Genomic DNA, 72,089 nt, shown 5'->3' with positions numbered 1-72,089 from the left:
ATTTGTCAGGAATGTCCCCTGTCAGCTCTGTTGTTTTTAATCGTTGCCGAAGTTTTATCTCAGATTGTTAAAAATATTAAAGGAATTAAAGTGAGTAATGGGAAAATATAACAGGAAAAAAGATTAGCCAGTTGGCGGATGATACCCAAATTTACATAAGAACAGACAAATATGTTACGAGTCTGCTCAATTTAATTGACGAGTATGGCAAATATGCTGGGTTAAAATAGAGTAAACACAAATTGGAGGGACTCAAGATCGGCAAGTGGAAAAAGAGGAGGGACTTGGGTATTATATCCTGGCCAAATTCGCCAATAAAGGCACTTGGCATATATTTAGGAACTGAAAGGAAATTCTTTTTAACAGTATTTGGTAGAATAATTGTTCTAAAAACATTAATAATCTCTTTAATTACATACACAGTATCAGTGATTGTTATTCCCAGACATGTCATAGCCAAAGTTAAAAAATTGTCTTACGATTTTTCGTGGGGTAGAAAAAGGGGGAAAGTTAATCGTGGAATTGTGATTAATAAGATAGAGAATGGGGATACAAATGATTGATATTAAAGCAACGATAACAGCATTGCAATGTACATGGGTTCAAAGAATAATTGCAGGAAAGGGTGTTGCCTGGACTGAGATTTTTTCAGTGAGTTTGGGGGAATGATATTATCTTCAGATTAAATTTAAAAAGAGTAATGTTAAATAATTAATTAAGTTTTTACCAGAGAATGTACTTAATAGCTGGTATGAATATAAACTACATGTTGAATGTATGAAACCGACTCCATTAAATGAACAAATAATTTGGGGGAATCACCAGTTAACAGACAATGGAGGGTGTTTATATTACAAGAAATGGATTGAGGTTGGTTTCATAAGTACAGCTGATTTATTCCCAAAAGGCAAGTTCTTAGATCAAAACTACCTTTTAAATAATAAGCTCCCAAATAAAACAAAGTGGATTACACAGTACTTTTCATTAAAGAAAGCAATACCGAGCATTGGCATGATATAATGAAAAACATGAGTGACTTTAATGCTGAAATTGGGGCCAAAGCCATGTAAAGAGTATTATATGCCCAGTTAATTTGGAATAAATTTTGGAATATCAAAATTAAGAAAATGCCATGCAAAAAGATCGCTCAATTTAATTACATGTTACTGTACGACAAGATTCCACATGCGTACAATCTTTGTAAATGGAAGATTTCTAGTACATCACTGTGTGATACTTATAAAGTCAGAGATGACAGCCAGCACTATGTATAATGCTCTTGTGCACACATATTTTGGGAAGCAGTGAGTGGGGGGGGGGCATTACATTTTGCTATAAACCAGAACATTCCATTAAAATTACCAATCATTTTATTTGGTGTAGACACTGTTGGTTAAGAATCAGAAACACTAAATGTCACAGGGTGCTAGTTGGGTTGAGCTAAGGTTTCAAATTGTCCCAAACAAATGACACCCATAACACCCCTGTGAACTGGGTATTTTAATAATTCGAAACTTAAGACAGTTGTATAATTTATATGCGACATAAACAACAAGTACACGCTACATGAGTAAGGGTTAAACAACGTACTTTATTCCACACACCTAAAAGATGGGCAGGAAATGCCTGACCCGTTATAAGGGGTAGTGGGGTACACGTTGTTTTGTTACACAAAAATATAACACTAGAAATATAATTCAGTAATAATATTGTAATATTTCCAGACGGGAAAAGGGTAGGCAAGAAATGCCAAACCCTCTATAAATGGGTAGTGGATTACGTTATACTATTACGGGGAAATGCCTAAATCGATAATGTAAATAATTGTCTAACATAGAATCTTGCATGCATGCATAAAACTAAGAGACAAACATACATAACAAACAACGGACGCAAATAATATACTGGCGATCGGACACAGCCCTACCTACGTACAGTTTCTTCAAAGTAGATGAAAACGGGTCTAATACACGCTGCACACTCAGTCGAGCACGATACCAATCAATTACAGAGTTTATCTGTCCAATATTCGTAACTTGTAGAAGGAGAGTGGTCCGGGTGGATTCCCTTGCACCGCAGTACACCTCCGTAGCCAGTAACATAAATTAGAAGGCACATCCAGTTCAGAACCAAAATCGGGAATGTCATTCACTGGCGAGTTTCCCCACTAGTTAACTGCAGTAGGCCGGAATTGGCCAATAGAATTATCTTTATGATGCACATTCCGTAGATCACAATACATTAATTTGTATGACAATAAACAGTGTATTGTTCTAACGTTACTTGCAAACGCGTGATTAGTAGACACGTAAAAAATTTATACTGCCAGCAACGGCGAACCGACGTCCTCCAGAATAGATCACAAACTCCCATGATGCAATATTATTCAATGGCTTACTGTGGTACCTACAAGATCGGACATCCACATTTGATCACATGAACGTTCAGATCGGGTTCTATCAAAGTCCGCTTCCCTAGTGCTGACTAAAAGAAACATCTTGCCACTCTATATTTAACAATTATCTATCGCCAAAAACAACATTGCCTATCTATCGCCGTAAGACAAACACAAAACGCCACCATCACGACATACAACATAAACATGATTTAATGTTTGACATTCGTGACACTAAATCAAATAATTTCTGTAGCGGCATTTGCTGTCTATAAGTCAACAATTATTAATCAGAAAAATATAAAGAATATTTCAATATAAGAATTATGGTATATTAATTATAGAAAAAAAAACTTATTCAAGAGTTTCTTCGTGTCATATAACAATAATATTATTTTCATTATTAATAGTATTGCACTTTTTTCTATTATAACTTTATAAATGTTATAATTTAGTAATTTACAGAAATGTCAGCTTTCTTTATGGTGTTAATAAAATATTACCAGTTTAATAAAAATATTGAGGCATGCCCTGAAAAATGAGACCATTTCAATTGGGGGGGGGACGAATACTGGGTGAATAATAAGGCTAAATGGAGAGGAGATGATGAAAATTAAGAACGTTTGTTAAGCCACTATTTTGGTATTTGCCACTATTTTGGTACCCGCGAAAATTAAAACCAACGTTCTCTTGCTCTTTGTTATTATTTTTCTTCACAAGTCAATAAATCTCATAATTCTGAATAATTCTGGACAGTTTGTGTATAATTTGGAGTAATTTGTTCTGTTTAATTTAAGTTTTCTTTACTTGCGCATCTTTTCAGACCGAATTGTCATCTTTTTGACGCAGACACAGTGACGCTAACTTAGGGGGTATTACAATCGGCTGTCCTAACAGCCATATCGCGGAGCTCAATTCAACTGTCGTACTTTTAAAAATCAATTGCATAGCATATCCGTCGCCGATTGAAATGCTGTTAGTGTATCGAAACTGTTCGGCGAAGCTGCTAGGTAAGTATATGACGATTCAATACTAATATTGATATTTACTAGATAGCTATCGCACTATGACTTGTTTAGTGTGCCTGCTCAGACTGCTGCGGCGTCTCGAGTCGTCCATTTGATTCTATCATCATCATCATGTTGTGTTCAATTCCAATTTCGAATGTGCATCGATTTCTCAAAACAGTAATTTATAGACATGTATATAGTTCATCTGATCCAGAAAGTGATAGTTTAAACTTCATGTACATGTCCAGCTTGAATTTAAATAATCTATATGCGGACGTTGAGCAGGCGGACAACAACAGAGCCACCGAGCGATATGCTAATTTTCCGTTTTGTGTTTCTTCCATTTGAGATGCATTTCTGTAAAATATTCCGTATATGATGACAGAATTCGCTGGTGTTGTCAAGTTGTAGCATCCATTCTGGAAATTTTTATATTTTAGCAGCTATTTATTTTCTTGAAATTAAAATGTTTTAATACGCAAGATTTAAGTAATTAATGAGGTCTTGATATTAGTAATTTATACCCATAACCTGAATGATATTCTTGTATAAAACATGTCAGTCACTTTCTTATTTTATCATATTTTTTCTCTATAACATGACGAGATAGAACAATTTGTATAATATATTATACACTTGCGTAAATGACAAAGGTGTGTCAATAGTCAATAAAACAGCTAGCTGCGGTTCCGTAGCTCTTTGGTGCGACCTACAATCGAATTTTGCCCTAACAATTTCATTTGAACGTCTTTTTTTTAATTTTGTAGTTGTACGTCGAACATAGAGCTACGGGATCTATCACAGTTTAATAACAGAAATCTGGCATACGTAAATTAAATCGCTTTTGCTTTCGATTACTATGGTGTGACGTACCTTTATTGTGATTGCTGGATGAATAACATACAAACTTTTGTTTGCAATTTGTGTTTATAAATAAGCAATAATTTGTGATATTTTACAATTACCGCGGAAACCAAGCAAATTACGAGAAAACGGCAGCCATTGACATCCCACACTCCCTAGCACAGAATAAATGTAATCTCGTTTGGCGGTCATGTGATACAGTGGTGGAAGAATAAAAATCACTCTTCCTGTTATTCTAATTGTTCCAAGAAAGCAATCACATACAGTATTTATAATTGTATGATTTTTGTTTAATAATAGAAACTAGTTGCATAAACGCAATTTATCTACTGATTTCGGTCACGTGGTACAAAATTATAGGTCTCGCATAATTTGCTATAAACCCTGGAATACAAAATGGCGTCTTTCGTCTTGTTATTTTTCTGCGACTCAGTGGACGGTAAATAAAGTCATTTTTTTATGACCACCGTCATCATTTCACAGTGCAAATAGGTTCTGGTCATTGTTTGGAAGTAAATAAACATAGTGAGTACTTTCGAAGGTCTTAAAATGTGATTTTCGCGACGACCAAATTTGGCATGTGGATTTTAACCGGTATTCAGTCGCACAAGGCCCCATAGCCCTATGGGCCGGCCAGAGTCAGTCACGTAAATAATGCGGTCGGCAACATAGGGCTATGATTCCACAACTATAAAACAGCCTAGGCAATACTATAGTCATTTAGAAAAGACATACAATTTTGTTATTAATCTCATTATACACTTGTTATTAATCTCACTAATAACAACCATTCATGGTTATTTCAATCTTTGTATTACATTTTAATTTGTTTAGTAAGTTTTACAATACAAAAACCATCTTTATTATTGGTGCATTGTGGATACAAATGTAGCTCCAGAATGTGAGTAACCACTTGTAATTCCTACTGAATTTTGGGACGCCACGAATTCACAGAAATGCTTTCTTAATTTCATTTCCAAATACTTGCTGTGATAGATGAATGTTTAAACAATCATTTATACATGTTCCATAAGTGAATAAATAATATTACTAAAAAAAATCCTTTGAAAATCAAAAGTTTACCATTCAATCTATTTGTATCTAACAACGTTGTCCTGACTCACTGCACTAATGATCAATGGGATAATGGCTTCCTATAGAGAAGAAATGTGTTAACTCAATATTGGATTTTGCAAAGAATTGTGGGATTGAAAATTGAACTGAACAATATAACCATAAAATTTTTAAAAATAACTTGCACGTTGCTTGAAAACAGGAGAGGTAAAAAGCTTATTTTAACGGAGGGCTCTATGGAAAAGATGTGAGCCCCCCAAATGCCATCTACAGTTCAATTTTCTATCTCACAACTTTTTGCAAAATCAAATATGGAGTTAACACAGTTCTTCCCTATACATGTATATAACACATTTCTTCCCTACCCTATACATGTACATGTATAACTGAAACTGGATATTATGAATCACTGTCTTAACTATGAAACAAATAATAAGGTATAATTATTCCCTCAGAACCTAACCTGACTCACTGCACTAACAACCAATAAGACATTTGTTACTCATAATTAGGACTAGGTATTATTATTATTTTTAATAATTTTTTTGTGCCAGGCAACAGTTCCGGACATTAAATTTCACTGTTGACTCTCCTGACTTTTTTTATGTGCAAATTGCAAGTGCTGACACATAGTGCATTTTTGCCACAGAAGTCAATATTCAAGTTTGGGACTACATGACAGGGCTGTGCGGCCATTTTCCTATCAAATGGCAATTTAATGCACTATCCGACCTTAATCAAAGTTCCCCCAAAGTCGCATTCGTTAGTGAATAAATCTTGGCCAGTGGAATTGGGCTTTCCGTGTTCAGCCTTAGTAGGATTTGAACTTGGGTCTACAAATCATGAGTCTGATGCGACAACCACTACGGTATACTACCAGTGACCGGTAGGACTAGGTATTATTACCTGGTAATCGAAGACGACCTGACCCGACTCACTGCACTAACTATAAAACTAATAATAAGGTATTATTATTCCCCTAGAACCTAACCTGACTCACTGCACTAACAACAAATTGGACATTTTTACCTACATGTATAACAACAGTGTTCTCTCCACACCTCTAAAGCGTAATGGTACAGTGATGTGACCCTGTGAGATGTTCTTTCAAGGGTGTGGCCCCTCTAAATCCAAATCAAATACTAGAATATTAATAATTTGCCCATTGCACGTAACAGCAACAATGTGACAAAACAAGTCTCACAAATCACAAATGCTGCATATGTCCGGAAAATATACTGATTTGGTACACTGCTGCTATTATTTGCAGTTTGTACTTTAATTCAAAAAAAAACAAGTGAAATTAGGTCCCATTGAAAATAAAACTGTACATAAATCGAAGCAAAAATTATTCAACTGCAGGCGTCGCCAAAGAAAAAAAACTGACTGGCAACACTGTTGTTTGGAGGTGTCCATCTGCCTAACGATTGTGTGTCTCGGCTACGCTGGTGGCTCATGCTTTGCCAAATTTTGCCGAATGGCGAGTTGAGTTTTAAGTTGATTTGCCAAATAATATATTTTATAGCCAAAATTGACCATATTTTAGGAAAGTAATGATTATTTGAATGTATAAACCATCTTTATAGTAATGTTCTTGAATGTATAATAAAGAAAAATGAACGACTTTTACCTTAATATTTTTTCTGATAGTTAGTCGATTTTTCTAGGATAGTTGACGTCGCCATGTCTACAACAGAGCTGGTATTATGTCACTGTATTTCGCTGATCATGTATTAAAAAAACTCTGGAAAAATATGATACATCAGGGCAAAATGTAAGATAAAATATGAAACTTCGGTCTGACCTTTTGCATCACTTCCTGTTGAAACACCATAGTTCCTCACAAAGTCGTATGTTATCACATGACTTTGTGGACATTTTTTTTTATCATCCCCAGTTCTTTCTAAGATTAAAACATTAACTCGAGACACACGTTAGATCAAAAGAAATACCTGGATTGCCAGTCTGCTTATTAGTGGTTCTAAGATAATCGCCAATGAATCATTTTCAGGAATTTTTTTAAACAAGAAACAGGGGTGCATCGCCCTCATGCCATGGCCATGTGCCCCTTACCCTAGGGGGCAGATTTTCTGGCAACCACAAAATTCTGAATGACAAGGGATCACAAGTGGCTTCAGTCTTCAACTTTGACCTGTCTGACAGAAATGTTGGTCCAAAGGAAGCCAGAGAATGTTCCACACCCTGATAGGGAAAACCCCATCTCCCCTACTTGGTGGTGCCGCTGAATTGCAGTGCTCCCTCTTGCAGTTTTTTTCAAGAAAAAACCCTGATTTTAATTAACAAAACATTCTAAATTTGTTCAATGCAAGAATGTTACGGTTCAGCTGACAAGGTTAGGGTGATCATAGCATTACACATAAGGTATAGATCAATGAAAAATCGTTGACTTTAGTTTGAAATTTTGTCATTATTGATTTATTATTTTCATCCTATTTTGATAACTCGCAATCTCACAACAACAAAATGTTTGCCCTAATGTCTCATGAACCGACAGTGACATGGGCACTAAAACTGACTGTACTTGTTGACACGAAATAATGATAAACAGTTATCTCCATGGATAACAATATATTTACTGACTGGCTATAACATATTAACTATTTCTATTGCATTTTAGCTCCACTGTCGACAAAGTCGACACAGCTAGGCATTAGTGGAATGGTGCATAGCAGACTGTCAAAACCTAAAATTCTCTAATTTTGGTGAATATTTTTGTTATTTTTGGTAAAAAGTGATATTTTCGACTTCTTGTTAAAAACCGCTATTCCGATTGCTTTGATATTACATATATAGGTACTATATGTGGATCTCTCTCAGATTTGTTCATTTCATAATGATATCTTAAATTCTCTAATTTTGGTGAATATTTTTGGTAAAAAGTGATATTTTCGACTTCTTGTTTAAAACCGCAAGTCCAATTGCTTTGATATTACATGTATAAGTACTACACCTGGACCTCTCTCAGATTTGTTCATTTTGTGATGATATCTTTAATTCTCTAGTTTTGATGAATATTTGTGTAGTTTTTGGTAAAAAGTGATATTTTCGACTTCTTGTTGAAAACAGCAAGTCTGATTGCTTTGCTATTATATATATATAAGTACTACATATGGACCTCTCTCAGATTTGTTCATTTTGTGATGATATCTTTAATTTTCTAATTTTAGTCAATATTTTTGTAATTTTTGATAAAAGGTGATATTTTCGACTTCTTGTTAAAAACCGCAAGTCTGATTGCTTTGATACTATACATATATGTACCTCAGGTAAACCTCCCTCAGATTTGTTCATTTCATGATGATATCTTCAATTATCTAATTTTGATGAATATTTTTGTCATTTTTAGTAAAAAGTGATATTTTTGAATTCTTGTTGAAACAGCAAGTCCGATTGCTATACAATACCATACATATTGTTCATTTTCTTATATGATATCCTCAGTTCTTTAATTGAAATGTGCCTTGCTAACAGCGGAGCTATCTCAGCCGATAGGCTGCTTGTTTTGCTGTTCTATTTCAAACTTTATTTGACTTGATAAATACATAAAAGACAATGGAGTAAAATGATATAAAATATCAGACTGTCTCGTCTTTAATTAATTGTAGATAGTTTTTTAACTAATTTTATACTAACACAGTTATTGTTTCACAATATTCAATGGGAAAATTATGCAAATTAGATACAGTGTTTGACTTGGGGTTTGGGGAGAACACTGAACTTGGACTGAATTTTTTTAATCCTGAGGCCCTGACCTGAATCACTACACTAACAAGCAATGAGACATTTGTTATCTATAACTAGAACTGGGTTTTACATGTATTAATCCTGAGGCCATGGCCATAATCATTGCACTGATGACCAATGGGACACATAACTAGAACTGGGTATATTAGTTTCAGAGGACCTAACTTGACTCGGTGCACTAACTACCAATGGGTCAATTGTTATCTATAACCAGGACTGGGTATTATTATTCCCAGAAAACCTGACCTAAGTCACTGCACTAACTAGCAATGAAACTTTTGTTACTTATAACTAATACTGGGCATTATTATACCCAGGGAACCTGACCTAACTCACTGCATTAACTAGCAATGGAACTTTTGTTACCTATATCTAGGACTAGGCATTATTATACCGAGGGAACCTGACCTAACTCACTGCATTAACTAGCAATGGAACTTTTGTTACCTATATCTAGGACTAGGCATTATTATACCGAGGGAACCTGATCTGACTCACTGCACTAACTAGCAATGGAACTTTTGTTACCTATATCTATGACTGGGCATTATTATACCGAGGGAACCTGATCTGACTCACTGCACTAACTAGCAATGGGACTTTTGTTACCTATATCTAGGACTAGGCATTATTATACCGAGGGAACCTGATCTGACTCACTGCACTAACTAGCAATGGAACTTTTGTTACCTATATCTATGACTGCGCATTATTATACCGAGGGAACCTGATCTGACTCACTGCACTAACTAGCAATGGAACTTTTGTTACCTATATCTATGACTGGGCATTATTATACCGAGGGAACCTGATCTGACTCACTGCACTAACTAGCAATGGGACTTTTGTTACCTATATCTAGGATCAGGCATTATTATGCACAGGGAACCTGACCTAACCCACTGCACTAACTAGCAATGGGACTTTTGTTACCTATATCTAGGACTAGGCATTATTATACCCAGGGAACCTGACCTAACTCACTGCATTAACTAGCAATGGGACTTTCGTTACCTATATCTAGGACTAGGCATTATTATACCCAGGGAACCTGACCTAACTCACTGCATTAACTAGCAATGGGACTTTCGTTACCTATAATGAGGACTAGGCATTATTATACACAGGGAACCTGACCTAACTCACTGCACTAACTAGCAATGGGACTTTTGTTACCTATATCTAGGACTAGGCATTATTATACACAGGGAACCTGACCTAACTCACTGCACTAACTAGCAATGGGACTTTTGTTACCTATATCTAGGACTAGGCATTATTATCCACAGGGAACCTGACCTAACTCACTGCACTAACTAGCAATGGGACTTTCGTTACCTATATCTAGGACTGGACATTATTATACACAGGGAACCTGACCAAACTCACTGCATTAACTAGCAATGGGACTTTTGTTACCTATATCTAGGACTAGGCTTTATTATACACAGGGAACCTGACCTAACTCACTGCACTAACTAGCAATGGGACTTTTGTTACCTATATCTAGGACTAGGCATTATTATACCCAGGGAACCTGACCTAACTCACTGCATTAACTAGCAATGGGACTTTTGTTACCTATATCTAGGACTAGGCATTATTATACCCAGAGAACCTGACCTAACTCACTGCACTATCTACCAATGGGACTTTTGTTACCTATATCTAGGACTGAGCATTATTATACCCAGGGAACCTGACCTAACTCACTGCATTAACTAGCAATGGGACTTTTGTTACCTATATCTAGGACTAGGCATTATTATACCCAGAGAACCTGACCTAACTCACTGCACTATCTACCAATGGGACTTTTGTTACCTATATCTAGGACTGGACATTATTATACCCAGGGAACCTAACCTGACTCCCTGCACTAACTTCATGTACAAATCAGACTTTTGTTACTTATACTAATACTGGGTATTATTAATCCCTGGGGCTCTGTTCTGGCATTTGTTAATGAGGACTGGGTTTTATTAATCCCAGAGAACCTGACCTAACTCACTGCACTAATGACCAATGAGTCATTTGTTACCTATAATTAGAACTGGGTACTACCGGTATTAATATTAATTCCCTGACCTGACTCACTACACTAACTACTAATGGAAGACTTGTTACCGATAACCCTTAGGCCCTATACTGGGATAAATTAGCATAACATACAAGCTTTGTATTTTGATGGATATTTTAACAATTTTTTTTTTATTATTGTAGGAAACTTGGAAATACTATACAGAGAAATGAAAGAATATGGTATCAATGGCTTCAGTACCTGTAACAATGATTTATGACTTTTTAGTAATTGTATTTGTATACCACTTTTTCAGTTTTCTGATTATTTTGTGACTCTATGGTGTATTTTGTTATAATGATAATAACAAAAATATTATAAAACTGTATTACAAAGGTACCATACAGTATAACAACAAGAATTAAAGTGTGATTATAAATTTATACTTAATTTAGAAATAACGTTTCTCTTCTGGACCCTTGTCAGTGTTGGTCACTTTGTAGTAAAGCATGTGATCATGTCAGCATTATGCATATTGTCAACAATTATAATATTTGAACTCTCAATATTTTCCAAATGAGTGAGATGATAAGTAAGATGGTGCATTGTTTATTTTCAAACATGCTATATATTAAATTGCTCAGTACTATGGAAAATTCTATAATATTTGAAATTGCAGTGTTAGATTCTTTAATTGGGCAAATAATATAGTTTGTACAACTACAAGACAAAAATATATTATTTCTGCTTCTTGCAATACCACATTGTGTTGTGTTTATATTCTACAAAATGTTTGCTTTAAAAATTTAAACTTGATTGAAGCATAAAGCTTTGATCTCTATGATTTATGTCTAATAATTTAAAAACAACTGTTCATGTGTAGCACAAATTAGGGGCTTACAGTTTGACCTAGGTTCATGGTGTACACTAATTGTGGTTGGCATGGTCACACAAATTTCCCAGCTGTGTAAAGGCAGATTACAACAAACTTGATATGAGCATCATACATAGTGGGTTGTTATGTCACATTGTTTTGTTCAAAAATGGGAACTGATTGGGATTGATCTTTGTGTGTGTGTACAAGCGTACATCTCAAGCTGCATCGTTAACATGCCAGGACTGCTAACATTCTAACTGTACACATGCATCAAACATCTTGTGATATACCGGTATATATCAATATGTATGTACCGATATATACATTGTCCTGAAACCAGATCTTGGTCGTGTGTATGGGATTCTTTCAAATTTGGTTTAAACATGGGATCATTCAATATGACAATAAAATTGATCATGTGTGGGGTCCAGTGCCCTTTAGTTTAGTTCTATATTTTCTGATGAGTCAAGTCTACTCAAAAAATGTAGCCCAAATAGAAAAATTCTTGGGATAGATAAGTATATGAGGTGACTGAGATGGTACAATAACCTCAGTGTAGATCCACTGTTATACCACTTCCACCTGCTGTTGATTCATTCGTCGAGCAGAGGGCAGGGATATTAGGTAGGGTTGCAAATTCCACACCACGCCAAAGCACCATTTGATTACAAGTGGGAACATCAGTACTGTATTTCTGGTGACAAACCAGATTTTAAAGGGGACCCTGTATCATATGATCCAGTACTGTTGGTGGGCCCAGATGTACCATTCTTTTGCAAGGAAGAATGTCTAACCTTGGGCACCATGTTAAATAAATTTTAATTTCCACATAAGTTGCATTTTTCTGATTTACCAAGTGCTTGCTGCAGTCTCTGGCTTTAAGCTGGCACTCAATGGACAATACAAGAATTTGCTGATCGTAACGTGTCCCTTTTTTTACATGGCTAACATCACCCAGAATGTTGTATTTATGGTAAAAGGATATTCACTGAACAGGGGCCTGCAAAACTATTTTGATTCAATGGGACCAAATATAAGGAATTAGTTTAGCCCAGTTCTGCCTAGGTAGTTTGCCATTTTGAGGGCCTCAACAGAGGCAGCAGTCAAACATATTGCCAGAACCAATGATGCTAGGCATAGATGCACCAATATAATATGTGTTCTAAATATGATAAACTGAAGACAGATACACACGAACAATAATCTCATTCATAGGGTCAGAATGCCCAATAATGACAGTCTGGTCGAGGGGAATACAGGAACAAACATATCAACCAAGGAAATGATCGTTGAGGTGGATGTGGTTGGGGTCAGGTGTTTTCAGTGGTATGAATTAAAGGATTCATTTTGTTTCCCAACCCTTATTTCCTGTGACGTTAAATTGTTCGGTTACCGTAGCAAACTACCACAATGACCCTGTAGGACCTTTCAGAAGTCAAGCACAGCTACAAGATCAAGTTGGCCAAAAAGCTTCAGTTGACTCCATCACCAGTGTCAATGGCTCTGCCACGAGTAATGGTAGGCATGATTTTCCAGGAAGTGAGAGAATTATTGGCAAATGGCAGAAGTGCAGTGCCTGTTATTCCCCCATATTTTTGGTGAACAATAAAGAACAATATGGACCCAAGCCAACTGAATCAGTATATTCTCTCAGAGCATTTTATGTGATGGTGACCCCAGCAGAGGTACACTGCTGTGTACATCAGGGGATTTCCAGATATCACTCAAACATTTGATTCAAGATATTAGTTCAATGTTTGCCCATTGTAGCCTCACAGTTTTTTTTCCCAAAATTAATGGCAGTGCCAGTTTTGTGGCTGCACAGCAGGCCAACAATGTGAATCCATTTTATCAATATCTGGTTGATACAAGAGCAGTAATTTTAGCACACATCCTTCAAACAATCATATCCCACATTTAGTATTTCCGGGAATGTATTCTTGGGAGTGTTTCAGGTTGAGAGACCCGGCAGCCACACTTTTTGCATGCACGCACAGCTCAGACAATTATTGAGCTTTTTGGAAATGGCTTCATCTATGAGAGGCCTTGTGCCTCAAACAGCTCTCAAAGGTATGCTCGTCCAGGTCCACACACTCCAGTTGTGTGGATCGCCACATGAGAAATATCATGGACCCCACAAAGCTTGACTGCCATCAAGTGGATGGACTTAACCAACATAAGACGGAGATAACAGATTGCTTCATCAACTGCGGCTATAACACTGGTCATGGACGCCTTGAAAATAGAATGGGGAGTGGCTCCCTTGCAAAGCACAGCTCCACATAAACATACCTAATATGTTGGGAGGGCACTAGATTGCTTTCTAGATGAAGTATAGAATAAAACAGTTCCCATCCATTGCGACAACACAACTGTATTAGCATATATTACAAAACATGGGTGGACAAATCCCACAAACTAGCCAGCTAGTGGAGGAGATAAAGAGTGGGAAATTGAGCTGAAGCCCACCTGGCAGGGATTAGAAACAGTGTGGCCAACACAACGCGCAATGCCGTGTTTCACATTCCAATCTCGTTTTTCAGTTTATATGTTCATATATGTGCCTGTAATTTTGAATAGATAATTATTTAGCTGCGCCCCTTTCCCCATTTTGGGATTTACTTGAGGGTCACTAATGGGCTTGAACTCCCGCAGTTCAGCCACCACCAGGGTATACTTTGTACCCATTGAACATGCATACAATACATTGGTTTTGGCAAGGTAGGTATGGCTTCACTATACAAAATTTCGAATAATTCCCCGGGAATCTGATAATGCAATGATCAGTACATTAACAAAGGGAATTAAAAATTGTTAGGGGTCATGTGACAACAAAAGAATGCACACTCCTATGTTGGAACCTTTCGTATATTGAAAGAGAATAATACATGCCACTATTTTCGTACCAATCGTATATTAAATAATAGCAGATCACGACAACAGAATAATACATGCCACTATTTTTGTACCATTCCTATATCGAATAATAACAGATCCCGACAACAGAATAATACATGCCACTATTTTTGTACCAATCATATATCGAATAATAACAGATACCGACAACAGAATAATACATGCCACTATTTTTGTACCATTCCTATATCGAATAATAACAGATCCCGACAACAGAATAATACATGCCACTATTTTTGTACCATTCCTATATCGAATAATAACAGATCCCAACAACAGAATAATACATGCCACTATTTTTGTACCATTCCTATATCGAATAATAACAGATCCCGACAACAGAATATTACATGCCACTATTTTTGTACCAATCCTATATCGAATAATAACAGATCCCGACAACAGAATAATACATGCCACTATTTTTGTACCATTCCTATATCGAATAATAACAGATCCCGACAACAGAATATTACATGCCACTATTTTTGTACCATTCCTATATCGAATAATAACAGATCCCGACAACATAATAATACATGCCACTATTTTTGTACCATTCCTATATCGAATAATAACAGATCCCGACAACAGAATAATACATGCCACTATTTTTGTACCATTCCTATATCGAATAATAACAGATCCCGACAACAGAATATTGCATGCCACTATTTTTGTACCATTCCTATATCGAATAATAACAGATACAGACAACAGAATAATACATGCCACTATTTTGTACCATTCTTATATCGAATGTTAACAGATCCCGACAACAGAATAATACATGCCACTATTTTGGTTCCAATCCTATATCGAATAATAACAGACCCCGTCCACAGAATAATACTATTTTGGTACTATCCCTATAGTAAAGTATAGCAGTTTCCGACAACTAAATTATATGTGCTACTATTTTGGTACCATCCCCATAGTGAAGTATAGCAGTCCACGACAACAAAATTATATGTGCTACTATTTTGGTACCATCCCTATAGTGAAGTATAACTGTTTTCGACAACTAAATTATATGTGCTACTATTTTGGTACCATCCCTATAGTAAAGTATAACAGTTCCTGCCAACTAAATTATATGTGCTACTATTTTGGTACCATCCCTATAGTGAAGTATAACAGTTCCTGCCAACTAAATTATATGTGCTACTATTTTGGTACCATCCCTATAGTGAAGTATAACAGTCCCGACAACAAAATTATATGTGCTACTATTTTGGTACCATCCCTATAGTGAAGTATAGCAGTTCCTGCCAACTAAAATATATGTGCTACTATTTTGGTGCCATCCCTATAGTGAAGTATAACAGTTCCCGAAGTTCCCGACAACTAATTTATATTTGCCACTATTTTGGTACCATCCCTGTAGTAAAGTATAATAGCAGTTCCCGCCAACTAAATTATATGTGCTACTATTTTGGTACCATCCCTATAGTGAAGTATAACAGTTCCCGACAACTAAATTATATGTGCGACTATGTTGGTGCCATTCCTATAGTGAAGTATAGCAGTTCCCAACAACTAAATTATATGTGCTACTATTTTGGTACCATCCCTATAGTGAAGTATAGCAATTCCCGACAACTAAATTATATGTGCTACTATTTTGGTACCATCCCTATTGTGAAGTATAGCAGTTCCCACCAATTAAATCATATTTGCTACTATTTTGGTACTATTCCTATGGTGAAGTATAATTTGTGTTAAAGAATTTTTGTCATCAAATCCATTTTCAAGAAACATTTAATTTGGAACACACCTTTAGTTTATTTTATTTTCATGCTAAACGTTGATACTTTTACAATCCACCAATGTCCAAATAAGCTGCAAGTAATTTGGTTACTAGTGGCGGTCTTTATTGTCGAAGTAGTTATTGTCCGCTTGCTCATTAGTAGTATTCAATAGGCTTTACTGCCACCTCCTAGGCCGCTCATTATTGACACGGTACCAAAATAGTGGCAAATACCAAAATAGTGGCTTAAAAAACGTTTTTAACGAGTTTCTCTTTCACAGAATTCGAGCATTTTGGTCTTATTACTCACACAGTCTTTGTCAAAAATAGATATATTGGAACACAATACAAACCAAACGTATTATTGGTAAATTGACACAGGCGAAAAACACGCGTACGACAGAATCAAAAAAGGATATTACGGATGATTTTGAAGTGCCTTTACAGCATATACATTTTGATACAATTATACTAAATAATTTGCCACATCCCAAAAATCTATTAATAATGACTACTCCATTTCCCGAATTAGAAACTTTATTCACAGCTTTATTAATTACATAAATTGACTGTTGCTTACCCTTCATAACAATCATAAATAAACTTCAACACCACTGGTTTTAAATTGTACCAATAATGGAAGAAGAAAAAAATACCTCATGTGTTGAGAAAGAGGAAACACTACTGCGCTTATTTCACAATTGGAAACATGTACATTGTAATGGGAAGCTGGGATTTGTTATTCTACAAATTAAAGTTAGATTCAAACTGTGTGCAAACCATTATTGAAGATAAGAACTATTTAATGTTACTCAAGCATACCTATAACCCGATAAACAACAATTAGATATTATGATCTATAAAAATATCTTGAGAACATAAGAACAATAACAAACAACTTTAAACACAATTGTTCTTGAGATTAACAGACAACTATACCTTGCAATACTTTATAAATAATACATTTTAGTTGATATAATGCCACGGGGACATGTGAGAAATGCAATAACGTGTTCACAATTGAATAAGAGTGTTCAACCATTATACCCAATTTAATTTACCTTATCAATTATACTGTGTGTAATTATCAGGTGAGCGGTAATAAAACAAATAACGATCAATAAACCAAGTTATCCATTACATGGACTGAAACAAAAAATAATCCAGTTGACTATCTATCTCATCTATTAGGGCGAGTGTGTGTAGTTTTAGTTTCCTATGCATGGGAATGTTTAGTGGTTCTTAATAATATCCGTTGCATTGGATTCATTCCTATTACTTGCTAAGTAAAGATTGAGCATACATATCCAATGAAAGCTGACAGCTTTCACTGACAACAGCCTCTTCGTCATGCAAATATTCTTTCAAGACCTGCATACAATCATTTTTATCCATTTCTCCCAGAGCAGTCGCACATTCGTGGCGAACGACTGAACTCTCGGTAGAATTCTTCAACGCGTCAGTCAACACTGTAACTATCGTGTCATCGGCCTTCCTTCCAAGTGCGTCGCCAGCCTTGTTTCTCATTTGCCCAAGTATAAACGCCAATTCGTGTCGCAGAAGTATGCTACTGGCTTTCATACCTAGTGAATATATATGATAAACAGGTTATCAATATTGTTTGTGCTTTCGTACAGAAAACGTACTGTTATATAATATAAAAGTAGACCATTTTTATTTTCACGAGATATGTGTGTCTGAGTACATCATCAGCCTCGTTGTCAGCATTGCCATAGTAACTAGTCTCTCAAATATATACTGATACATAACTGTTCTATTTGCGTAACACTAACAAATCCAGAAAAGATTGTTGTGCTGTAGCGCATTACAAATAATACATCTATCAAGACAATACATACCTTCGGCAAGTGCCAGGACTGATTCTTCACTTGTCTTATTCCTTAATGCAAACATAGCTCTATATCGATCAAACAATGGTAACGACTCGTCCAGCAATGTGCTTTTCAATGACTCAACATTGTCGTCATCTGATGCTGGAGCAGGATCAACACTTTTGTATGGATTCTCGACTTGAATATGTTTATTAGTATTCAACCAGTTGATTCTTGCCAGTGCCAATTGACAGGTCTCAGCAATCTAAGATTCAGTAAAATGTTATGCGTAAACGATTTTAGTGGCAAACGTGTGGGACTGAACAAAGTAGATTGTAGACGAATTAACATGTGCTTTCCGCAATAGTATATTTAGTTGATGTTATGTCGTTGTTTCGTCTAACTGAGTCTGTATGACCAATTAGTTGATTCGCTCAAATCCTTTATTCGGCTTACTAATTTAAATACAAAATTAAATGTTTTAATATGCGTCTGACTGTCGCGCATTCAAGCTATTAGGTTACACTAGGAAATCTTGAGTCTTTGTTCTGTCTTTCATGATTAATATTTTACAGTTTCATCAATATTTTACAGTTTTGGGGACAGATGATCAAACTACCTGGGATGTTTTATGTTTTTATGGGATGTAAAAACAAATCCTTTTCAAAAACCACACTATACTGTCCACATTGTCAGGGGTAGCGAAATTGCTCAAATGAGATTTTAGCTGCTATGGCGAAATTTCTAATTTTGAAACTCTTTTATTTTTACCCGCTAAACGTATATCACTACTAGTAATCTGTGCGAGCATGTACTCTCGGGAGGGTGACTCTATTTCTCATTGTATTTCTATCGAAATAAGTAGATTATACATTCAATTACTCTACAATGACTGGTACTACTAGAGAAATTTCAATCAAAGCCGATTTAAGGTAGAGATGCAGGTTCGTGGGCACTTTGGAGTGAAACTTTTTTTTTGCTTTTTTTATTATCCAAAAAGTCTTGGCTATAGACTGTTGAAATTGTTTAGAATTGTGAATAGTTGAACATACTCAAAAAACGATTTTAAAATATAGATAATAGGTGCAAAATTATCTCCTTTGAATGCTTAGCAAGATTTAGCAAGGCTGTACATAAATAATATAAAAAAAACATGGTGAAAAAAAGAAATGACGAGATCTCCATATTATGCACTGTATTTAACTTTTTACAAAACGATATTAAATTTAAATTTGAAACTGTAACAGCCATTTTAATTATGAGCATTAGCAAACTTCTTACTGTGTGAATTGTTATGCAAATTAGCAATTATCTCAGCTTCTTTTTAGTGCACATTCCAGAACTTTAAAAAAAATAGCTCCTAGACGCTTTGACTTTTTGTTTTGAAATTTTCACAAATTATTGATAATGTGTTTATCTTCAAAACGCCGTTGGGGCATTGTTTTTAGTTGAATAGTGTTACAGCAATCGTACAGACAACTAGCCTGGGAGTTAATTTATGCATAAACTTGAAGTAGTGAAATTTGAGCTGCTGCCCTACAAAATTGACAACTGGTAGACAGTTTTCAAGACGGCTCTTTCTTTATAGTAAACAGATGTACCCGTAAACCAATTTTGACAGAAAACAGAAGCATGGTTTAGCAGCTAATTCTTTTTAAATCACTTTTGTCCAAATAAAGCACATTTTTGTGCATATTTCAAACTACAGTGTCAATAAAAATAAAATACTAACAAAACTTTAAAATTCATACAATAAGCTTTCCAAAAATATATAGTTTTGTGGACAAGGGAGGTTATCTTGGTTTCCTAATTAACTAATTAAAATACCTGTCAGGTAAACTGCATCTCTACCTTAACATAATATCATGACGGCCATTTTGTTTCTAAACTTGTGACGAACCATACATATTACGGAAACTCGCTTCTATCACTGGATCAAATCTATACTTTTCAAGTATATTATTTCAGAATTATTATCTTTATTATTAATCAAACACTCGAAACTTCAATAGTCGGGTAATCTATAGCTCCCAGCTTTTGTGACAGATGATTAAACTGCCTTTTATGTACAGGGGATGTAAACAAATCTCATTCTTATAAACCACAATATACTCACCATATTGTCAGGGGTAGCAATTCAAGTTTGTTCAAGTGGAATTTCCGTAACTACTAGTATATCGAAAGTTCTAATCATTATGAAACTCCTTTATGTTGTTAACTCCAAACGTATCTCACTAATTTATGCGACGTGTATTCTCGAGAGGGCGGTTCCAACATTTCATTGCATCTCTTCACAAATATGTAGATTATACATTCAAATATTGTACATATACTGGTACTACTACAGAAATGTCATTCTAAGCCGACTTATTGTAATATTATGGCGGCCATTTTGTTTTCAAACATGCAGAAAAACATACGTATTATAGAAACTTCTACTTATCACCTCGATCACTGGATCAAATCTATACTTTTCAAGTATATTAAGCACTTCCTTGGAACCAATAGCACCAAGAGCTTCAGCTGTAGTAAAAAAACAACAACATATTTTATTTGCAACTTGATATAATAATAGACTTAGTTTGAATTAAGCATTGTTATTGAGCACAAACAGTTATTATATCATGGGAAAATGAATTGTCATAATTTTATTTGAAGTCCCGTATTGTTTTAACGTAGGTCGGAAAAGGAGTTGAGTGATATCAAAAAGTAGCTGAGTAGACGTTGAGAAAATAATAATCAAATTCTAAAACAGATACTGTTACAGTAAAACACGAGCGATTGGTGAAAATTCTTACCTGCTTCATGTCGCACTATTGGTTCTTGACTTGTGTCTTCCAGTACATTGATCAGATATGGTATGGCGTATGGGTCTTGTATCTGTCCAATACAAAATACTGCCTCGTGTTTTAGCAGTGCTGATGGGTCGTCTAGACATGTTAGCAAACTATCTATGGCTTCCTTGCCGCCTATATCACGCAGGGTGGACATTCCACGAAAACGCTCTCTCATAGACAGCTCTTTGTTGCAAAGCATCTGTTGCATCTTTTCGACAGTGATATGTTCAGCCATGTTGAAGTCAGTATTGTGAATAACACAATACAGGGGGATAGTTTGTATTGAGACAATGGTTTATAATTGATTTATAAATAGAAAATCGTGGGATCCAATACTGGTACGCCTTTATTCGACGGTAATCGACTGTTAAGTATTGAATTTAGTGTCTCACAAAATGAAACACACTTTATTATAAAGTAACTGTTGGCAAACAAGAAACTAATAATGTAAACTAATGGTGTAACGCAACATATTAATTGACATTATACAAAATCAAACATAACACGACATACAATCAACATAATAATTGACATAACACGACAAAACAATCGACATAACAAGACTCAATATTCGCCATAACACGACAAAACAATCAACATAAAAGAACATCATAATCGATGTAACGTGACACAAAAATGACATAATACAAACACAAATAACACGACATACATTCGACATAACAATTGACATGACACGACAAAACAGTCGACATAAAAGAACATCATAATCTATGTAACGCGACATTATAATTGACATAATAACCGACATAACAAGACACAATAATTGACAGAACACAAGATATAATTGACATATCACCATGTTATAATCTCCATAACACGACAAAACAATCGACATAACAAGATTTAATTTAATAACAGTCGATATAACTCGACATAATAATCGCTATTGCAAGACATAACATGACATAATTGTCGGCATCCTTTACTATATGTGTTTATATATTACCTGAAACCCTGCAAATAGGAGTGAGCATGGAATCATGGGAATAAACTGTGTGGATTGCCATGTGATAACTGGCATAAAGGGATTGACGGGAAGGATAACTGTGCTTGTGTGATTGTGATTTACATACATTGAGTGCCTACATGTCATTGCGAGACAGCTGCTGACAAGACTACATTCTGATTGGCTTCTGTGGATACCCAGGTAGTGTACCTGAAACTGGGCCATTTATTCCCTAGAAATAGGCTAGACTGAGGACAGTTGGGGACCACCATTTCAACTGAGTACTCTATGCGTTGCTACTGCGATAGTGTGAGACAAGTGATACAGGCTTCAATCGTCATTCTGTGAGACATGTATGAACTGCTCGGCGATCTACGGCTATCTACGGCTATCTACGGTGCCCTACAGAATAACAGCATTCCCCTGCAAGCAAGACTCCTGTATTTCTTCGTTGTTGTGTTGCACAAGCCATTGACTGTTATCAATTTCTGCATCCTAGAACTGTGATTGAGTTATCACCAATGCACACTTCCCCAAGCAATCCCCTATTTTAGTGAATTGACTCATTTTATTATTCTGTGCTTTGTTTATTTTAAGTATTTTGAGAAGTATTAAAGCCAATAGCTTTAACTAGATATGTTTGTGTATGTGTATTTCATTTCATTTCCTGTACTATTGTCTTGTCTACCCCATTTTAGCAGTGAAAGAAACTCCTGACCAGTTTGAGTTCTGTGTGTATCTCTCTCAACATCAATCATCAGGTCTTACACTGTGACAATAATAATCGCCATAATTCGACATAACACGACTTACTAATCGCCACAATTTATGTATAAATAGTAACCAGGAGTTCTACACTGGTACAGCTTGACTCGGCAGAAATCGTTAGACTATTGTCGAATTTATCGTTTCACGTTATGAAATGCATTTTGTTGTAAGGTGACAGCGAGCAAACAGGATACTAATAATCGAACATAACAATCGACATAACACGACACAATAATCAACATAATGTAGCCTGGACTCACCCGGCACGAGTCCATACACAAAATAAATACAGTTTCCGAACTAGTTGACTACGCAATTTCCACTGGGTTCAAGGAATTCGTGGTTGGTCTACCTACCCAGTACAAGTAACAGTCTTAGGGGAGAACAACAAACACACTTGTAACGTATTGACAGCCCCGTATAACAATGTCTGGGTAATGGGGAGCAAGTAAGACTAGATACAACCCGTTTCAATGCTAAAGTACAAGTGATTTATTTATAGAAATGACCATGACTCATGCGCCAGATGGCAGGAACAAATACGATGTTTACATATCAGATAACAACATTACATCTCTCTTTATCTTAATAAAAGTTCAACATGTTTCGCATTTCAGTATCTACAGTCTGCATTGTTCCAAAACTCAACTCGTGGTTGCTTGCTAACTAGACTGTAAAAATGTTTGAAAGAATACAAAGTTTAAAACAACAAAACTAACTATGAGAAAAGGATAGACTTTTCCTTTCTCGATATACTAAGTCTGGAGGCTTATTCTGCTCCATCACAATGAGTTAAGTACTTCCTATGATGCTAATTATCTATACTATATGACTGTTACTTTATTTCATTTTTCCCATCCCAAGTATTTTGGAGGATTGCGTTGTCTAGTCGGGTATCTCCTTTCTGGTGTTAGAGGTTTATCATCAGCGATGGGCGATCGTGGTGTCCCGGGGGATAACATTGGTACAGGAGAAATTTCCTCTTCATCCCCAGAGTTGGCAGTATCTCGATCGCTGACACGGTGATCAATTTCAACTTCAGGTATTAATTTGAAGAATGACGAATTGCGCGTAATATTGTGTGCACCGCGTTTAGCTTTTATCATACTTCCTTTCTGTGACCTCATATGGCTTGGCGAGAAACGACGTTTCCAGTTTTCCTCTCTTTGTGTTTTTAACGAGAACGGAATCACCGACACTTATTTCCGACTTTTTCGCATTTCGGCTCTTATCCGCATATTTCTTCATCTTTTGTTTTGAAGTTGTATTTCCCCCCGCTTCTTAGAAGTATTGAAAGTCGGCAATTTTATGTTTATTGGACGTTGAAATACCTCTGTAGCTGGGCATATACCAGTAGAGCTGTGTGGTGTCGCACGATAATTTCTCAGAAATGTGTACATTTCGTGTTTCCACGACTTCCCTTCAACTTGCGCTGTGCGGATGGCTTTTCCTAGCGTTCTGATCATTCGTTCCGCCTGTCCGTTTGCCTGTGGCCATAGGGGAGTAACTTTACGGTGTTTAAAACCAAGATGTCTTGCAAAGTCTCTAAAATCGTGGCCCTGGAACGGCGGTCCATTGTCCGATGTTGCGATTTCAGGGATACCATATTCCGAGAATACTTTGTCGAGTATCGGAATTACGATTCGCGATGAAGTAGATCGTATTATTTCAACAACAACAAATCTGGAATAGTTATCTATTATCACGAGTAAATAATCCCCGCTGGGGAACGGCCCACAGAAGTCCATCGACACGTGTTGCCATGCATAGTCAGGAAGTGACATCATTTGTAACGGTTCGCGCCTATTTTGTGGTGTGGCGGCTTGACAGGCTAAGCAGGTTTTGATTTTATTTTCAACCAGCTTGTCAATGTTGGGAAAATAAACTTTTTCTCTCAGTAATCTTTTCGTTTTGACTACACCCTGGTGTCCTTCGTGGGCAAGACTAACTGTCCGCTCTTGTAACGATTTCGGAATGATAATTCGTGATCCGCGTAAAATTAGATCTTGAGTTGACACCAGTGTTAGTGATTCTCTTTCTTTTCGCAGCATTTCGAAAGAAATTCGGTCGATGTCTGTAGAATCGATGTCTGAAGAATTCGTGTGGTCGTACCATCTACCAGTTTTAATCGCCATGGTTACGGCTTGCAGTGTAGGATCAGATTGCGTTTCTTCTTTGATTTCATCCAAGGTTAGCGCCGTGGGTGCTGCATGACCAGCGATGAAGTTAATATATATTTCAGTGACTTTCTCTTGTCTTCTGTTTGGCGTGCTTTTCGTGTTCGGGTGTCTCGACATGTAATCAGCTGGATTGTCTTTTCCCAGCCTATACACGATCTTGTAACCGTAGAGCCCATCTCTCGATTCTGGCTGGCGGTTTAGCGTTTGGATTGTTGTAGAGACGTTCAAGCGGTTTGTGATCGGTTACTATGGTTACAGGTTTGCCCTATACGTATAAATGATAATGCTCACAAGCCCGTACAACAGCTAACGCCTCGCGTTCTGTCTGAGAACATCTCTGTTCGACTGGAGTAAGTGATCTGCTCGCGTAACTCAGAACTCGTGGTGCGTCTTCATCACCATTTTTCTGAGTGAGCATTGCTCCTAGACCAACAGGGCTTGCGTCTACTACGATTTCAGTGTCTTTATTCGGATCAAAGTATGCTATGAATGAATTGCATGTTAATCGATCTTTGATCGTCTCGAGCACATTACGATGAGTGCTCGACCATTCCCATACCGCGTCTTTTATGGTTAATAATCGAAGGGGTTGCGTAATAGTCGCTAGGTCGGGTATAAATCGTGAGAAATACCATACCGAGTAAACTTCTTACCTCAGTTGCATTTGTTTGCATTTGGGGCTTCGGCATTCTTGACAGCCGCGACTTTATCTGGGTCTGGTGACATACCTTCCGCTGAAAATCGATGACTGTAGAATATGAGATTTGATTTCTTGAATTCACATTTTCGTTTGTTTAGAGTAAGTTTTCTTTCGCGTAGTCATTGGAATACAGCTTTCAGACTGTTTTGATTGTCTTCCTGCGTTTTGCCATGTATGAGTATATAATCGCTAATGTTCTTTGCGCCTGGTATACCCTCGATTGCTTGTCTAATAGCGTTTTGGAATATTTCTGATGCCGATGATATTCCAAAATTGAGTCGCTTATAACGGCGTAGACCAACGTGTGTACTAAACGTAGTAATGTACCTCGATTCCGGTGTTAGCTCAAGTTGATGATAGCCTTGATTCAGATCAAGTTTGGAAAACACTGTGGAGTTGTTCAGATCTTGAATGATTTCATCAGTCGTCGGCATGATGTGTCGCGCGTCTCATGTCAATACATATCCGTATGTCGTCTGGATTCTTTGGTTTAAGAACAACAACAATTGGCGATATCCATGGTGAACACCCATGCATCTATTTTGGGTTTTGTGCATTTAGTCTTTAGAATGTTTTATTATTAAATAAAATGACTTTGAGAACTAGATATTGCCAGCCATGCAAAATATTGATATAAAATAGTGTTTGGTAATTTCTGTTCCTCTGCTATTGAAATAAGTATTTTTCCCTCCTCAAAAGAGTAAATATGTATATCGGAATGAAAGATTGATTAATTAATATGATGTAATTTGAAATGAAGTCCCTTTACTTGCCAAACTAACTAAGTGTGTTTTTTTTTCATTCAAAATCTTATTTGTGAAGGGCCATGGGCTATGGAATGTTTTTTTTTTCTAAAAAAAGCCTGTGGTAAGGATCATGAGAGTTTAAAATAGTTTTCGATCGAAAATCCTCTGGTATAGAACCATGAGAGGATGAAATTGTTTTCAATCGAAAACCCTCTGGTATAATGCCAGGAGTGGATGAAAAGGTTTTCAATCGAAAACCTTCTGGTATAGGACCATGAGAGAATGACATTGTTTTTGATCGAAAACCCTCTTATATATCCATGAGAGAATAAAAAGGTTTTCGGTCGAAAACCCTCTGGTATAATGCCAGGAGTGGATGAAAAGGTTTTCAATCGAAAACCTTCGGGTATAGGGCATTAGAGGATGAAATGGTTTTCGATCGAAAACCCTCTGGTATAGGGCATTAGAGGATGAAATGGTTTTCAATCGAAAACCTTCTGGTATGGAGCATTAGAGGATGAAATTGTTTTCAATCGAAAACCCTCTGGTATAATGCCAGGAGTGGATGAAAAGGTTTTCAATCGAAAACCTTCTGGTATAGGACCATGAGAGAATGACATTGTTTTTGATCGAAAACCCTCTTATATATCCATGAGAGAATAAAAAGGTTTTCGGTCGAAAACCCTCTGGTATAATGCCAGGAGTGGATGAAAAGGTTTTCAATCGAAAACCTTCTGGTATAGGGCATTAGAGGATGAAATGGCTTTCGATCGAAAACCCTCTGGTATAGAGCATTAGAGGATGAAATGGTTTTCGGTCGAAAACCCTCTGGTATAGGGCATTAGAGGATGAAAAGGTTTTCAATCGAAAACCCTCTGGTATAATGCCAGGAGTGGATGAAAAGGTTTTCAATCGAAAACCTTCTGGTATAGGACCATGAGAGAATGACATTGTTTTTGATCGAAAACCCTCTTATATATCCATGAGAGAATAAAAAGGTTTTCGGTCGAAAACCCTCTGGTATAATGCCAGGAGTGGATGAAAAGGTTTTCAATCGAAAACCTTCTGGTATAGGGCATTCATTAGAGGATGAAATGGTTTTCGATCGAAAACCCTCTGGTATAGAGCATTAGAGGATGAAATGGTTTTCGGTCGAAAACCCTCTGGTATAGGGCATTAGAGGATGAAAAGGTTTTCAATCGAAAACCCTCTGGTATGGGGCATTAGAGGATGAAATGGTTTTCGGTCGAAAACCCTCTGGTATAGGGCATTAGAGGATGAAATGGTTTTCGATCGAAAACCCTCTGGTATGGGGCATTAGAGGATGAAATGGTTTTCGGTCGAAAACCCTCTGGTATAGAGCATTAGAGGATGAAATGGTTTTCGGTCGAAAACCCTCTGGTATAGGGCATTAGAGGATGAAAAGGTTTTCAATCGAAAACCCTCTGGTATGGGGCATTAGAGGATGAAATGGTTTTCGATCGAAAACCCTCTGGTATGGAGCATTAGAGGATGAAAAGGTTTTCGATCGAAAACCCTCTGGTATAGGGCATTAGAGGATGAAAAGGTTTTCAATCGAAAACCCTCTGGTATGGAGCATTAGAGGATGAAATGGTTTTTGATCGAAAACCCTCTGGTATAGGGCATTAGAGGATGAAAAGGTTTTCGATCGAAAACCCTCTGGTATAGGGCATTAGAGGATGAAATGGTTTTCGATCGAAAACCCTCTGGTATAGGGCATTAGAGGATGAAAAGGTTTTCAATCGAAAACCCTCTGGTATGGAGCATTAGAGGATGAAATGGTTTTCAATCGAAAACCCTCTGGTATGGGGCATTAGAGGATGAAAAGGTTTTCGATCGAAAACCCTCTGGTGTAGGGCATTAGAGGATGAAATGGTTTTCAATCGAAAACCCTCTGGTATGGGGCATTAGAGGATGAAATGGTTTTCGGTCGAAAACCCTCTGGTATAGGGCATTAGAGGATGAAATGGTTTTCGGTCGAAAACCCTCTGGTATAGGGCATTAGAGGATGAAATGGTTTTCGGTCGAAAACCCTCTGGTATAGAGCATTAGAGGATGAAATGGTTTTCGGTCGAAAACCCTCTGGTATAGGGCATTAGAGGATGACAATTTTTCTATCGAAAACCCTCTGCTATTATGCTCTCGTTTGTTGCATGTGCTCAGTACTTTATATGTTGGAGACATATGGAATTGTTTAGTAATTTGATTCAAAATGGCCGTGTTGACACAGCAGAGCTGTTCATATTACTGATTGTCCGTCGTTGTCAACTTAACAAACTTTAAGGAGTCAAAGACTGCACATCATGCTTGTACCAAAATTGTGTGAAAATGTATATTTATTCATCATTATTTTAATTTTCAGGAATATTACACACTAAACCTCATCGCCATATCTATCTAATGTGGCTAAACCAAATCTGTTAAATTATACATTTCAGGAACTGCATCTATTGCAGCGCTGCAATGTGGAAGGAACACTATTGCCATTGAGAAGAACGACACTATGCATGACCACATGGTGGCAAGGATTATGTCGGTGTTTAAAGAGGAAATGGAAGATAATCGCACCACTGACCCGGAATGAACCATTGATTCAAAATAGGCATGGTCATGTTTTATTAGTTACGCTGTCGACTTTGTCAAGCGGAACTTATTATGAGTGATTGTCGGGCATCTGTGTCAATGTTTCACTTTTTTGACTGTTTTAATTAAAAAAACAAACTTCATATGCATAAATCTAAATCTATTCATATTACCGATATGTTATTTATGACACTTGTTTGCTCAAAACAGAGGTTCATCAAAATAGTCTACTTAATCCATGACAGCATCTCATAGTGTCACGTTCGTGTTTGATGCAGCTGGTGATTTTTTAGCTTCATTGTCGACTTTGTCGAGCAGAGCTTATCATATGAGTGATTGTCCATCGGCATCTGATACTTGATACTTGGTGTATATGTACTAGTAGATTTGTTCATTTTATGATGATATCTTCAATTCTCTAATTTGGGTGAATATTTTTGGTAAAAAGTGATATTTTCGACTTCTTTTAAAAAGACGCAAGTCCAATTGCTTTAATATTTTACATATAGGTACTACATGTGGACATTGCTCAGATTCGTTCATTTCGTGATGATATCTTCAATTATCTAATTTTAATGAATATTTTTGTAATTTTTGGTGAAAAGTGATATTTTTGAATTCCTGTTTTCTTTTGAACAGCAAGTTTGATTGGTTTGATACTATACACATTGTTCATTTTCTAATGATATCTTCTGTTCTTTAATTGCAATGTGCATTGCTAACAGCGGAGCTATCTCTGCTGACAGGCTGCTTGTAATTTTATTGTTAGTTTGATGGCTTTTCCCTTGCTACGAATTGTAATCTGTTACAATAAACTATTTTGCTATTTTAATATACAGTCTTGCAATTATTTACTTGTTTTATGTGGCCTTTAGTTGAGCTTTATACCAGAGAAATCAAAAACATTCCTTATCATATACCTTGTATTGCCAGACCTTGTAACGCTAAAGGAAGTGGGCTCTCACATCTAGACAATATTTTCCTGTGTCGTGCCTGGCCCAGCATGCCCAGCTTTCATCATTCAAAACAAAACTTGTCATTCTAAATTACGTTGTGTGTTTGAAGGTCATGTCGTGGTAAAATTGTAAATGCACATAAAAGTTATATAGTGTGAAACCTTTATAGACTAGATACTGCTTTTGCTGCTCTGTTACGTGCCCTCGCAAGCTTGGGCGCTTCTGCCACACAACCATGGGCCACAAAAGCTGCATCCAGTCCATAAAGAATGATAATTGTCTCACGCCCTCATATCTGGAGTGTTTTGTTAAAAACCGTGTCTAATGCCAGTGGGTTTTTGACCAAAAACTTTTCATTCTTCAATGGCCCTGTAGCAGAGGGGTTTCAATCGAAAACCATTTCGTTCTCTACTGGCCCTATAGCAGAGGGTTTTCGGTCAAAAAACATTTCATTCTCTCATGGCCCTATAGCAAAAGGTTTTTGAGCGAAAACCATTTCATGCTCTCATGGCCTTATAGCAGAGGATTTTCGGTCGAAAAACATTTCATTCTCTACCGGCCCTATAGCAGAGGGGTTTTGATCGAAAAACATTTCTTTCTCTCATGGCCCTGTAGCAGAGGGGTTTCAATCGAAAAACATTTCGTTCTCTACTGGCCCTATAGCGAAAGGTTTTCGAGCGAAAACCATTTCATGCTCTCAAGGCCCTGTAGCAGAGGGTTTTCGGTCGAAAAACATTTCATTCTCTAATGGCCCTATAGCAGAGGGTTTCCGGTCGAAAAACATTTCATTCTCTACTGGCCCTATAGATCGAAAACCATTTCTTTCTCTACACAGAGGCTTTTCTGTCTAGCTATAACTCTGACTAGACATGTATAAGTAAAAATGAATGTATATAACAAATTAGCAAGAGATAATTTCAAAATAAGCTGGGTGGATTGTAATCTCAATTTTAAGGTCAATATTTTTTAGTACTGGCTGTCTAATTAATATAATCCTTTGTCGATCAATAATAGTTAGGTTATATTTTCACATTATAAGTATGCTCTCAATGGAACTTGGCAAAGACTGATAAAAAGCCGCCTATTATTTTAAATTGTGGATCATCAAATTTTGATTTTATAGTGTGGTAGAGCACAATAAGAATAATATGGTGAAAACACAGTATAATGGGCAAACGTGTATTATTACAGAAAAAAAACAATAAACCTAAACTTTCTTTCTGACAATTCTATTAAAATCAATCAGTGTTTTTTATTTCTTTACATATCCATACTAGTAGCAAAATCATTATAGAACAATATGTATATTTCGCTTAAAAAAGTGGACAACTGTAAGAATATGTCACGAGAATTAAGAAAACAGAAAAATGCACAAAACCCAAAATAGATGCACAGGTGTTGGTGTTGCTTCGTCGACCTTTTCGATTATGTCGGCGGCTTCCATTTCTGCAATTTTCTTTTCGACTTTTTTGCGAATATGAAACGGAATGCGACGATGCGGTTGGGCTACGGGCTGAACAGTCTCGTCTATGTGTAGCTTTACTTGGAAATCTGTCATTTTGCCTAGGCCTGTGAATAAATCATTGTATTCGCTTACTAGCTTGTCTGTTGCGGTCTGTCCCATGACTTGTTTAATTATTTGTACGAGTCCCAAATCTTCTGCTGTCTGAAAACTTAGTAGCGATTCACCGAAATTACCATTGCGCTTGACGACATGAATTAATATATTCGATAGCGATTTTCTTCCATTATTCGTTTTACATTTGATGTCTGTCCGGAATTCGCCTAGGGTTTCGATTGGATATTGACTCTTGTATGGAAATACTTTTGTATAAGTCCGTCTCAACTTGACTTTCCCGTTAAGCTTTTCAAAGTCACTTTCATCCATTATGTTGATCGCTGCACCAGTATCAATCAAGAATTTAATTTCCTTACCGTGAATTGTGATGTCAGCTGTTGGAAACTTTGCCCTGGTTGCGTGAATAGTTTCCGTGCGTATACCGAATACGTATTTCGCTTGGTCGGTGTCTTGGCTGGACTCACTACTCGAATATGTGTCAGCGTCCACTCGCCTTATAGATCGTATTGGTTTGCGGTCTCTTTCCTTGTTTGGTTTGGATCTGCAAACTTCGGCAAAATGTCCATCTTTCCCGCATGATTTACATTTCTTGCATTTTGCCGGGCACGGTCTGTCATGAGGATAATCGCCTCCACAAAGGTAGCATAATCAAGAGGTTGATCGCGATTCATTGACAGTCACCCGTTTTGGTTTTCCACGTTTATTATGTTTAGACTTGAAGCCTCGGCTAATTGCGTTGACTGTTGACGCATGCAGGTTGCCCTCGATGTCCGCAGCCTGTGACTCAGAGACTTCCATCGTTCTGGCAAAGTTTAACAAGTCTTCTAGCTTCATGTCTTCTCTCAATGCTCGCCGTCTTAGTCTTTGCGACGTACAGTGTTCAATGATTTGTGTGCAAACTTCCTCGTCAGGGTTGGCATAATTGCAGTTTGGCACAAGAAGTTGTAACCGGGCGTGGTACTGATCCGTCGACTCACCATCTTTTTGCTTTGCTTGACGAAACATGTGTTTTTCGTACGCTTTCGTTCGTTTTGGAGCAAAACGTTTGTTGAGAGTTTTGATGAGTTTCTTGACATCGTCTTCTTCGCCGATGTCTGGGAGTGCTTTGATTTCACGTCGTACTTCTTTCCCCGCGTAGTGGATAAGTAGAGCTCGTTGTCTCTTAGTGCTCGTGATGTCACACGCGACCATCATGATTTGAAATCCTTCCAACCATTCCTCCCACCTTTTTCCACAGGTGCTAGGTTTCTCGTGGACTTGGAATGGTTCATAGTGAGGGATGCTTTCGGACGCCATGAGTTCCTGAATCAGTCGTCGCCAATATAACGTATTGACAACTCCGTATAACAATGCCTGGGTAATGGGGAGCAAGTAAGACTAGATACAACCCGTTTCAATGCTAAAGTACAAGTGATTTATTTATAGCAATCACCATGACTCATGCGCCAGATGGCAGGAACAAATACGATATTTACATATCAGATAACAACATTACAACACAGACACAGGTATCTGTTTAAAGACAACATGAACTTTTATTCAATACTCAATAAATGAAGTTACAATCCTCTCATTAAGTGTCATAACTTGATATATCCAAAATAATAGAGAATTATTTCCTAACTAATGCACGTGCACGAATGGATCATTGATACGTACTAATAATCCCTAGCTAACAACTATTACTGATCATTACAGTGAAAGTAAATCAGTAAGTCAAACAATAAAATTTAACAATTATGTAATTCTTTACAATGTTAACAATCTCTGATTAACAATAGTTCTAACAATAATGTACTAATGGTAATGCACCAATTATCATGCACAGTACTCCTTACAAGTAGAGCTAAGCAATGCACCATAGTCACTTAACAGTAATGTTTAACAGTAGTGTAACGATAATACACCGTAACTGCTAACAATAATATTTAACAATAGTGTGGCAATACACTGTAGCTGCTAACAATAATATTTAACAGTAGTGTGACAATACACCGTAACTGGTAACAGTAATATTTAACAGTAGTATGACAATACACCGTAACTGGTAACAGTAATATTTAACAGTAGTATGACAATACACCGTAACTGCTAACAATAATATTTAACAGTAGTGTGGCAATACACTGTAACTGCTAACAATAATATTTAACAGTAGTGTGACAATACACCGTAAGTGCTAACAATAATATTTAACAGTAGTGTGACAATACACCGTAACTGGTAACAGTAATATTTAACAGTAGTATGACAATACATCGTAACTGCTAACAATAATATTTAACAGTAGTGTGGCAATACACTGTAACTGCTAACAATAATATTTAACAGCAGTGTGACAATACACCGTAACTGCTAACAATAATAGTTAACAGTAGTGTGACAATACACCGTAACTGGTAACAATAATATTTAACAGTAGTGTGGCAATACACTGTAACTGCTAACAATAATATTTAACAGTAGTGTGACAATATAACGTAACTGCTAACAGTAATATTTAACAGTAGTGTGACAATACACTGTAACTGCTAACAGTAATATTTAACAGTAGTGTGACAATACACCGTAACTGGTAACAATAATATTTAACAGTAGTGTGACAATACACCGTAACTGCTAACAATAATATTTAACAGTAGTGTGACAATACACCATAACTGCTAACAATAATATTTAACAGTAGTGTGACAATACACCGTAACTGGTATCAGTAATATTTAACAGTAGTGTGACAATACACCGTAACTGCTAACACTAATATTTAACAGTAGTGTGGCAATACACTGTAACTGCTAACAATAGTATTTAACAGTAGTGTGACAATACACTGTAACTGCTAACAATAGTATTTAACAGTAGTGTGACAATACACCGTAACTGGTAACAATAATATTTAACAGTAGTGTGGCAATACACTGTAACTGCTAACAATAATATTTAACAGTAGTGTGACAATATAACGTAACTGCTAACAGTAATATTTAACAGTAGTGTGGCAATACACCGTAACTGGTAACAATAATATTTAACAGTAGTGTGGCAATACACTGTAACTGCTAACAATAGTATTTAACAGTAGTGTGACAATACACCGTAACTGGTAACAATAATATTTAACAGTAGTGCGACAATACACCGTAACTGGTAACAATAATATTTAACAGTAGTGTGGCAATACACTGTAACTGCTAACAATAATATTTAACAGTAGTGTGACAATATAACGTAACTGCTAACAGTAATATTTAACAGTAGTGTGACAATACACTGTAACTGCTAACAGTAATAGTTAACAGTAGTGTGACAATACACCGTAACTGGTAACAATAATATTTAACAGTAGTGTGACAATACACCGTAACTGCTAACAATAATATTTAACAGTAGTGTGACAATACACCGTAACTGCTAACAATAATATTTAACAATAGTGTGGCAATACACTGTAACTGCTAACAATAATATTTAACAGTAGTGTGACAATACACCGTTACTGGTAACAGTAATATTTAACAGTAGTATGACAATACACCGTAACTGGTTACAGTAATATTTAACAGTAGTATGACAATACACCGTAACTGCTAACAATAATATTTAACAGTAGTGTGGCAATACACTGTAACTGCTAACAATAATATTTAACAGTAGTGTGACAATACACCGTAACTGCTAACAATAATATTTAACAGTAGTATGACAATACACTGTAACTGCTAACAATAATATTTAACAGTAGTGTGGCAATACACCGTAACTGGTAACAATAATATTTAACAGTAGTGTGGCAATACACTGTAACTGCTAACAATAGTATTTAACAGTAGTGTGACAATACACCGTAACTGGTAACAATAATATTTAACAGTAGTGCGACAATACACCGTAACTGGTAACAATAATATTTAACAGTAGTGTGGCAATACACTGTAACTGCTAACAATAATATTTAACAGTAGTGTGACAATATAACGTAACTGCTAACAGTAATATTTAACAGTAGTGTGACAATACACTGTAACTACTAACAGTAATATTTAACAGTAGTGTGACAATACACCGTAACTGGTAACAATAATATTTAACAGTAGTGTGACAATACACCGTAACTGCTAACAATAATATTTAACAGTAGTGTGACAATACACCGTAACTGCTAACAATAATATTTAACAATAGTGTGGCAATACACTGTAACTGCTAACAATAATATTTAACAGTAGTGTGACAATACACCGTTACTGGTAACAGTAATATTTAACAGTAGTATGACAATACACCGTAACTGGTTACAGTAATATTTAACAGTAGTATGACAATACACCGTAACTGCTAACAATAATATTTAACAGTAGTGTGGCAATACACTGTAACTGCTAACAATAATATTTAACAGTAGTGTGACAATACACCGTAACTGCTAACAATAATATTTAACAGTAGTATGACAATACACTGTAACTGCTAACAATAATATTTAACAGTAGTGTGACAATACACCGTAACTGGTAACAATAATATTTAACAGTAGTGCGACAATACACCGTAACTGGTAACAATAATATTTAACAGTAGTGTGGCAATACACTGTAACTGCTAACAATAATATTTAACAGTAGTGTGACAATATAACGTAACTGCTAACAGTAATATTTAACAGTAGTGTGACAATACACTGTAACTGCTAACAGTAATATTTAATAGTAGTGTGACAATACACCGTAACTGGTAACAATAATATTTAACAGTAGTGTGACAATACACCATAACTGCTAACAATAATATTTAACAGTAGTGCGACAATACACCGTAACTGGTAACAATAATATTTAACAGTAGTGTGGCAATACACTGTAACTGGTAACAATAATATTTAACAGTAGTGTGACAATATAACGTAACTGCTAACAGTAATATTTAACAGTAGTGTGACAATACACCGTAACTGCTAACAATAATATTTAACAGTAGTGTGGCAATACACTGTAACTGCTAACAGTAATATTTAACAGTAGTGTGGCAATACACTGTAACTGCTAACAATAATATTTAACAGTAGTGTGACAATACACCGTAACTGCTAACAATAATATTTAACAGTAGTGTGACAATACACCGTAACTGGTAACAATAATATTTAACAGTAGTGTGGCAATACACTGTAACTGCTAACAATAATATTTAACAGTAGTGTGACAATATAACGTAACTGCTAACAGTAATATTTAACAGTAGTGTGACAATACACTGTAACTGCTAACAGTAATATTTAACAGTAGTGTGACAATACACCGTAACTGGTAACAATAATATTTAAAAGTAGTGTGACAATACACCGTAACTGCTAACAAAAATATTTAACAGTAGTGTGAAAATACACCATAACTTCTAACAATAATATTTAACAGTAGTGTGACAATACACCGTAACTGGTATCAGTAATATTTAACAGTAGTGTGACAATACACCGTAACTGCTAACACTAATATTTAACAGTAGTGTGACAATACACCGTAACTGGTAACAGTAATATTTAACAGTAGTGTGACAATACACCGTAACTGGTAACAATAATATTTAACAGTAGTGTGGCAATACACTGTAACTGCTAACAATAGTATTTAACAGTAGTGTGACAATACACCGTAACTGGTAACAATAATATTTAACAGTAGTGCGACAATGCACCGTAACTGGTAACAATAATATTTAACAGTAGTGTGGCAATACACTGTAACTGCTAACAATAATATTTAACAGTAGTGTGACAATATAACGTAACAGCTAACAGTAATAGTTAACAGTAGTGTGACAATACACTGTAACTGCTAACAGTAATATTTAACAGTAGTGTGACAATACACCGTAACTGGTAACAATAATATTTAACAGTAGTGTGACAATACACCGTAACTGCTAACAATAATATTTAACAGTAGTGTGACAATACACCGTAACTGCTAACAATAATATTTAACAATAGTGTGGCAATACACTGTAACTGCTAACAATAATATTTAACAGTAGTGTGACAATACACCGTTACTGGTAACAGTAATATTTAACAGTAGTATGACAATACACCGTAACTGGTAACAGTAATATTTAACAGTAGTATGGCAATACACCGTAACTGCTAACAATAATATTTAACAGTAGTGTGGCAATACACTGTAACTGGTAACAATAATATTTAACAGTAGTGTGACAATACATCGTAACTGCTAACAATAATATTTAACAGTAGTGTGACAATACACCGTAACTGGTAACAATAATATTTAACAGTAGTGTGGCAATACACTGTAACTGCTAACAATAATATTTAACAGTAGTGTGACAATATAACGTAACTGCTAACAGTAATATTTAACAGTAGTGTGACAATACACTGTAACTGCTAACAGTAATATTTAACAGTAGTGTGACAATACACCGTAACTGGTAACAATAATATTTAACAGTAGTGTGACAATACACCATAACTGCTAACAATAATATTTAACAGTAGTGTGACAATACACCGTAACTGGTATCAGTAATATTTAACAGTATTTTGACAATACACCGTAACTGCTAACACTAATATTTAACAGTAGTGTGGCAATACACTGTAACTGCTAACAATAGTATTTAACAGTAGTGTGACAATACACCGTAACTGGTAACAATAATATTTAACAGTAGTGCGACAATACACCGTAACTGGTAACAATAATATTTAACAGTAGTGTGGCAATACACTGTAACTGGTAACAATAATATTTAACAGTAGTGTGACAATATAACGTAACTGCTAACAGTAATATTTAACAGTAGTGTGACAATACACCGTAACTGCTAACAATAATATTTAACAGTAGTGTGGCAATACACTGTAACTGCTAACAGTAATATTTAACAGTAGTGTGACAATACACCGTAACTGCTAACAATAATATTCAACAGTAGTGTGACAATACACTGTAACTGCTAACAGTAATATTTAACAGTAGTGTGACAATACACTGTAACTGCTAACAGGAATATTTAACAGTAGTTTTACAATAATACGCTTGCATCATTCACACTAAGCTCTATCCATAAGGCAACAATACATTGACAATAATACACCCACAGTATTGCTCAGCAATATACTTTAACAATAGTCGGCATAACAATACATTCACAGATATATATCAAGCCTCTCCTTGTAATATATAGTTCTACAACACTGACGATGAGCATAATAGATGATGTGGATTTTGCAGAATCAACGGATAGCGACTACCCAAAGTTAAATCACTACGTGAATAAAATTGATATGGGCACTAACATATCGTTGCAATCACTGGATGCGATGTCCGATGCACTTCAATGTTACTTCATAGAACAGATGTTGTAATGATATATGCGATTGACCACCGCTGTTGCTGACTCCCTATTTGCCGGCGAGTTGTCAGTCCTTGGATTATTACATCACTGGTGTGTTGCTATCTTGGGAATTACCGACGCGGCAACCCGCTAACTTCAGAGTCGGCAAACAGTCATTCTGCTGAGAGTTGCTTTCCCCAGACGGGAACCAAACCCTTCACTAAGTGTTCATCTGATACAATTCAGCCGGTTTGAACAACCACAAGCACTTTTTGTATAAACATTTCAAATAAAGTACAGGTAGACATCAGACTTTCACTTTAGACGCATCTCAGTTTTACACGAGAAACTTGTATACTGATCAAGGCGCAACAGTAAGTTGGCATAAATAGTGCAACCATGAATTGTACATACTGAATAGAAGCAAGCATTAGAACGTCTTTCTACAGCTAAACCAAACATTAAGTATATAATTTTAAATAAATAATACCAAGATACCAATTAATTTATAGTTGACTGATAAAAATCCGTTGGCGGATGCATACAACGGTGATCAACTTTCACCGGAAATGGCGGTTAAATGAAAAGTGCGCCACTAAAGACTGACATTGGGCACTATTTGTTTTCATAGCGCTTCTGTAACTGTTCAAATGCATCAAATACAATACACAAAAATAACACTATGTTTAACAGTCTATATCTCTCTCCTGGGACAGAGAAGGCTGTCTCAGCCATAACACCACATAAAAATTTGTGACCATTGGATAACAATACAAATAGTTCATCAAAACAGTACCATCCTTACATGCGTCACCTTCAATGTGGGTAAACCAAGTAACTCAGTTCCAGTTCACATGAAATACTGTGTCACATTAAGCCCTGACCTAGCAGCCACATCACTTGCACCACGGCAGGATGCCAGCGACTGTTGCCACATAGATGCCAAGTTACATTAGTCAGTCTTGTCCAGTATGAGTTCACAACAAGGCAGCTCATGTAGTATCTCCTGCAACAATAAGGAGAAAAGAAGGGAACGGCTGTCCCGATTAGTACTTTCACGCACATATCGCATACTGATACACTCCACTGATTATATTCATACAATCCTTCAACAAATTCATTCAAATCCTACTTCATAACATATGTCTATCAAGTATGAAACGAGTGTTATGTACCCTAAATACTTACTCATATGTAATTTATTGAAAAAAAAGATCATATATCCTCGTCATCTGTCACACACTAAACACTAGAAAGAAGGTACAAATATTCACTTCCACAAGATAAGCAAGTTGTTTCTAATCAATGTTGTTAGCTTGGTACCCAGAGTTGCGCAGTTCCCGGTACCATTTTCTGTGAACAGCCGTTTTCCAAGTAATACCTCAGTGAACACTCCTGCAATTCTCTCCAATTTCATCTGGATACAGTATATAGATGTTAATGGGTGAGCTGCATGAGTTATGCATTGCAACTAATGCATGACCATCTTGTTTCTAATCTTGTTTATTTTCTCTTCATTCTTATTCCTGATTAAGATTATTATCTTGATTTCTCCTGGTCTTTATTCAGTGAAAACTTCTTCACAAAACAGTATTGATCATACCCATAACAGAGTAAGGGTCTCCGAGTTCGTGTTGATCGTCTTGGGATATCAGTTTCTTTGCGAATAACTCTGATCACTTTCTATCAAGTTTTCTTCTGTAATTTCATCCTCATCCACTTCCGGATTTTCAATCGAGTCTTCTGGTGTATCAGCTGACCGTTCACTTCTATCAACTGTTTCTATGTCATCTGCATTACTGGCAGCTACATCTCCTGATACTTCAGTGTACTTCTGCTGATTTGAAGACACTGACTCATCTATGGCCAAGGGAAATCAAAACGCAAGGTTTCCTCCCAAGCAGGAACATCAGACGAGTCATCTGTAACAGGACTAGAAGTTTCCAATAATGAATTCCTGCTCCCTGGGCTTCTTCAGAAGATTCTATACTCAATACGTCTTCCACCTGTAGAGGTTCAGTTTGGTTTACCGTCACAGGATAAGTTTCATGTATGATCGGTTCTGCAACAAATATACCATCAACTTCTTCATCAGAGTCAGAGACTGAATGCGAGTCATCCTCAACATCATTAGTCTTCGTGGATGCTGTACCCGATGAATTTCTCTTGGGTGGGTCAGATATGGGATTGGCAGTGTACTACATGGCAACAACAAGTTACGGTGAAGTGTGATTTTTGTCCCACATCGTCCTTCTGATACAACCACATATACAGGTACATTGGGATTGAGTCTCCTCTCTACCCAGTAAGGTTTGGGATCCCAGCGATCCGCGATTTTATGTTTTCCACGCACATTAACCAACACTCTGTCACCATGTCTAAAGACAGCATCCTTAGCCCCGCAATCATATCTTTTTTTGTTCTGTTCAGCTTTATGTGTGGACATAGCGGTAGCTAACTTGTATGCTGTGGCTAATCTTTTCCTCAACATATTCACTGTAGCTACTTGTTTTCTCTGGTTGTAAACCTGAGTAAATATCAATTGGCAACCTTGGTTGCCTTCCATACACCATACATAAGGAAGTATGGAGTATAACCAGTGCTACTATTCTCAGTGCAATTGTACGCATGTACAAGTGGTGCGACTTACTTCTTCCAATCAACCTTTTTCTCTGGAGGAAAAGTGCCAATATGTCTATCAAGGTGCGACTAAATCGTTCACATTTCCCGTTGCCCTGTGGGTGGTAGGAAGAGCTATTCGTTTTCTGTACACCAACATGTTGACATAGGCGCTTGATTAATTTAGATTCAAACTCCCTGCCATGATCGGAATGCAACTTTTCCATAATGGACTAGAAAGTGATTCAACAAATGATCAGTTGTCTGTTTGGCCTTCTGAGAAGTAGCCACAATAGCAACAAAATATCGGGTAAAGTGATCTTTCTTATAGTCTTCTATGGAAAGATAATTAATACATACCAACTCCAGTGGTTGTGTGGTTTTGATATTTACTAACAGGGCTTTAACTCGGTGTGTAGTTTTCGTGCATTACATCTTGGACAGGTTTCTATCTTTTGTTGTACATCACGGTACATATCTGGCCAATAAAATCTTGATCGCAATAATTCCAACACCCTGTCTTTCCCTAGGTGGCCAACATCATCATGTGTTCCCTTTAATGCCACACCACGGTATTCCAAAGGTACAACTAGTTGGTAATAAGTGTTACCATCTTTATCTAGTCTGGTACGATGCAATACGTTCCACCGAAAACATGGACGTTTCCATTCCCACAGTCCTTTTCTGACAGACGGTGTCTCATGTTTGGTGGTTTCCGGGCGCGACCGTTCATTTTGTTTTGCATACCATCTTAAATCTTCTATATCATGATCGCATTCCTACAAGAACTTCCATTCCTGCATAGTCACTGGAGGCAATGCATGCTTCTCAGGCCACATTGGAGGTTCATCCAGACATTCAGGCACAGCAGTTATGACGTGGCTCATAGCTTCAACCCATGGATTACTAGCAACTTTGTGAGCTTGCATGTCCCCAGCTGACATCTGTACTTCAGTAACATCCTGGTCATTAGCGCGAGGCATCCTTGAGAGGCCATCAGAATCTCAGTTCTTTTTACCAGATCTGTAAACCAACTTGAATGTATATGCACTCAAGGCAGCCAGTGGCGTCCAATTTGGCAGTGGTGTTTACATATATAAGGGGATTGTTGTCTGTTAGGACAACAAACTCATTTCCATACAAATAATCATGCATCTTTTGAGTAACTGCCCATTTTAAGGCCAAAAATTCAAGCTTATGAGCAGGATAATTTTGCTCACTGCGCGATAGTGCACGACTAGCATACATGATCACCTTCTTGTCTTTACCATGTTCCAACCTAATACAACCCTTAGCATCTGTATGCAACTCGAAAGGCTGAGTGTAATTCGCATAGGCCAAGTTCGGGCCACTAGTTAATTTGTCAATTATGGTATCAAAAGCTGTTTGACAGGCTTCAGTCCACACGAATTCTGGCAGCTTAAGCTTCTGTGCTTTCTTACTACTCCTTAGTCTTGTCGGCAACCCAGCAGTTAAATCAGTAAGCGGTTTGACAATTCCAGCATACCCTTTCACAAAACAATGGAAATACCCAGCAAAACCTACGGACTTCCCTAACATTTGTAGGTATTCCCCATTCCTTGAGCGCTCTTGTCTTCTCTAGGTCTGTGCCAACCCAATCTTCTGAAACTATATTTAACCCGTTGTTGCAACAACTGACACTTACTAGCTTTAATCTTAAGCCCTTTCTCTCCCAATCTGACAAGTACCATCTTCAATCTTTCCAGGTGTTCCTCAAAGGTCTTGCTAAACACAATTCTATTGTCAAGTTATACTAAACAAATGTTGAAATTTAAGTCCCCCAAACACTTCTCCATACACCTTTGGAAAGTGACAGGGCTATGTAGACACTCATAATGTCCTAGTGGGGTTACGAGTGCCGTCTTCTCAATATCGTCGGGTGCCATATCCTATTGCCAGTACCCCACCTTCAGGTCAATGGATGAAAACCATCAAGCACCAAGAAGGACATCCAAACTCTCTTCGATACGAGGGAGAGGATAAGAATCTCGGATCGTTTTCTCATTTAACTTTCGATAATCAATGCACAATCTCAGCTTATTGTCACGTTTGCGGACAAGAACAACTGGTGCAGCCCAAGGGCTATGTGTTTCTTTGATCACATTGCTCTCTAACATACCATGCAAGACTTGTCGAGCTTCCTCATAATTCCAGGTGGGATTCTCCGGTGTCGCTCTCGGATCAGCTCATTGCTTATTAACCTAATGTGATGTTGTTCTTCTGTACAATGTCCCAAATTGTTGTCACGGTTAGGAAAGACAGATGATTTGCCTTCCAGTAGCTGATGAACCTGCTTCACCTGTGTTTCGGTTATGGGTGATTCCGACCCTGGGATAGATTGATATCTTTCGGGTTGCTCCCAGCATCACTGGTGGTTATTTCTGTAATTTTTTTTACAATTCTGAATCCAGATCATCAGGTTTTCCAATCCATGTTACTGTATATGCTCTTGCTAACAACTGTCCGTGTCTGATTGTGATTCGTCTAGTGGACGTATTATGGAGACAGACTGGCACTCGAGATTTGCCTTGCAAACACTTCAGCACTGCTGTTGTCGGTTTAATTACAACACCGCCAGTTTTCATTGGACTGGGTTCTACAGTCACAACAAATTGATCACCACACGGAACCTTTTTAGTCGACCCCACATGATTCTAGCATGCTGTGGTTCCAATTGAACAGGATGTTTCGTCATAGCACGCACATTACCAATGTCACCACGACACCACGCCAACAAACTTGTCTGAATTATCCAGTCTTTGAAATGCGCATATAACGTGCTTTGCCTTTCCCTCTATTATATGGCTTAGCTTTGTATAGACCCAACAAATTGGTTCCCACCGTCACTGGTACCTCTCTGTTATAATCATCATTTCCCAACACCAATGAGGAATGATACTTACTTTCTTGTGTATCTCCAAAGACATGTCTAGGGAATGACATTCGCACCACAATAAACCCAAGGAAAGGCACTGGCTGTCCTTTGGCTCCTGTTACAGTTAACTGTTCTTCTATGGCACGGATTGGGAATTTTGACAAGTGCTGATCATAAAAGTTCTTGCAAATGGTTGTAACCTGTGAACCTGTATCGACCAGACAACAGCAAGTTATACCTTCTACAAACATTTTCTCTTCTTCTGGATCTCCAACTAAATTTTCTCTGCGCGTTTCTACCATGACACATCGATTTTCATTCTTGACTTGCTTTCTTGATTGGGCAGACCTTGATTGGTCCTGAGATCTTTCTTTCGTGTTTTGTTTAGATTTTGGACATTTATTTGACTTATGGCCTTCCTCCTTGCAATTGTAGCAGCGAATGGGGGTTTCTTGGGCTCAGAACACTCACGTGCCATGTGGCCTTCTACTCCACAGTTGTAGCATCTACATGACCTGGTCTTGTGATCATCATCTGATTGTGAGCGATCAATCTCACTTGGAGTCACACCTGCGTTAGTTCGTTTTGTTGATGAATCTCCAGTTCCAGTTTCTTCAGGGTTTCTGTCACTGTTACCATACCCTCAACACACAGTTTCATCATTTTCATCACCTCTGTGTCTGGTCCAGTAGCTGACCTTTTATACATACTACTCATTGTTGTTCTATCTTTCACCTCCTGTTCAGCACTCATTACATGCCTCTTCATTTCTTCAAATGTAGTACACAGTGCTTTCATTAGTCGAGTGATATCAACAACTCTGTCTTCTCGAATATTTTGTCAGAATACAGTCCTCAGGGCTTCATCAACTGCTGAATCTTTAATACCTCCACGTCTTTTAACAATATGGATACTCCTTTCAAGTCTGTCAGCAAATTCTGCTATAGTCTCTCCCTCTTTCTGGCGACTGTCTCGATAAAAGCGTTCTAATAAAACAGAGCCTTTTTCCATCTCACCAAAACTGCTCTCAAGTTTATTTATGATTTTTGTTTTACGGATGCGTCGCGTGGTAGTGTTTCAAGTTTCCATGCTGCACGCCCCTTCAACGACTGTCTTACTGCTGGCAGAAGTATGCTGTGAGGGTATGTTCTTGATTCCAACAATACCTCCACATGTCTTTCCATATCTCAAATTCAGCATCCCCTTTTCCAGATGGGTCTCCTGAAAATGTATCTAACCTTGGAGACTGGAACATGCCTGCAGCCCACGTCGGATGCAATTACATAATGTTTCGATCATAGTTGTAATTTGATGGGCCATGCAAGTTATCCCTAGCAGTGTAATATTCATCACCATTCTCACTGCATGGTCTTTGAGGTCCCCTGTATAATGATGCGTTAGCTTCTCTGCATATTGGTTCAGCAATGGACTTTCCCATGGCTGATGGGTTCTGGGGAATATGAGGAGTGTCTCTCAACCATTATCACTACCATTTCGCCTATCACCTACTTCCCGAGATTGACTATGAGATCTGGAACTGCTCATGCCCGATGGTGAAAAAGAACATCTGCGATACATCTTAGGTGTCACTTGAACCCCATTTGGCTCTGACCAGACCCCCTCTGCACGCTTTGGAACTGCACCACTTGTAGGAGTGACCATTGGCCCACTTATCTCTGGCCTGCTATCATCCACGTGCTCAGCCATAATACTATATATACATACAGTGAAGGAGCAATCTCACCTTAATTATTATGCTGAACTAATCACCACTGCTACTCTTGAAATTCACTCTCTTCAAATAAGGAAACACTTGTTTGCAGGTAGTCTGCCAACATAAGCACCATGCAGATCCAGTGCCGTCCACCGCCAGATCACAAATGCCTATAACCCCGGAACAGAGCAATATGTGTACACAAATCAAAACAGAATTCCAAGCCCCACGTTTTGGCGCCAATTTTTGTAGCCTGGACAATTATGTAATTCTTAACAATGTATAACAATCTTTGATTAACAAAGTTCTAACAATAATGTACAAATGGCAATGCACCAACTATCATTCACAGTACTCCTTACAAGTAGAGCTAAGCAATGCACAATAGTCACTTAACAGTAATGTTTAACAGTAGTGTAACGATAATACACTGTAACTGCTAACAATAATATTTAACAGTAGTGTGACAATACACCGTAACTGCTAACGGTAATATTTAACAGTAGTGTGACAGTACACAGTAACTGCTAACAATAATATTTAACAGTAGTGTGACAATACACCATAACTGCAATCAATAAGATTTAACAGTAGTGTGATAATACAACGTAACTGCTAACAGTAATATTTAACAGTAGGGTGACAATACACCGTAACTGCTAACAATAATATTTAACAGTAGTGTGACAATACACTGTAACTGCTAACAATAATATTTAACAGTAGTGTAACAATACACTGTAACTGCTAACAATAATATTTAACAGTAGTGTGACAATACAACGTAACTGCTAACAGTAATATTTAACAGTAGTGCGACAATACACTGTAACTGCTAACAGTAATATTTAACAGTAGTGTGACAATACACTGTAACTGCTAACAATAATATTTAACAGTAGTGTAACAATACACTGTAACTGCTAACAATAATATTTAACAGTAGTGTGACAATACAACGTAACTGCTAACAGTAATATTTAACAGTAGTGCGACAATACACTGTAACTGCTAACAGTAATATTTAACAATAGTGTTACAATAATACGCTTGCATCATTCACACTAAGCTCTAACCATAAGGCAACAATGCAGTAACAATAATACAACCACAGTATTGCTCAGCAATAGTCTTAAACAATAATCGGCGTGATAATAAATTCACAGATATGTATCAAGCTTCTCCTTGTAATATATAGTTCTACAACACTATCGATGAGCTTAATAGATGATGTGGATTTCACAGAATCAACGGATAGCGACTACCCAAAGTTAAATCACTACGTGAATATAATTGACATGGGCACTAACATATCGTTGCAATCACTGGATTCAATGTCCGATGCACCTCAATGTTACTTCATAGAACAGAGGTTGTATTGATACATACGATTGACCACCGCTGCTGCTGGCTTCCTATTTGCCGCCGAGTTGTCAGTCTTTGGATTATTACATCACTGGTGTGTTGCCATCTTGGAAATTTCCGACGCGGCAACCCGCTAACTTCAGAGTCGGCGAACGGTCGTTTTGCTGAGAGTTGCTTTCCCCAGACGGGAACCAAACCCTTCACTAAGTGTTCATCTGATACAATTCAGCCGGTTTGAACAACCACAAGCACCTTTTGTATAAACATTTCAAATAAAGTACAAGTAGACATCAGACTTTCACTTCGGACGCATCTCAGTTTTACACGAGAAACTTGTATACTGATCAAGGCGCAACAGTAAGTTGGCACAAATAGTCCAACCATGAATTGTACATACTGAATAGAAGCAAGCATTAGAACGTCTTTCTACAGCTAAACCAAGCATTAAGTATACAATTTTAAATAAATAATACCAAGATACCAATAAACTTATAGTTGACTGATAAAAATCCGTTGGCGTATGCATACAACAGTGATCCACTTTCACCGGAAATGGCGGTTAAATGAAAAGTGCGCCACTAAAGACTGACCGTGGATTGGGCACCATTTGTTTTCATAGCGCTTCAGTAACTGTTCAAATGCATCGAATACAATACACAAAAACAATACTATTTTCAACAGTCTATAATAACATAACATCCTAGTCGGCATCACACAACATTCTAATCGACGTAACATAACATAATAATCAACAAATCATAACATAATAATCGACATAACACGATATGATAAACGACATAAAACTTCATAACAATTAACATAATACTAGTCATGACAATAAAAGGAATACGACATAATAATCGATGTAACATCGAGTGATGTGTGTATCATTCTACAGTTGATGTTTATTGCTCCATGCAAATAGTTTCGAATCTCTGTCGACTTTTCGCTGAGATGCAAAGAGCGAAATATATTGAGAACGTCATATAATCATACGCGCTCGTTTTGTGATAACCATATACGATTTATAATATTGGGATGAAAAACACGCTTCGTATTACGGTTGATCGTATGATCCTTTTCCAAAAGTGCATCGCCACGACTGGCCTCGGGAACACGTGTAGGACGCCAATGAACGCTGTATAAGTGATTTACAAGGACGCAATAGTACACAATGTCAATGAATTGAATGAATAACATATCGGACGCTGTTTGTAGCAGACACTTTTTTTATGCCGGTGAATCACCTTAGCTTTTTTATTGCGAAATATTATAAACAGATCGTACTGTAAAATAAAGGTTCAAGTTACCTCGGCATGGCTTAGCACAGGGTTTCTTTGTATCAAGAGCATTTATACCGGACAACTTCTTGTTACACAATTATTAAGATTATATCTTCTTAGACGGAATTTATTTATGGAATGCGCCCGTGTGTAATCCATTAATTATCTATTTGTGAATTTTCGGGCGTGAATTTTATAATTAGTCAGTTGTCGGACATTGTCAGAAAACGCCTTGGTACAAAGCAGTTGTTGCATCTTTCCGAGATTATTATTTCGAGCCATCGCTGTGATACAACAAATAGCGCCACCAACGTAACATTGACAAATGAATCGGTGGATTCCAGTCTGCGGAAGATCGATTTTAACTCATGTGTACTAATACTACCCTGAACGTCAGCTTCTAGCAAGACTATTAAATATCTGTCATCTGTTACATGCTTGTTTATTCAGCACTGCGCCACCATTTACCGACACGACTGCACATCCCTGATGCCCGCCACATGAGTCATATTTAGTTGCAGGTTTCGCTGTGTTACCGTAAAATACGTTTCAAGCTGTTTATGACCATTTTATCCCGTTTAGCTAACTACCGAGTTAAGGTATGTGGTTTTGTTTTGTGTTTACCCAATCATTTGCTATAAATCCACAATGGTATTGAATTATTATGACGTATAAACATTACTCGTTGCATTGTGAAGCAAATTAATTAATGGTGGCCGTGAATTTCGAAGTCGGTCCAGCGAATTTCGTGAACTTCTTTAAAGAACACTTCCTGTTACTAATCATCCTAATTCTGTTTGCAGAGAAAATGGAGTTGCCGAATCGTCGACAGAAACTGGTACTTCTTGTACTTGGCCTGACCAAAAGCGGTAAAAGCGCAACTGGTAACATCATTCTTGGTGAACACAAGTTTCCATGTGGCCGATCTTATATCTGCACAACCAAAGTTACAGAATATGGAACATGCGGTGTTGAGCGAGAAATCGTATTCATCGACACACCTCCTATTCTGATCCCAGTGATGAGATGACAGCCGAACATGTAATACAAGAGATCGGAAAAGGCATGTCCATGGCGAATGCCGGGATTTGCGGCATTAACGCCATTATTTTGACACTCAACGCCAGCGCCCGACTTAACAAAGAACATGATGCCAGTGTTGAGTGGCTTCGATATTACTTCGGCGATGACAATTTGTCGAAATACGGTATCGTATTAGTCACGAGAAAAGATCAGTTGGACGAAGACAACCTATCAGTCAAAGATTTCTTATTGTTGACGCCACCCTCTGTACGTGGGTTACTAAAGAGAATAGACAACCGCGTGGTAGCGTTTGCAAACAATTCTCGTGACAACGATGTCAGCCAAACCCAAGTTTCAGAGCTCTTATTTATGGTGGAGAGAATTAGAGAAGAAAACACAGACCCTCTCCTGTACATGAGAGGGAATGAGGAAAACGTGTTACAACTGGAAAGACGATGTCGCCTGAGTATCAACGAGTCTAGCAGCGGTCTTGTTCAATATTTAAGATCAGGGCTGTGGCGATTGTGTCACTATGTGTTAGACTATATTGGGTATGGTCGCTAGAAATTTGTTGGAATACAATTAGGCGTAGATGATAAGAACATCTGCGTTGTGCATCTGTGCACAATATTTATTTTATTCGCTTAGTTTTCTGCTATATTTTGTTTGCTTGATGAATTTGCTGTAAATTTTGTCTACAATATCTGAATATAGTTTATTCTTGCATAATTATCTCTGCATTAATTGTGATCCATATTTTTTTCTGTGCAAATTATTATCCAATTCTGCAATCGCCTCGTATATGCGTTTCCTCGTCCCGGGGAATAGAGTACAGAGTGTGAATGAGTGTTTTGTTGAACCATGGTGGCTGGGAGTATAAAGTGTGAAATCTGTAGGTTTCTTAGTATCCAAGTACTATCTGAATTCTCCGAAGTTACACAATGAAACACTTTTTCAATGATAAACTTAAGTTTCTTATGTTTTTCATGATATCACTTTTCTTCTCTAATTCTCTCCACCATAAATAAGAGCTCTGAAACTTGGGTTTGTCTGACATCGTTGTTACGTGAATTGTTAGCGAACGCTACCACGCGGTTGTCTATTCTCTTTAGTAACCCACGTACAGAGGGTGGCGTCTTCATTAAGAGATCTTTGACTGATAGGTCGTCTTCGTCCAACTGATCTTTTCTCGTGACTAATACGATACCGTATTTCGACAAATTGTCATCGCCGAAGTAATATCGAAGCCACTCAACACTGGCATCATGTTCTTTGTTAAGTCGGTCGCTGGCGTTGAGTGTCAAAATAATGGCGTTAATGCCGCAACTCCCGGCATTCGCCATGGACATGCCTTTTCCGATCTCTTGTATTACATGTTCGGCTGTCATCTCATCACTGGGATCAGAATAGGAGGTGTGTCGATGAATACGATTTCTCGCTCAACACCGCATGTTCCATATTCTGTAACTTTGGTTGTGCAGATATAAGATCGGCCACATGGAAACTTGTGTTCACCAAGAATGATGTTACCAGTTGCGCTTTTACCGCTCTTGGTCAGGCCAAGTACAAGAAGTACCAGTTTCTGTCGACGATTCGGCAACTCCATTTTCTCTGCAAACAGAATTAGGATGATTAGTAACAGGAAGTGTTCTTTAAAGAAGTTCACGAAATTCGCTGCACCGACTTCGAAATTCACGGCCACCATTAATTAATTTGCTTCACAATGCAACGAGTAATGTTTATACGTCATAATAATTCAATACCATTGTGGATTTATAGCAAATGATTGGGTAAACACAAAACAAAACCACATACCTTAACTCGGTAGTTAGCTAAACGGGATGAAATGGTCATAAACAGCTTGAAACGTATTTTACGGTAACACAGCGAAACCTGCAACTAAATATGACTCATGTGGCGGGCATCAGGGATGTGCAGCCGTGTCGGTAAATGGTGGCGCAGTGCTGAATAAACAAGTATGTAACAGATGACAGATATTTAATAGTCTTGCTAGAAGCTGACGTTCAGGGTAGTATTAGTACACATGAGTTAAAATCGATCTTCCGCAGACTGGAATCCACCGATTCATTTGTCAATGTTACGTTGGTGGCGCTATTTGTTGTATCACAGCGATGGCTCGAAATAATAATCTCGGAAAGATGCAACAACTGCTTTGTACCAAGGCGTTTTCCGACAATGTCCGACAACTGACTAATTATAAAATTCACGCCCGAAAATTCACAAATAGATAATTAATGGATTACACACGGGCGCATTCCATAAATAAATTCCGTCTAAGAAGATATAATCTTAATAATTGTGTAACAAGAAGTTGTCCGGTATAAATGCTCTTGATACAAAGAAACCCTGTGCTAAGCCATGCCGAGGTAACTTGAACCTTTATTTTACAGTACGATCTGTTTATAATATTTCGCAATAAAAAAGCTAAGGTGATTCACCGGCATAAAAAAAGTGTCTGCTACAAACAGCGTCCGATATGTTATTCATTCAATTCATTGACATTGTGTACTATTGCGTCCTTGTAAATCACTTATACAGCGTTCATTGGCGTCCTACACGTGTTCCCGAGGCCAGTCGTGGCGATGCACTTTTGGAAAAGGATCATACGATCAACCGTAATACGAAGCGTGTTTTTCATCCCAATATTATAAATCGTATATGGTTATCACAAAACGAGCGCGTATGATTATATGACGTTCTCAATATATTTCGCTCTTTGCATCTCAGCGAAAAGTCGACAGAGATTCGAAACTATTTGCATGGAGCAATAAACATCAACTGTAGAATGATACACACATCACTCGATGTTACATCGATTATTATGTCGTATTCCTTTTATTGTCATGACTAGTATTATGTTAATTGTTATGAAGTTTTATGTCGTTTATCATATCGTGTTATGTCGATTATTATGTTATGATTTGTTGATTATTATGTTATGTTACGTCGATTAGAATGTTGTGTGATGCCGACTAGGATGTTATGTTATTATAGACTGTTGAAAATAGTATTGTTTTTGTGTATTGTATTCGATGCATTTGAACAGTTACAGAAGCGCTATGAAAACAAATGGTGCCCAATGTCAGTCTTTAGTGGCGCACTTTTCATTTAACCGCCATTTCCGGTGAAAGTGGATCACTGTTGTATGCATACGCCAACGGATTTTTATCAGTCAACTATAAGTTTATTGGTATCTTGGTATTATTTATATAAAATTGTATACTTATTGCTTGGTTTAGCTGTAGAAAGACGTTCTAATGCTTGCTTCTATTCAGTATGTACAATTCATGGTTGGACTATTTGTGCCAACTTACTGTTGCGCCTTGATCAGTATACAAGTTTCTCGTGTAAAACTGAGATGCGTCCGAAGTGAAAGTCTGATGTCTACCTGTACTTTATTTGAAATGTTTATACAAAAGGTGCTTGTGGTTGTTCAAACCGGCTGAATTGTATCAGATGAACACTTAGTGAAGGGTTTGGTTCCCGTCTGGGGAAAGCAACTCTCAGCAAAACGACCGTTCGCCGACTCTGAAGTTAGCGGGTTGCCGCGTCGGAAATTTCCAAGATGGCAACACACCAGTGATGTAATAATCCAAGGACTGACAACTCGGCGGCAAATAGGAAGCCAGCAGCAGCGGTGGTCAATCGTATGTATCAATACAACCTCTGTTCTATGAAGTAACATTGAGGTGCATCGGACATTGCATCCAGTGATTGCAACGATATGTTAGTGCCCATGTCAATTATATTCACGTAGTGATTTAACTTTGGGTAGTCGCTATCCGTTGATTCTGTGAAATCCACATCATCTATTAAGCTCATCGGTAGTGTTGTAGAACTATGTATTACAAGGAGAAGCTTGATACATATCTGTGAATTTATTATCACGCCGACTATTGTTTAAGACTATTGCTGAGCAATACTGTGGTTGTATTATTGTTACTGCATTGTTGCCTTATGGTTAGAGCTTAGTGTGAATGATGCAAGCGTATTATTGTAACACTACTGTTAAATATTACTGTTACCAGTTACAGTGTATTGTCGCACTACTGTTAAATATTACTGTTAGCAGTTACGTTGTATTGTCACACTACTGTTAAATATTATTGTTAGCAGTTACAGTGTATTGTCACACTACTGTTAAATATTATTGTTAGCAGTTATGGTGTATTGTCACACTACTGTTAAATATTACTGTTAGCAGTTACGTTGTATTGTCACACTACTGTTAAATCTTATTGATAACAGTTACGGTGTATTGTCACACTACTGTTAAATATTATTGTTAGCAGTTACGGTGTACTGCCACACTACTGATAAATATTATTGTTAGCAGTTACAGTGTATTGCCACACTACTGTTAAATATTATTGTTAGCAGTTACGGTGTATTGTCACACTACTGTTAAATATTACTGTTACCAGTTACGGTGTATTGTTACACTACTATTAAATATTATTGTTAGCAGTTATGGTGTATTGTCACACTACTGTTAAATATTACTGTTAGCAGTTACGGTGTAATATCACACTACTGTTAAATATTATTGTTAGCAGTTACGGTGTATTGTCACACTACTGTTAAATATTACTGTTAGCAGTTACGGTGTATTGTTACACTACTATTAAATATTATTGTTAGCAGTTATGGTGTATTGTCACACTACTGTTAAATATTACTGTTAGCAGTTACGGTGTATTGTCACACTACTGTTAAATATTATTGTTAGCAGTTACGGTGTATTGTCACACTACTGTTAAATATTACTGTTAGCAGTTACGGTGTATTGTTACACTACTATTAAATATTATTGTTAGCAGTTATGGTGTATTGTCACACTACTGTTGAATATTACTGTTACCAGTTACGGTGTATTGTTACACTACTATTAAATATTATTGTTAGCAGTTATTGTGTATTGTCACACTACTGTTGAATATTACTGTTACCAGTTACGGTGTATTGTTACACTACTGTTAAATAGTATTGTTAGCAGTTATGGTGCATTGTCACACTACTGTTGAATATTACTGTTACCAGTTACGGTGTATTGTTACACTACTGTTAAATAGTATTGTTAGCAGTTACGGTATATTGTCACACTACTGTTAAATCTTATTGTTAGCAGTTACGGTGTATTGTCACACTACTGTTAAATATTACTGTTACCAGTTACGGTGTATTGTCACACTACTGTTAAATATTATTGTTACAAGTTACGGTGTATTGTCACACTACTGTTAAATCTTATTGTTAGCAGTTACGGTGTATTGTCACACTACTGTTAAATATTACTGTTACCAGTTACGGTGTATTGTCACACTACTGTTAAATATTATTGTTACCAGTTACAGTGTGTTACCATACTACTGTTAAATATTATTGTTACCAGTTACGGTGTATTGTCACATTACTTTTAAATATTATTGTTAGCAGTTACAGTGTATTGTCACACTACTGTTAAATATTATTGTTACCAGTTACGGTGTATTGTCACACTACTGTTAAATATTATTGTTAGCAGTTACGGTGTATTGTCACACTACTGTTAAATATTATTGTTAGCAGTTACGGTGTATTGTCACACTACTGTTAAATATTATTGTTACCAGTTACAGTGTATTGTCACACTACTGTTACATATTATTGTTAGCAGTTACAGTGTATTGTCACACTACTGTTAAATATTATTGTTACCAGTTACGGTGTATTGTCACACTACTGTTAAATATTATTGTTAGCAGTTACGGTGTATTGTCACACTACTGTTAAATATTATTGTTAGCAGTTACGGTGTATTGTCACACTACTGTTAAATATTATTGTTAGCAGTTACAGTGTATTGTCACACTACTGTTAAATATTATTGTTACCAGTTACGGTGTATTGTCACACTACTGTTAAATATTATTGTTAGCAGTTACGGTGTATTGTCACACTACTGTTAAATATTATTGTTAGCAGTTACGGTGTATTGTCACACTACTGTTAAATATTATTGTTAGCAGTTACAGTGTATTGTCACACTACTGTTAAATATTATTGTTACCAGTTACGGTGTATTGTCACACTACTGTTAAATATTATTGTTAGCAGTTACGGTGTATTGTCACACTACTGTTAAATATTATTGTTAGCAGTTACGGTGTATTGTCACACTACTGTTAAATATTATTGTTACCAGTTACAGTGTATTGTCACACTACTGTTAAATATTATTGTTAGCAGTTACAGTGTATTACCACACTACTGTTAAATATTATTGTTACCAGTTACGGTGTATTGTCACACTACTGTTAAATATTATTGTTAGCAGTTACGGTGTATTGTCACACTACTGTTAAATATTATTGTTAGCAGTTACGGTGTATTGTCACACTACTGTTAAATATTATTGTTAGCAGTTACAGTGTATTGTCACACTACTGTCAAATATTATTGACTATTTTGGCGCAATTGACCTGCAGACCTTTGATTCGCCTTACTTCTCACAATATAATATAATTGTTAATATTTAATTTAATTTGATGATCGTTTGTTTAAGTTACTTTGCTCTAACTACTGGTTGATTTCACGTACCTAGCCTGGGTAAACTGAAGTCTATTTATAGTATAGGCGAAAGGTCAATCTGTCCTGCATATATTGAAACATGTTTTGAAATAAACAAGGACTAAGTACTAGATTCCGAATAAAGGATGATGTCATGCGTGGTACGAGATTGTCTGGTACTGTCGTTTGAAACAATAGCGTTCATATGTAAATTAGTTCTCCGTAGATGTGCGTCATGAATAAACTAGAATTTTAGTTGAGTAAAGAGCAGATGCCTTATTTTCGGTTTCGCCAGCAGTCGAGTATAATCATAGTAAATGTTTTATGTAATCATATACACACCAACACTATATAGCGCTATCAACGTCTTTGAACTTACTATTAAATGCCAGTGTCCTGTATGCACCTCTGCCAATAAATTAGAGTTATTGGATACGACTTGCATGTTACGTTTAAAGGTTAATAGTTTGCTTTTTGTCGTTTGATATGGCATAGGTCAGGGCGCTTGCGTATAGTCGTGGTCACGAGGTATAACTGACAGTATCGTAATAATTTTGTTGCATTCACGACGTATTATCCTTTAAACTCACCAACGCTAGTCGCAAGTAAACACATTGCCTGATTAAGACTTTGTATACTGTTAGAACAATTCCACTGGGTTTACATAATAGCCATGAGTATCGATAGCAGAAGTCCATTGAGGAAAGACACCGTATCTATGGTGTTGGTCGGTATGATAGGAAACGGTAAAAGTTCGAACTGGCAACAACCTACTCGGCGTGGAAAGGTTCCGTAGTCGGCGTTCATTGGTGTCTATCACGCAAGAAACAGATTGGGGAACACACATCGGTGAAAATAACTTGATCGTCATCGACACCCCGCCTATACTTCTACGCGATGGCAGCACTAATAGAGGGAAGGGTGGTCCGAAGTCTGTGGCTCTAGAAATCAGCAAGTGTACCAAAATCGCCAACATGGAAGGTGGTGGACTGGATGCCATTATTCTGACGTTCAACATCAATGATAGGCTCACGCCAGAACATCAAAAATGTCTGAGGAATCTGGAACTAATTTTTGGACCGGACATTCATCGATATTTGATCGTTCTATTTACAAGGAAAAATCAGTTATCGGACGACGGTGTTTCTTTGACAAATTTTCTGCAAGACACTCCTGAATTTTTAAGAAATTTGCTTTATAAGTGCGGTAACAGAGTATTGGCGTTTGATAACAAGACAAAAGATGAAAACACTCGACAGACTCAGATAATTTTGTTGATGAGTATGATTCACGTGATGAAGAAGAAAAATAACAATAAACCATACGACACTGATATAAGGAAGAACGTTGTTGCGATGTACAGTAGCCGGAATGAGTTCAGCCCTGGCTGATTTGCATGTTGCCAACAGTGTGTTTTTATATGATTTCAAAACACTTCGAGATTGCTTGGAATACTACTACTGCATTTCAGTTCGAATATTTTGTTTTGCTTACCAATGATATTTCGATATTTCCTTCACATGAATGTAAATTCAGTTTGTGTTTACCTAAACACCAATCTAGTGACATAGCTGTGATACTTTATGAGATACGTGTCCAATTATCGAGACATATAAACGTTACACCTTATATATTCACCAACTTATTCAAGATTTAGTCAAATTTCCAGGTAGTAAAATATTGTTTTTAAATATATTTTGTGCGGATTGCCTTGTCTTAGTTCAAATCATATTTACTAGAAGTCTGTATGTTTAATTATGCAATCGATAAAATAATACTTGATTTAGTTTATTGTTTCAGGGATAAGTCCAATTTCATAAACTGTCTGTGTCTGCGTGTTCCGTCTAATGTGTTCTGCAAAGTCAGAAACAACTTCTTTCCCAGATTATTGAATACCATTTTACTCCCTGCTTCTTTTATTACAATCAAAACATCCTTATTTTATAAAAAAATACAAGGAAGGGCGTGTTCAAACGGAGATACGTTATTATTGTATTGTTGGTGTGAAAATATCGTGTATGAATTGTGGCACCAGAGTAAGTAGCGCCCTCTGTCAGCAATTGCATAGATGTGTGCACAATTTACATGCGAGGGCGGTATTACAATTTCGTTTGTAGTCAATAGACTGACGATGTAAATAATATTAAATAGCTTAATTTACATTTATATAATAAACCGGTACTCAAAACGTTCCGGTATAATGCTGAATTAGTGCTTATGCACAAGACAAACCAATCAGCATTTTCTTATCGCCATGTAGTTAATACTTCAGAATTCAACTATGTGTAGCGGGAAATCTGTCATTTCCAACATTATCCCCAGTGTTCAAATCTCTTCGCCTGTAGTATCGTGAGTCCAACATTGAGGGCCCCAATTGTTGTATTCTGCCAAATCGTCTTCCAACTCATATTGGTGCAATCATAGTTTTGTAGCGTCGATTATGTGCACTTTTCACCAATGAAATTCTATTCCTGAGGTTTAATATTAACAATTTTAATACTGAATGCTAGTCTTGCAGGCTCCCTTCAAACCAAGAACCACACTATTTGCAACGCGAACTAGGATTGTCAGAAAACTGATCATACATGCCTCATGCAATGTTCATATCTATTTTTTCGACATTTGTATCTTTAACAATTGCTGCAAAATGTGTTTTTTTATCATAAAAAGAAAAGTTTCGTATAAAAAGTCACAAAATGATGAAATTTGCTGTGCTATGAGGGCCACAGGCAATGTACACAGGACAGATAATATCCAAATATTAAATTATTTTACGAATATTTATTTTGCTTTACAAGTGACCCAGCATTTAATTTGCGTCAAGCCAATTATACTCCCGACAACTGAGGTCATATCTGTGTTGTGGAAGTAGAAATAGTAACATATAATAATAGTAATAATAATAATTATAATATTTAGTATTATTTATTACAAAACATCTCATAAGAAATGTAACTTTGTATACATGTTCACTTTACTATAACAATTTACAGACACCCTGAGACATAACGAAGTTGATGGTACAAACATTCAAAAGTACGACAGTACCACTGTATGTTGAAGATATTGGAGGAATACGAAAGGGAAATGAAAAATATTTTTATTGAATAAGTTAGATAAAAAAATCTGGTGGCTAATATAGTTACGCGCCTTGAGATGTAAAAAACAATCAGAGAGCACCAAGTATTTAAATCAAGTTCCGTAAATGCAAATCAGGTTACAAGGCATGAATTTCAACGAAAGGTTTGCACATGATAATAGCCCAGCTATGTACCAAGTTTCATTGGAAATATATGAGTGGTTCGTAGGATACCCGTGGGGCACTTGAAATTTAGCTAATTTATGCACAATGTCTAATGTCTATACAGGAAACAAGTTAAGAACCTGGTCTTCATCTCAGACAAATCGTATTGGAAAATGCTCCTCATCTTTCATCGTCGGACAGAGTATCCTGCATACACTAATTTTAACAATAACAGTAACTTTATGATTCTAAGATGATGAAGACTGAATTACAACCTAAACCACGGAACTGCCTGGCGATGTTTGGCTATTGACATGAAGGTACTGATACAGATGTCATGCGAGTACCGTAACTGTTTTATTTATTGCACTACACATATTACTTGATATGTCACTGGCTTCAAACACAATTTAAGAAACACTGATTCCCACCATAAACTAATCACGTATGTGAAGTATCCCACATATGTAACAAGTTCCGTTAACATCTAGTTATTGAGATATTGCAAATAAAGTAAATAACATGCATGGTGAAACCCTAAACAAATTACGTTTATGGATTACCTACGAATATCTATTTACCATGTCTCTTTGAAATCTCATGAGTGATTCTCGAGATATTTGATAATCAACTAGTTCATTTCTGCAAATTTGTACATTACCTTTAATACAAAAAATGTTATTGAAGAAAAGCATTTATTACTGTATTTCGGCTGTAGCATGACATTTCCCGCATGAAAGTGAGTAAATATGTAAAAAATATGTATAATTAATCTTCAAAATCAGTTTGACTTAAAATTAAAGGTTACTCTCGTAACGTAAACTGTTTCGTATGGCTGCTTGATAGACCATATCAGTTTTCAACGAAAGTATAACACAGAATAATATCAATGAGTAACCTATTTAAGAACACAGTTTCATCAATGCAGGTCGCAGATTATATGTTATATCCTGTGACTGAAAAACCAGCGATTTTGAACTTCACTTGTAAGTATTTTGACCTGTTTTCAATTCAAAATGGCTATATATGGAAATCACGTGGTTTGCATATACATTTTCTGTAATTGAGCCGTGAAATAAATGCACGTCCATATGTGTGACATAATATATGAAGCATGTGTAAAATTTGGAAAATGGCATTCTTTTAAACTAAGGGGCTACCAGACAGCCATTTTGAATCCGATCTGCAAACCAAAGTTACGTGTATCAAATTCGCAATTGTCCAATGTATTATAAAGTTTTAATTAAATCCCACATAATGCGCATGCTCCTTTTACCTGGCGAGTTTGCCGGTGAACACAACGGTTGTTTGTACATTTTGTATTCTTGCAATAAATAGCATTCCACAATGCTTGTTCCATAGGGAATAGCTAGTACACACCGCGGCCCAAGTTTCTGTTCGCCAATGTTTACGCACGATGTATACGAGTATTGGCCTACGCACACTGAGATACAGCAACGGAAATACGATGGTCTGGGTGTTTAGTCTATCTATTATAATATGATGGTCTGGGTAGTTAAGCTATTATAATATTATGATGGCCCGCGGCGGTCTATAGCTATAATATAGTATGGGGACAATAATATGAATGATAAATACGCAGGCCAGGTCGTCGTATCATTCATTACCTTAGATATAATAATAGATAATATCGGTTTGTCATACATGCATATATATTCAAACTGTCACTGTATGTCATTGTATGTTTGCCTACTTGTCCGTTTCCAACATGAATTATTACTTGCATACACCGTGCATAAACATTGACGAACAGACAATAATTGTGGGTGTGGTGTGTACTAGCGATTTCTCATGTGACCACAATATTTGCCAGCAGCGTGATGACGAGAGAGAAAGAAACATTAGTTTAACAGACACAAGCAATTATGGTGATTTGAGATTGCAAGAACGCCATTACATTGTTCATTAATTGTTTTTTTTATTTTGTTTAAGGAAAAGGCTTATATCGTATATTCAAGTTTAATTTTCATTCTCGTTCTTTTTCCAATAAAAGCAATCTCAAATATATACTAAAATAAATAGTAAGATTAAAATTACAAAAGAACTATATGAGATGAGATGCAAATGATAATAATAATAATAATAATTAAACTCTTGGGAAAAACAAATTAAATGTAATTAAAATAGACTAATAAAAAACACCAGCTCAATTATTTAATGAATCAAGATGATACAAAGGTATCTACTTCGAACAAATGAATAAAGAAATATAACAATCATATTGAGTTCCGTATGAACAACAATCATCCAGTGATATTCAAAGACTGATGCAGGCCAATAAAAACTGAAACCATTTCTATGGGAGCAATTGCTAAACTAGATGAAGAATAATCCAATATGTTTGAAGAAGAAAAGAAGACACATAAAGTGTGCTTTTTAAAAAGTTTATATTTTTTTTAAATATGGATTTGAGAATAATAATAGCGTTTGATATTATACTAAATAATTTGCTCAACAAGCAAAATCACAAAATCATTACTACTCGATTTCCCCAAATTCACAACTTTATTTATTTCATATGTTGATTGTTTTTATACTCTGATTTTCAACAATAATATAATCACAAATAATTCAGTTCAAAATGTTACATAGTAGCCTGTCTTTTCAACATCACTGATTTAGAGCTAGAGAGCTATATTATTCAATAGAGACATGTTAGAAATATAATACCCTGTTTACTTGTTCACAATCGATTAACACCTTAAACCATTACATTGTATGTAATTATTAGGTGAACCTAAAAGAATGCTAGATCAATAATTTAAAACCATCTTATCCATTATAGAGTCAGAAACAAAAATAATCTAGTTGACTATCTATTTTAGGGTGAGTGGATTTAGTTTCTCTATAGATGATGGTGTGGTAGCTTTCAGTAATATATGTAATATATTAACATCATTTCAATTACTTGCTAAATAATGAGTGAGCATACACATGCAAGGCAATCTGACAGCTATCACTGACAACAGCCTCTTCGTCATGCAAATATTCTTCCAAGATGTGCGTGCAGTTCTTTTTATCCATTGCTCCCAGAGCAGTCGCACATTCGTGGCGAACGATTAGACTCTCGTTAGAATTCTTCAAAGCGTCAGTCAACACTGTAACTATCGTGTCATCGGCGTTCCTTCCAAGTGCGTCGCCAGCCTAGCTTGTTTCTCATTTGCCCAAATATAAACGCTAATTCGTGTCGTAGCATTACGCTACTGGCTTTCATACCTAGCAGATAAATGGGTTATGAATATGTTTGTGCTTTCGTTCAGTAAACGTACTGTTAAATTATATAGACCTGACCAGTATTATTTACACAGGATATATGTGTGTACGAGTACATCATCATTGTTATTTCGTTCAGCCATGTTCGTGGCCAGCATTGCCACAGCAACTAGGCTCTCAAATTTACTTGTAACGTAAACGGCAAATCTTAACAGTGGTGCATTACAAATAATGCATCGATCGAAACAATACGTACCTTCGGCAAGTGCCAGAACTGATTCTTCGCTTATCTTATTCCTTAATGCAAACATAGCTCTATATCGGTCAAACAATGGTAACGACTCATCCAGCAATGCGCTTTTCAATGACTGAACATTATCGTCATCTGATGCTGGAGCAGGATCAACACATTTGTATTGATTCTCGACTTGACTATGTTTATTACTATTCAACCAGTTGATTCTTGCCAGGGCCAATTGACAGGTTTCAGCAATCTAAGATCAAATAAAATAAAATTAGTAAACGATTTTAGTGGTAAATGTGTGTGACTGTTAACAAAGTAGATTGTGAACGAACTAATGTGCTTCCCGCAACAGAATATTAATAGCCGTTCGTTGTTTCGTCCAACTGAGTCTGTATGTCCAATTAGTTTTGCTCGAATCCATTATTCGGCTCACTAATTTAAATAAAAACTGTGTATTTGTTTTAATATGCGTCTGACTGTCGCGCATTCAAGCTGTTCAGTTACAATTCGAATTCTTTAGTTTTTGTTCTGTTTTTCATTATTATTTTTAATATTATTCCAAAACTTTCAAAACCCATGAATTACTACTTTTCAAGTCTGGAAATGTAATATAATGACCGGGTCATCTATATTTAACTGCTTTTGGGAAATATGATCAAATTACCTGGGATTTTTCAAGAGCAAAAGCTGTTATTATACCTCTTTTTCAAAAACCACACTATATTGCCACATTGTTATGATTTCAGTCTCTATAACGAAATTTTAACTATGAAACCTTTTTCTCTGTTTACCCCTAAAACGTATTTCACTAATTTCTGCGAGTGTATACTTTCGACATGATGTTTCTGTTTTCATTGTATTTCCTCACAGATATATAGATTATACATTCAAGTTCTGTACAAATACTGGTACTACTGCAGAAATATCAATCTAAGCTGACTTAACGTGATATCATGACGGCCATTTTGTTTTCAAGCCTGCCACAAACCATACATATTACAGAAAACTTCTACTTATCACCTCGATCACCGGATCGAATCTATACTTTTCAAGTATATTAAACACTGCATTCGAACCGATAGCACCAAGTGCTTCACCTATAATAAAAAACAAGAACATAATTTATTTGTAAGTTGATAAAAAATTAATTTAGGTTAAACACATATAGTTCATATATCATGGAAAAATAATTTACATAACTTTACTTAATCATTGTTATTGAGCACATAATTTGACTTTGAAGTCCTGTATTGCTGAAAACCTGTCGGAGAAGCAGTTGATTGATATTGACAGATGTTGAATAGACCTTGAGAAACTAATTGCATTTAAAACTTACAGATACAGTAAAACACGAGCGATTAGTGAAAATTCTTACCTGCTTCATGTCGCACTATTGGTTCTTGACTTGTGTCTTCCAGTACATTAATCAGATATGGTATGGCGTATGGGTCTTGCATCTGTACAATATAAAATACTGCCTCGTATTTTAGCAGTGCTGATGGGTCGTCTAGGAATGTGAGCAAACTATCTATGGCTTTCTCGCTGCCTAGATCTTGCAGGGTGAACATTCCCCGAAAACGCTCGGTCACAGAGAGCTCCTTGTTGCAAAACGTCTGTTGCATCTTTTCGACAGTGATATTTTCAGCCATGTTGGAGTAAGTATGATGAATAACACAGAGGGGTAGTTTGTATTGAGACGATTGTGTATCATTGATGTATAAATAGAATGCGTAGGCTCCAATTTTTGTACGGGTTGATCAGTATTATATACGGCTCATGTAATTGTTACTATCAATTTTGAAAGTCATTAACGAAAATTAAGGGCTCCCAAAGCTGTTTGGCTGAGCCCCTCATCTACTCCCTTCGGGTAGTGCCCTCCCTCTACGGTCTTATGATAGCGACTTCATGTTCGCACATTCGGTTCAAACGCTGTTAGACTATTGTTTAGAATCAACAATTTGCTTGTTTAGTGTAAAGATTATAAACATATTTTTAATGAATTTGATAATTAGGTTTTTTTTTTTATTGTATTTAGCAGTGACTACTTTTGCTATGTGCATACGGCAGCACTCTATCGGAGCCGAAGTACTACTCTTACCACCGATTAACAAGAGATTATCTCCAATACATTCACACGGTCGGAGCCTAACGAGTGCCAAGATATGCCAGAGTTTGATTCAGATCGATCAGAGCTGAGCGGAACAGTGTCCCCAAAAAATTAATATGAAAAAACATGGCTGAGAACGATATTGGTATCATGCTTGTATTGTTTATTTACATGGCACGATACTGTTGAGCTGGGAGAAAAAAAGAAACAGTCACGAGTCTGAGGATTGAGGTACAAAAGACTGGTGTTATGATTTAGATACTAGTATCTCGAATAAACAGGAAACATAAACACTGCAGCTAAAATGTGTTACAGCCTATTCTCTTAAGTTATTGTCGTGCAAAATTACCCTTTTGTAATTGTTCAACTGTTGCGACATGTAAACAGTTGTCAATCTGAACCTGAATCTAAACTAGAATCACGTCACCTACCTTGACCACTTCCACGATTTTTATCTTTGGTGTCTTTAAAATAATTCTACAATTTTCACTGGATCTGTTCAATCAATCTTTCCGGTTTTTGTAGCATAATTTCGTACGCTATTGATCCGTTGAGCTATCAATCTATCGCAGTATTTCTTTACGCTGTCAAATAGATATTAGAGCCCCACCTCTTCGTCAAGCCGGAAATTGCGTGAAATTACGAACGATATTGTCTCCGCCATACTTGAAGAAGACGATTGAGGCAGGATTCAGCTCCGTGGCTATTTTTGGTACGGGATCTTAAACAGTCTAAACAGTCATCAAAATGATATTCCGGATTTTGACGACGTGACAATTTTTTCTTGAATCAACATCGGCAATGTGTTCCACTGGAAAATATATTAATTGTGAAAAATAATTTTACTAAACCTTTTTACCAAAAAATATATTATTCAATGACACAATACTGTAAAAGTATGGCATAAGAGTTTGGTTTCCGCTCATATTTCGCGTTTGGTGGCGCTTAGTTTCGGTAGAGTGGGGCTGTCGAAAACCGGAAACAGTCGACTGAGCCAGGATAGGAGGCGTGGCTACAAGACAAGAAATGTATTTGTGGGAATTTCATCGGCACTTTAAGCTTTTGAGTTACACTGAAAATTTTTCAGTTTTTGTTCTGTCTTTCATAAATATTATTGTTATTATTATTCCAAAACTTCCATAACCAGCAATAAACACTACTTGTCAAGTCTCGAAACTTTCATCGTCGGGTCATCTATAGATAACAGCTTTTAGGATAGATGATTAACGTAACATCATAACGGCCATTTTGTATCCAAACCTGCAACAAACGATACGGTTTACGAATTTATACTTTTCAAGTATATTTTTGTTTTTCGTTGGCGCCCATAGCACCAAATGCTTGAGCTGTGGTAAAAAAACAAAAATATATTTTATTAGGAAGTTGATATAAAATAGATTTATATTTCACCTTAAATCAAGCTTTGTTATTGAGAACAAACAGTTATTATATCCTGGAAAAGCAATTTATCATATTTTATTATTTTATTTATTATCATGTTAAGTGGTCGGAGAAATAGTTGAGTGATATCCAAACGTGTATACGTTGAGACTCTAATTGCACTTTAAAACTTATACAGATACTGTAACAGTAAAATATGAGCGATTAGAGAAAAGTCTTACCTGCTTCATGTCGCACTATTGGTTCTTGACTTCAAGTATCTTCATCAGATATGGCATGGAGTATAGGTCTTGTATCTGTCCAATGGATCGTCTAAGCATGTGAGCAAATGTCTATGGCTTCCTCGCCACCTAGATCATACAGGGTCAAGATCAAATTTTCTCAAAAACTCTCTGTCATAGACAGCTCCTTTTTGCAAAGCATCTGTTGCATCTTTTCGACAGTGATATGTTCAGCCATCGTGGAGTCAGTATTATGAATAACACATTACAGGGGGATGGTTTGTATTGAGACGATGGTGTATCATTGATGTATAAATAGAACGCCTGGGATCCAATACTTGTACTGTTTGATCAGAAGCAACCAACGAGCGATTTTAAATAATTACATCCATTATTATATACTGCTCATTTAGTTCCATTTAAAAGTCATTAACGTAAATTAGAGCATCTCAAAGCTGTTTGGTTGTGCCCTCCCTCTACTCCCTCAAGAAAGTTCGCTCTCACTACAGAATTAAAAATCTGCCCTTCTTTTTAATTGTCATCTTGCTCTTTTACCAACTGTTTGTGATACCGAACGTTTTTTGGCAAACAGCTGCTGCACTAAAGACAGAAAGTGACAAAATAAAGATCATTACGATAGGTAAAGAGAAGAAATGTTCTCCTTCCTGAGGGATCTCCCAATATGCGTGTCCCAAACGTGAACATTGACAACAACATAATTTGTGAAGTGAGCTTCGGGAATTGTTTTGGAAACTACCCACTAAAGGAATAAAAATACACACCCATGTCACCAAAATATATTTTAACCATTCATCTTCGTACATAGAAGCAAAACAGCCCACCTAGAATACAGAAAATATGCCGCATGATTCAGCGAAGACCATGAGACTGTTAAATGTCGAAATGACTATTTCACAACATGAAATACAATTTTCCTGCATACTGGAAACTAATAATCGGCATTACCAATGGACACAACACGACATAATAATCGATACAAAACGACATAATAATCGCCATAACGCGACATAATAATCGCGATAACTCACAATAAGAAATATACGAATCATAGTACTAGCTATATGAACACTTGAACCGTCTAGTGATATTCAAATATTGGGACATGCCAAGAAAAAATAAACCATTTCCATTAGGAGAACTGGATGTACAATAAGCCAAACTATGCGAAGGAGAAGAGAAGATAAAACCTAGAGCGCGCTTCATCAAAAGTTACTAATTCAAAGCACATTGGGTTTATCAAGTGAATCTTATAATCAAATCGGACTTTATAAAACCTCAGTTTTATTCTTAATTCAGTATATCACATACAAGTTTTTTTTGTATAAGAGTAGATCATTTTTATTTGCACGAGATATGTGTGTCTGAGTACGTCATCAGCATTGCCATAGTAACTAGTCTCTCAAATATATACTGACATGTAAATGTTTTTTTAACACTACAAAATCCAGAAAAGTTCGTTGCGTTACAAATAAAACGTACAAATATAAATCTATCAAAACAATGCGTACCCTCAGCAAGTGCAAAGACTGATTTTTGGCCTGCCTTATTCCTTAATGCAAACATTGCTCTATATCGATCAAACAATGGTAAAGACTCATTCAGCAATGTGGCTTTCAATGACTCAACATTGTCGTCAACTGATGCTGGAGCAGGATCAACACTTTTGTATGAATTCTCGACTTGAATATGTTTATTACTATTCAACCAGTTGATTCTTGCCAGTGCCAATTCACAGGTCTCAGCAATCTAAGTTTCAATAAAATAAAACGTATAAAAAATGAGTGAATATTTTTAGTGGTGTGTGACAGTTATAACAAAGTAGAACGTGGATGGTCGACCTAACATGTTCTCCTGCAATAGAATATTCGTAGCTGTTATTTCTTCGTTTTGTCCATCTGTGTCTGTATGTTCAATCAGTTGATTCGTTCAAATTATTTTTTCTGGTCACTAATTTAGTAAGCATTTTGATATTTGTTGACCGTGAAACAAAATGCGGCTGAATATCACGCATTTAAAGATGAAATGTTTGCTATTTCCTTGTCTAAAGCCAATTATAATTGGAGAATGTTATTGTGGTTTATGTGTTTCATGACAAAATTAATTAATTTATGAAAAATGGCTATAAACTCAGTCTACGCCAATGTCATTTTATCTCAAAACTAGGCTCGTCGATATAGTCTTCATTAGCTTGTAATTTACATAAAAAATACTCAGTGACGTCACCAGGGGAAGCAGCCAAAACGTTCAAAGCTGTTCAAAATGGTGGTTTCTAACGTTTTGTGGTTGTTTGGCTACATTGGCCTACATGTGCTTATATAACAAAGAAGATTGTACTATAATGAACACAGACTATCAAGATTGTTGGTATAGGGCTGATTCAGATGCTACATCTGTCAAGTCTAGCATAGATGGTCACTAAGATACGAGAAAGTTACGCACACGAAGCAAGTTTAAACGAAGGTCTTGTGATTGCACAGGTTTAAAATCACCATTTAACACCTATTATCGGTAATAATAATAAACAGTTCACCAATTTGTAGACAACTAAATTAAAATCAGTTACTGGCACGGGTGTACTAACGATTTTTTTCTACGGGATCTAAGTCACACAAGAAGTCAAACAATCATCAACAAAATTCCGGATCTTAAAATTGTTACACAATCAGCACCAATCACCACAGTAGACATACTTGTAATAACTTATTTATTTGCTAACAGAAAGCCCGCTCTGACATTCCGAAGACGTACAAGGAGATATTACAGGATATAACACATACAACTTGGAAGAATGACACAGAGCTTGCAGTACTAGCCATGTAAGAAATTAACGGAAAGCTTCTAATTGGCTGAATATAAAAATTGAAACAAAAGAACACACTGCTGTGGTTTCTACCACATTCGCACTCATGTCATCGTCGCACTTCTGTATCCGTATTTTGAAATATATAAATCAGAATATTATTGAACTTGTATAAAATGAATAAAGCGATCAACAAAAATTGCATGTTTCAATTACAATCATTCTTTACAAATAAATGCTTCAGAAATTACTCTGGCACAAGCCAAGTGGTTTTTACGACTTATCGCTCTTTTCTGAAACCCACCGCGACACTGTACTGGTCTTGAGTCTGTTTCTTTAAAACATGTATGTACTGAGCACATACTATAATACCATACTGCAATACTGCAAAAGTATGGCGTATGAGTATAGCTTTCTCTCATAGTTGGTGTTTCGTGGCGGGAGAAGTCGGAAAACCGGAAACAGTCAACTGCACCAGGGAGTGTGGCTATAACACAAGAAGTATCTCAAGTAAAGTTAATAAATGTGCATTTCGGAGGGACACAGATCGAAAATGAGAAATGTATTTATGGGCATTTCATCTGCACTTTAAGCTTTTGAGTATATTAAGCACTTAGTTGGAACCAATAGCACCAAGTGCTTCAGCTGTAGTAAAAAACAACAACATATTTTATTTGTAACTTGATATAACATTGATTTAAGCTTTACTTTGAATCAAACAGTGTTATTGAAAAAAATAGTTATTATATCCTGGAAAATACTTTATCATATTTTACTTTGAAGTCATGTAAGGCGGTCGGAGAAGGGGTTGAGTGATATCAAAAGGTGGTTCAGTAGACGCTGTGAAACTAATTGCATTTTAAAACATAGACAGATAGTGCAACAGTAAAACACGAGCGATTAGTGAAAATTCTTACCTGCTTCATGTCGAACTATTGGTTCTTGACTTGTGTTTTCCAGTACATTAATCAGATATGGTATGGCGTATGGGTCTTGTATCTGTCCAATACAAAATACTGCCTCGTGTTTTAGCAGTGCTGATGGGTTGTCTAGACATGTTAGCAAACTATCTATGGCTTCCTTGCCACCTAAATTATGCAGGGCGAATATTCCCCGAAAACGCTCTGCCATAGAAAGCTTCTCGTTGCAAAGCATATGTTGCATATTTTCGACAGTGATATTATCAGCCATGTTGGAGTCAGTATTGTGAATAACATATTGCAGGGGGTAGTTTGTATTGAGACGATTGTGTATCATTGATGTATAAATACAAAGTACGGTTTGGTCAGAAGCAACCAACGAGCTCGAGCGATTTTACATAATTTCATTGACATTATTAGATGCTGTAATTGTTCCTATCGAATTTGAAAGTCATTAACGAAAATGGAGGCACCCCAAAGGTTGTGCCATTTTCTTACTCACTTGAGAAACGGTCCGCCAACTCTGGAATTACAAATCCACCCTTCCATTTAATTTTCAGTTCCCATTTTACCACTGAATGTAGTACGTGCATGCCTCCCACACTGGAAAACGTTTTTAGTCAAACAGCTTCTGCACCAGGCGACGGAAAGATGTTCCACTTGCTGATGGATCTCCTGATATGCGGTGTACCGAATGTAAACATTGACAACAAAAGAATAAGCCAAAGTAAACTCCGTGAATTGTTTAGTGGTTCATTGTAAACTTCCCACTATAGGAATAACAATATGCACCCATACAAAAATCCCTTGTCCCTCTCACCAAAATATGTTTTGCTCGCTCAACTCTGTGCAGAGAAACAGCCCACGCACACAAATCTATAGAATGTTTCCCGATAATAATCGATTTAAAACGATAACAATCGACATAGCACGACATAATAATCGACGTAACATATGACAAAATACACAACATAATATTATCAACATAACCCGAAATAATAATTGACATAGCACAACATATACTTGAAGAGTTTATAATCTACATAATCTGTTTTTTTTTCACAAAACGCATCATGTAAAGTGTTTCCAATAGAAACACTATTGAAAAGTGTTTCGATCAGGAACATATTTTGAAAGTGTTTATTATCACAACACTTTTAAAAGTGATACATACATTTTGTAAAGTGTTTATCGTAACGACTCTTAGAAAAGTGTACCCACAGAGGTTCAC

The 72,089-nt window shown here is 36.6% G+C and overlaps 7 protein-coding genes and 1 long non-coding RNA gene across 8 annotated transcripts; 3 read left to right on the top strand and 5 right to left on the bottom strand.

Annotated features, from left to right (window-relative positions):
- The first annotated feature begins 3,375 nt into the window (after nucleotides 1–3,375).
- Nucleotides 3,376–11,887, top strand: LOC146747591 (uncharacterized). The gene is made up of 2 exons (XR_014928877.1): nucleotides 3,376–3,405; nucleotides 11,332–11,887. It is a non-coding gene; the product is annotated as an uncharacterized LOC146747591 (long non-coding RNA).
- Nucleotides 11,888–17,190: 5,303 nt separating this feature from the next.
- LOC100373751 (deoxyhypusine hydroxylase-like) lies at nucleotides 17,191–21,614 on the bottom strand. The gene is made up of 4 exons (XM_002742415.4): nucleotides 21,302–21,614; nucleotides 20,950–21,026; nucleotides 18,531–18,768; nucleotides 17,191–18,254 (listed from the first exon to the last, which is right to left on the bottom strand). Exons 1-4 carry the CDS (start codon nucleotides 21,573–21,575, stop codon nucleotides 17,947–17,949), a joined length of 897 nt encoding a protein of 298 aa, XP_002742461.2. The 5' UTR covers nucleotides 21,576–21,614; the 3' UTR covers nucleotides 17,191–17,946.
- Nucleotides 21,615–31,612: 9,998 nt separating this feature from the next.
- LOC102808870 (uncharacterized) lies at nucleotides 31,613–32,149 on the bottom strand. The gene has a single exon (XM_006817603.1). It carries the CDS (start codon nucleotides 32,147–32,149, stop codon nucleotides 31,613–31,615), a length of 537 nt encoding a protein of 178 aa, XP_006817666.1.
- Nucleotides 32,150–50,099: 17,950 nt separating this feature from the next.
- LOC146747590 (uncharacterized) lies at nucleotides 50,100–50,660 on the top strand. Its single transcript, XM_085497385.1, has one exon. It carries the CDS (start codon nucleotides 50,100–50,102, stop codon nucleotides 50,658–50,660), a length of 561 nt encoding a protein of 186 aa, XP_085353511.1.
- Nucleotides 50,661–51,088: 428 nt separating this feature from the next.
- On the bottom strand, nucleotides 51,089–51,484 carry LOC146747589 (uncharacterized). Its single transcript, XM_085497384.1, has one exon. The coding sequence runs from the start codon at nucleotides 51,482–51,484 to the stop codon at nucleotides 51,089–51,091; it is 396 nt and encodes a 131-aa protein (XP_085353510.1).
- Nucleotides 51,485–57,640: 6,156 nt separating this feature from the next.
- On the top strand, nucleotides 57,641–58,057 carry LOC100369956 (uncharacterized). Its single transcript, XM_006814191.2, has one exon. It carries the CDS (start codon nucleotides 57,641–57,643, stop codon nucleotides 58,055–58,057), a length of 417 nt encoding a protein of 138 aa, XP_006814254.2.
- Nucleotides 58,058–62,050: 3,993 nt separating this feature from the next.
- LOC100377999 (deoxyhypusine hydroxylase-like) lies at nucleotides 62,051–65,035 on the bottom strand. Its single transcript, XM_078006222.2, has 4 exons — nucleotides 64,764–65,035; nucleotides 64,409–64,485; nucleotides 63,401–63,638; nucleotides 62,051–63,147 (listed from the first exon to the last, which is right to left on the bottom strand). The coding sequence occupies exons 1-4, from the start codon at nucleotides 65,008–65,010 to the stop codon at nucleotides 63,044–63,046; spliced, it is 666 nt and encodes a 221-aa protein (XP_077862348.2). The 5' UTR covers nucleotides 65,011–65,035; the 3' UTR covers nucleotides 62,051–63,043.
- Nucleotides 65,036–66,791: 1,756 nt separating this feature from the next.
- LOC102808410 (deoxyhypusine hydroxylase-like) lies at nucleotides 66,792–71,129 on the bottom strand. The gene is made up of 4 exons (XM_085497383.1): nucleotides 70,856–71,129; nucleotides 70,190–70,425; nucleotides 68,647–68,884; nucleotides 66,792–66,841 (listed from the first exon to the last, which is right to left on the bottom strand). Exons 1-4 carry the CDS (start codon nucleotides 71,127–71,129, stop codon nucleotides 66,792–66,794), a joined length of 798 nt encoding a protein of 265 aa, XP_085353509.1.
- Nucleotides 71,130–72,089: the final 960 nt, after the last annotated feature.

This window comes from Saccoglossus kowalevskii, chromosome 3, assembly GCF_978046115.1.
Source record: "Saccoglossus kowalevskii chromosome 3, keSacKowa6.1, whole genome shotgun sequence".
Taxonomy (NCBI): domain Eukaryota; kingdom Metazoa; phylum Hemichordata; class Enteropneusta; family Harrimaniidae; genus Saccoglossus; species Saccoglossus kowalevskii.
This window is presented reverse-complemented; position numbering and strand designations above follow the sequence as displayed.

Coding starts and splice junctions, on each gene's coding strand:
- LOC102808870 (XM_006817603.1), bottom strand. CDS start 32,149: ATGGATGAAAGTGACTTTGAAAAGCTTAACGGGAAAGTCAAGTTGAGA.
- LOC100373751 (XM_002742415.4), bottom strand. CDS start 21,575: ATGGCTGAACATATCACTGTCGAAAAGATGCAACAGATGCTTTGCAAC. Junction 21,027..21,301: donor AATAGTGCGACATGAAGCAG/GTAAGAATTTTC, acceptor TTTTTACTACAG/CTGAAGCTCTTGGTGCTATT. Junction 18,769..20,949: donor GATTTGATCCAGTGATCGAG/GTGATAAGTAGA, acceptor ACTGAATCTTAG/ATTGCTGAGACCTGTCAATT.
- LOC100377999 (XM_078006222.2), bottom strand. CDS start 65,010: ATGCAACAGACGTTTTGCAACAAGGAGCTCTCTGTGACCGAGCGTTTT. Junction 64,486..64,763: donor AATAGTGCGACATGAAGCAG/GTAAGAATTTTC, acceptor TTTTTATTATAG/GTGAAGCACTTGGTGCTATC. Junction 63,148..63,400: donor AGTTCTGGCACTTGCCGAAG/GTACGTATTGTT, acceptor TTTATCTGCTAG/GTATGAAAGCCAGTAGCGTA.
- LOC146747590 (XM_085497385.1), top strand. CDS start 50,100: ATGACAGCCGAACATGTAATACAAGAGATCGGAAAAGGCATGTCCATG.
- LOC100369956 (XM_006814191.2), top strand. CDS start 57,641: ATGGAAGGTGGTGGACTGGATGCCATTATTCTGACGTTCAACATCAAT.
- LOC102808410 (XM_085497383.1), bottom strand. CDS start 71,129: ATGGCTGATAATATCACTGTCGAAAATATGCAACATATGCTTTGCAAC. Junction 70,426..70,855: donor AATAGTTCGACATGAAGCAG/GTAAGAATTTTC, acceptor CTTGTGTTATAG/CCACACTCCCTGGTGCAGTT. Junction 66,842..68,646: donor AGTCTTTGCACTTGCTGAGG/GTACGCATTGTT, acceptor TTTTTACCACAG/CTCAAGCATTTGGTGCTATG.
- LOC146747589 (XM_085497384.1), bottom strand. CDS start 51,484: ATGACAGCCGAACATGTAATACAAGAGATCGGAAAAGGCATGTCCATG.